Source organism: Blennius ocellaris, assembly GCF_963422515.1.
Source record: "Blennius ocellaris genome assembly, contig: SCAFFOLD_151, whole genome shotgun sequence".
NCBI classification, from domain to species: domain Eukaryota; kingdom Metazoa; phylum Chordata; class Actinopteri; order Blenniiformes; family Blenniidae; genus Blennius; species Blennius ocellaris.
Window position 1 is genome coordinate 1884 of NW_027661996.1, and position 57824 is coordinate 59707.

General features: G+C 46.6%; 1 protein-coding gene across 1 annotated transcript; it reads left to right on the plus strand.

Moving 5' to 3' along the window:
• Positions 1–969: 969 nt before the first annotated feature.
• Positions 970–52431, plus strand: LOC308148453 (cyclic AMP receptor-like protein A; the record flags this gene model as incomplete). Its single annotated transcript, XM_080521918.1, has 7 exons — positions 970–1059; positions 1604–1642; positions 8004–8082; positions 11100–11147; positions 16652–16734; positions 34249–34396; positions 52168–52431. Coding segments are annotated over 7 exons (658 nt in total), but the record flags the coding sequence as incomplete, so codon positions are not given.
• Between the last annotated feature and the right edge of the window lie 5393 nt (positions 52432–57824).

Genomic DNA, 57824 nt, shown 5'->3' on the forward strand with positions numbered 1-57824 from the left:
CGTTGCCTCCTCGCGTTCACCACTTCGCACTCATTTCCTGTTATTCCTCTCCCTCTTATGCGTCTCCTCGTGTTCAAGCTAAACCAAAAAAAAAAACCCTCTCTTTGCATCCATATATTACCTCCCAACTTATTATTCCGTTATATTTCAACCAGCAGCCTCCCACCTCCTCCTACACTCACTTACTGCTGTCCATCACGGGGGGGGGGGGGGGTGTTACAGTGTGCCCCCACTGAAATAAGGAGTGTGTGTGTGTGTGGCACACAAGTCAAGTGGGATTGAGTGTGTGTCAGCCGTGTCACCACTGCTCGATTGACCGTACTTGGAACAAGTCAGGGCAGGGACTTCCACTCTATTGACCAGGCAGCGCTGTACGCTCTATAAAGTATCGACTACTGCGCCGACGACCAAGACACTGGAGCGCACACACACACACACACACACACACACACACACACACACACACAACACACACACACACCTTAGAAGGCCGTCATTGATGCTATCATTCATCAGCGGTAGCCAGTGTGAGCCTCTCTTGCGTCTTTAACCTTTTCCTTTCAATAGTGGGCGATTTCTACAGTCACACACACACAAAAAAAAAAAGTCATATTTTTTTTGTGCTCATTTAGCTTGCTTTGTCCTCAAGTTTCCATTTCACGAGCAGAAAATGTGGCTGTGGTTTTTGGATGCGGACCCCCCCCCCCCCCCCCTCCCCGAACATCATCTTTTCCCCAACAGTTAGGAGTAATTAGGGCTTATATTAGCATGAGTAATTGGCTGTCTGGCACTTTAGACGTTTGTCTGCACCTGAAAAATGACCCTGATGCGAGTTGCCAACAAGGGATGAACTACAGAACAAAAGATAGCTTTATTTGTAGGTTGGTTTTTTTGTTCCCCCCCCACCACCAGAGCTGAGTGGCCTGTTGTCTGTTTTTATAATGAAGTGAATGTGTGCTTTTTTATCAGGTTGTACCATGTGATGGCATGGGGGGTCCCTTTGGTCATGGCCTCCTTGCCACTGCTAAAGAGTTACTACGGCCCCGCGGGAGCCTGGTGGTGAGTACAGCCAAACTATCCAGCTTCTGGTTTTTATTTTTTTTTTTCTCCTTTTCCTGCGGTAGAGACGGCGTATTTTTCTGTTAAATGCCTCTCCTTTCAAGTAAGGCCATAGCACTGGCCTCATTCCAGCTCCCACCTTCATAAGGCTTTATGTGATAAAAATTGGCAATTATCAGTACATCTGATCACAGTAAAACACCTCCTCACACTTGCCAGTTCCTGCAGTGAATCGGAAAGGCATTATTTGTTTGGAGGGGCGTTAAAGGGGGTGAGGTGAGGGGGGGGGGAGGCCGGGGGAGAGGAGGCGGTGGAATGAGAATTGGGACAGAGCCTTAATCTCCGGGCTCGGCTCTCCTCTTTCCACTCTCGGCTTATTAATAGCTACAGCTGCACAGCTTTTCCCCTCCGCAGTCGCACAACTCTCTCTTCCGCTCACGCGCTCCTTTCCTTTGTAACCCCCGTCATCTCTCTCTCTCTCTCTCTCTCTCTCTCTCTCTCTCTCTCTCTCTCTCTCTCTCTCCCTCTCTCTCTCCTTCCCCAGCTGGATCACAGACGATCACGTAGCCTGGAGATTTGGGATGTAAGTAGACCCTTTCAGCGCCGCTATCAAAGCTTCCCCCACTGGGGGAGATGGGGAGGAGGAGGAGGAGGAGGAGGAGGAGGAGGAGGACGACGACGAGGGCTGTCTCTGCGGGGAAATGTGAAGGGTTGCATGTCAGGGGAGCCTACGGGGTTTTTTTTTTTTCCCCCTCTTGGTGTAAGGCCAATAAGTGTCTGTGTGTGCGTGCGTGCACGTGTGTGGATGTGGATGTGGATGTGTCTGCCGCTGCCTTGTCAGATTTAGGGGAGTTGCTACACTGTGTATTTAAGTGTTTAGGACGGCTATGAAGGATTATGCCTGTCTACTGCTTTCTGCAACTGGCCCTAAGTCTGCGAGGGCTCTGCCAATCCCCTGGTGCAGACACTTAAACACACACACACACACACACACACACACACACACACACACACACACACACACACACGCACACACATGCACACCACAGTGGTTCGCTATGAGCCAAGGTAATCGCGTTGCTGCTCGCAGCATCAGCAGGGAATCAATCTTTATAAACAAATAAGCACACACACACAGAGAGAGAGAGAGAGAGAGAGAGAGAGAGAGAGAGAGAGATGGAAACAACACACAGCCTATCAGCTGTGCTAAACGAGCCTGTGTCCTCTTTTATCAGTGCTCCTCTGCTCCCGGCTTTCTAGTTTTCCATACTGTCGTGGCCCCGGGGGGACGAGCAGCTCAGAGGATCAAGGAATCTTCATTAGCTCTAATTACATCAAACCAGACGAGAGATTAGAGGCCACGGCAGCAGCACCCGTCAAGAGGGGGGGTAAAAAAAAAAAAAATACATTCGCTCAAACACGCACGGCCCACCGACAGCTTGGAGGAGGCCAGAGGTTGGCGAACTAAAGGTGGGAGGGGAGCCATGCGGGGGCCACGGTGAGGAAGCTGGGAATTACTCAGTCGGAGAGGGGAAAGAGGGGCAGCGCGGCAGGGTGGGAAGGAGAGTCGGAGAAATGGATTGTCCTCGTCACTGCCCACGCCCTGCAGTGTGTCTTCATCAGAGTTCAGCGGAGCGCGCAGACAGGACAGGGGAGGCAGGTGGGGGAGGAGGGGGGGAGGAGGGGGGGGGGGGGGGGTGCGAGCGCAACGCCAAAGAGGAAGGGGAATGAAAAGCAGAGGACAGCGCCGTGTGATGGAGGTGCAGAGTTTCAGGGCTTGAGTCAGCAATTGAAAGCACTCGAGCTCAGCTGAGTCACCGCTCTCGGAGGTCCCCATTGGTGCGTTGCGACGGCCCCCCAGTCAGACGGCACCGGGAAAAAGACACTTGTGAATGAAAGCTTGTAATTACTATGTTGTAACCGTATTGCTATCAGGAAAGCCGTGTTATGCCTCGGTTGACCCGAACACCTCTTAGGTTCGGACTCCAAATTTCAGAATTTGGTGGATTATTTTTTTTTTTTACATTGGCATGACATCGACTCTGCATTCCCCCGAGCCATAAGTGCCATTTTCAATTGTTCTCAATTCTCACCGTTCAGCAGGCGACTGCCGGGAGAGGAAACGCAGCATCTCGCGCCCCGTTTCTAAGTGCTCACACTGTTTTGTGCAGCTGTTGCTCAGAAAAGTCCCGCGCATGATTGGTTTTTAAGACAAACAAGCGCTGCGGATGATATAAGACGTTTCGCCCCGGAGGAGACGCGCGTTCTCACCGTACCTGCCGATCCAGATTTTTAGGATCTATCCGGATACGTAGGAACTATCATCTCATCACAGAGACAGAAAAGCCTGTTCGTGTGAGCACGTTGGCCAAACACTGAATGTTGCTGCTTATTTTTATTTATTTATTTATTTCATTTTAGCTGTATTACCCAAAGCATTGTCAGCCTGGAAGTTATCTTACTTCTAACGAAGATCACTGACTAAAGAAACACGCCCTTTGATTGCACTGCTGCTTTTCTTGGAGGTTGACACTCTAAACACTGCAGCCATCTATCATCAGCATTTATGTACCAAAAAAACAACAAAAAAAACTACTGTTGACACAGGGCATTCAGTTCTCAGGAGAGCACTCATCATAACTTTTTACAAGGCCTGGCTTCACATTTTACCGCCGCTCTGAGGTCACATTTCTGGTTTGAGACTGACTTGCATCACAACATTTTGCATGAAAAAGCAAATGCATTGTTTCTTCATTGCAGCACTGGACCTTGACAATGAGATGCATTATACCGTTACCGTTCGACAGCCACTCAATTTCCCATTTGAATGCGACCACATTTGTAACTAACGCGCATTTGTGGGATGAGTATGCAAGCCGTGCCTTGAAAAAGTGGCCAGAGTCTCCTCCGCCGCAGCCAAACCGCGTTTGTTTGTTGCCGTTTGGTGTTTTTTGATGATTGAAGCCTGAAGAAACAAGACGTACTGGAAATGTAGCAATTTATTCATTTAACAGTGGGAGCCCCGGTTGCGTGTGGAAGAGCGATTTACACGGCATGTTAAATGACCAATACGTCTGGCTTCCTCAGACTTCAATCTTCCCATCCACCATATGGCAAGCAAAGAAAAGGTGTTTGGCATCGGCGGAGCGGATTTAGCATATCTTCAATGGACCCAACCCTCATTCTTGGCTCTGCTGCTCATCCCACAAACTCCCCTCAAATGTGGCACCCCTTTAAAAGGGATGGAATCAGGCTTTGCAATAGTATGAGATGTACTACCAGGAAGTTACGTTACAACAAAGGAATCATTCTACCAAACAAAAGTCCCGTACTCTTTATGTGTATTTTATTAGATGCGCCCCCATAAAAATTTGCTAAACATTTTATGACCCTCATCAGGTTAATTAAAACTTACACCGTCCCATCAACCTCAGCTTCACCTTGCATTTAGTGCTAAATAGCAAATATATACAAAATAGCGGTCTAAACTACTCTGGAAAACACGAGATTATCAAGGTATTTATAATTTTTGCTTTTATTGTGAGGTTTCAGATTTGTGCGCGGTGACATAACCGTCACCCCACGCTGCTCGCTCCTCGGTCCCAGCTCTGTGTCTCCACCTCTTGTCTCTTCCTCAGGCAGTCTCTCCCGGTTAGAAAGTGGTGGAACAGGTAGATCGTGATCTTTGTCTCCGCGGCAGGATGTTCAGGGTGAGGGCTGACGGTTGCAGTCGAGTGCCACCCTGCATATACGAGTCCCCCACCGTGGCCTCATTTTCCACTGTGCACTTCAATTAAAACTTCTTTCATCCACACGCCATTCTTCACTTCAGAGCAGCACTGGAGGGGGGGAGGGGGGGGGGGGGCAGGCTCGGGCAGAGTGATTGAATCTGCGCACGTCCACGATGATATTTCTTCCTGCCACTCTCGGGGTCTCGCACTGTTGTCCTCTCAAAAGCGTCTCCGTGGTTATCTGTATTTCTGTCCATCCTTCCCGGGTCCATCTATTGGGTGCAGCTTCTGTCTGCTGCTCCTTTCATTCCCCCGTGACCTTATCCCTCTCCCTGTCTTTTAATCACCCAGAACTTGTTCTTTTTTTTTTTTTTTATTATTACTGCTCCTTCTGGTCCTTGGTCACAATCCACCATCATCCACCTTTGCATCTTCAACCTCTATTCATCTTCTCACTTTTATCGTCGTCTGCCCACTCTGAATCTTTTCCCCTCACTCTTTTTGCCGCTTCTGTTCCATTCTCGCTCCCTCTCGCCGTCTCCCTCGCTCTCTCTCTCTGTCTCTCTCTCCCTCTCTCCCTCTCTCTCTCTGGGTAGTGCTCAGCTGTAGAGCACAGCGGACTCTAATGGCAGATCATTATCATGCTAATTAGAGCACTTTGTAGCTGCCGCCCGTCATTCTCTCCTCCTCACAGCCCCCCACACTATCGTTAAAAAGGCCACCCCCTCCTTTTTCCCTCCCCACCAGCCCCCACCCCCACCCCCACCCCCCCCACCCGAGCTCGTCTTTCCATCATTAACGGGACGTGCGCTGGCGTAATTGGGCGCTGTTTATTCCGGAGAGCGGGTTATTAAATCACACCGAGGTGACGCTCGCACAGGTCTCCCCTGAAACGCTTTCATCATTGTCCCATGCCATTATTCAACCCGCGCGGACGCACGCACACACACACGCGCGCACACACACAAGCAAGCACACACACCCGGGCACACATGTTCAAAGCGAGAGACTGTTCTTTGTATGTTGCGGTTCCCGACAAGAAGTGAAAGCGCGCCATGTATAAAGCGCAGCAGCCTTTTCCCTTCCCCTCGTTTCCTGCGGTGAAACGAACGCCCACCGTCTCAGATTCCCCTGCCAATAAAAAGTTTAATTTGATGACGCTCCCTGAGTTTCTATCAGTCCTCAGGCCTGGAGGACAGGCACGGGCAAGCTTAAATTAGGCCAAGGACCTCCTGAGTTACTCCTCAATGATGCATTTGCCGCACAGATGCCAGAGATTTTTTTTTCTCCAGCCTCAGCATTGGACGCTTATTCCCAGTGTGATTCACTTTGAAAGAGTCCAAATTTTTAATGGGTCAGAGACAGATTCAGCCTCTGTTTAATATAAATACCAGTTGAAGGGGTTTTTTTTTTCTTCTTTTCTTGGGATAATGAGCGCGGTGACTGAAGCTGGGTGTCTTCACCGCTGTCCCGATCTGTTCGTCAACGCAGCGACATTTTTCCAGGGAGGGCCCCGGGTGTCGCCGAGCCGAGGGTTGAGGCGTGCTGGACCAGAAACCCGTCTATCAAAGCGAGACAAAGACGCGTTTCATGATTACAGGGAGAGGCTGAAACTCCTCGGAGCTTACATCACCTCCCCGGAGGTTACATAACGCCACTGCCGCCGCTCCGACAAAGCCGTCACCCTCTTTTCCCCTCCACTCATCTTGCTCCGTTTCATCCGCGCCGAAATACCTGACATATTACTCTCCCACGCCTCCCTTGATTGGCACCGCTTCATCCCGTAGGAACACAGTGCGTTTCCAACGCTGTGACTTTTGCTGGCGTTATCCTTTGTTCTCTCTCTCTCTCTCTCTCTCTCTCTCTCTCTCTCTCTCTCTCTCTCTCTCTCTCTCTGTCTCTCTCTCTCTCTCTCTCTCTCTCTCTACTGCACGGCTCGTTGAAACTGTGTGGTAGGGTGCGGAAAAGTCCAGGGGTGCTTCGTCAGTGCTTTTCCACCTACTGTTTTGTGTGTGTGTACTGTATTGTGAGTCCACTGTGCATCCCCTCTTTAGAATAACACTCTCTCGTCCCGCCACACAAAATGATCTCGGCTGGATAAATTGCATGCACAACGCTCGCATATCGTCATCACCAGTGTTGATATAACCGAGTTGTTAAGGGAAGAATTGTTGATTCGCGGTGGTTTTGCCTGCGTGCAACGTTATCAGTCGCTCCTGTGGCCGCCTGGTTAACGCGAGTCGAGTAATCGCTCTCCATCGCTCCGACTTGGGTCTCCACCAGCTATTGAGAGAAATATCTGGCTCTGTGGTTCCTAAATGCTTCTATATGGTAACTAGCTATGATGCAAATGGGCAATTTGGTGCTGTGCAAGTAGTGTACAGTGTCTTTTGAGAGCTTTTGCTCAGAACAGCTGCTTGCTGCACCTGAATAAGAAGGTATGAAGCAGTGAGACTAGACAATGAACAGAAGCCCTCTGTGAAACTGAGCGAGCAGTGCACACAGGTGATTATTTGTTGTCGGCTGATGCCACGTCTCATTTTCATTTTAGCATATTAACATGGGTTTATCTAGGAATAAACATGAGTCGGCGTTATTTTAACTATCGAGATTCGTCAGTGTACTTCTCTTAATTGTCACCCATGAGGTGGTTCCGTGCCACGAGAAAAAAAATGTGTTACGGGAAATGGCAAAAAGGAGGAGTTACCTCACTGTAAAAGAGAAATTGTAAGATAATTTAAATACTGTATAACAATGTTTCCGAGGACAACATTGGCTGTTAACAAGCTCTTCATCACAGCTGCTCCAAATCATATCCAACAAAGAAACCCTCGTCAAGTTAGAGTCCTGCAGAGAGGGTCTTATTAAAAGCATTCCCACTGTCTAATGTCTAATCTATTTGGGCAGCGCTAATATCAATACATTGGACACCCGGTATGCTGTTGTGTCTCATCTCCTATTGGATGCATTTCCTTGAGACATTGTTCTTCAGGCATGAGAATCGTCATGGAGTCCTGTGTGATCCGGTGTTTTCCTTTAGTATTCTCCCGAGACTTTCTGTTGGTTGCCAGAGAAGCAACAAGTACACACACACACACACACACACAAAAAATAACAGCAGAAGTGAAATAACAGATCTCGTTATTACTTTTTAAAACAAAGAAACTTCTTGTGTCTTTTTTTATTTATTTATTTTTTTCCTTGCTCTTTCAGATGGTACGTGCCTCTTTTCACGCTCATCTTCTTGATGATCTTTTGCTACGCCAGGATCATCTGCGTGGCCAATGAGAGAGTGAGTACACAGCATGCGTGCAACCCAGGGCAACAAACACATAACATGCAACGGATCGCACAGTGAACGTGTAAGAACTGCGTGTACTGTAGTGAACTTTGAGAGAGGACTGCATCGCTGCATGTTCTCGCTAATGGAACAGAGTTAACAGGTTTAGTTTTGGTTCAAATAGGAATCCAGAAGCCCTCTAATAAGCCGTATTCATTTTAGGGATATTTCTTGTGTGTACGGTTTTGCGTTCAAAGCTTCAACCATCATCTATCACTAAATATTGGGTTGTACTCGCCCCGCTGCTGGAGTGTGTTGACATTTCCTCAGTAACATCCTGAACAGGTTGTAAACAAGCCAACTCTTGATTGTTTGAGCTGCTTTATTTGGAGGTAAATCTAAACCAAGAATTCCGCTTGTAAACAATAATGCTGGTTTATAATGCAGACAGTTGAGGCGATCCCTTTTTTTTTTTTTTTTTTCTTTGCCTTTGTTCCCTTTGTTAAAACACACTTAGAAAAAGCGCGTGTTTGTTTAAGAACTGTGTGAGTGGCGTACCCGTTTGTGAAATAATCACAGCTGGGCTCAGATTAACTTTGCGGCTGCTTTTGCCAAGAGCAATACTGGTCAACACTTCTAAATTTAAAGACAGGTTGGACTATTTACACGTATTACGTGTTTATTAGTGTGAAAACATCGACTGTTTATCTTTCTAATCATCTTTTTTTTTGCTTTTTTTAATCTTGTGTTATTTACCAAAGTGAAAAATGGTCATTTTCACCTTATATAAATATATTGCACATCCATCATGCACTTTTTTTTTTCTTCCTCTCAGTTCTATTTGGCGTCTCATCAGTTGATTAGCTCAATGTGCTTCCAATGCCGGCTCGCAGCATTTTCGTGTTGCTTGTCATCGTCGGCGAGCCGCTGCAGCCCAGAGGCGGCGAGCATTCCACAAAGTTCACATAGCTGCCATTCCCCTGATCTGACGACACGGCAGACAGAACAATGCCGGCAGACTTGTGTTGCAACAAAGCGCACGGAGGTTTCGAGTGTGATTCTTCGAAAACGGGAGGCGAACGAGAGACAATCCGGCGAAAACCTCACCGGACCTCCAGTGTTGGGATTTTTTTTTTAAATTTATTTTCCCCCAGTTTTTTGGGGAGTGGAGAGGATTTCCACTGATAGCCAGGCTAGCAGAGAGTTTGACAACAGAGGCAAGACAGCAGGTAGCTGAGGGGCATGAAGAGGAAAAGAGGCTGTGCAGCTCTTTATCATGACAGTGATGAAGAGAATGAATGAATATAGCTGGTTTTCAACCTGCATCTCATAACTCATGCAGCTCACAGCATTCAGCGACCCCCACCCGCCTCTGAATCTCTTTTCCACCTTCATTATTTTCTGTCTTTTCCCTCCTTTCGTTGTAGCATTTATCTGTCTGCCTCTATTCCCACTCATTTTCCTGGTCCCCCTTCCTTTTTTTTTTTACCCCCCCCCTCCTCCCCCCCCCCCCCCGTTCCATGTGTCTCTCCCCCTTCTCTTTGCCGTTTTGCTTTCTCTATCATATTTATGAAGAGCTCAAGCCTTATCTCTTTTCAGCTGCAGGCTGTCTCACTTGAAAGAATTTCAAAAGCTTTGAAAGCAGGGTAGGTGGCGACGCAATGGAGGAAAGGATAAAGACGGGGGGGGGGGGGGGGAGCTGAGCGGAGAGAGGTGGGATGTTAGCTGGACGAAGAAGTTTTTTTTTCCACTTTGCAGAGACGGATAGGTGAGAGTGGGGTGAAGCGGCTGTTAAATCACGGCTTTGCCAAGTGGCTGCGCGAGCGCAGCCTTAACGAGGAAGAGGCTAATGAGTCATTCCGGGCGGGTGTGTAGTCGTGTTTGTTGGAGGGATGCAATTTGCGCACGCCCGCCTCTTTCCACCCAAGCTCAACACTTATCCGGCAGAGCGGCTTGTGGCGCGGCTTTTTGGGGCGAGATTGAAGAGAACGCCGGGCGTTACACGCCCGGAGACCTGGCCGAAGCCTCGTCATGTTGCCAACTTATCTTGGTTTGCTGGTTGATTTTTTTGATCGTGTTGTTCACACGACAGCAGAGGAGAAGTTTAGTCCAACCGTTCAGGTTTTTTTTTTTTTTTTTCCCCCCCTCCCCGCTGCGCTGCATTAATACACCGTGGTCACACAAAGATTTACAGCGACAATCACGTCAGCGCGCAGAAACCATGGCAACGTTGGGTTAATAAATAGCAGAACAGAGGAGCTGTTAGCGCATATTGTTCGTGCCGCCGTTTTGTGCGTCTGAAGCTCACTCAGGGGTCTCCAGAGATCCGCCTCTAATGTCTTGGGTTACATAAACCTCCTGCTTTGCCCCCCCCACCACCACCACCACCACCACTATCCCACCATTGCAAATCCCAGCCTCTTGCCTGGATATGTGTTTGTCGGCATCTGTGTTTTTGCGCGTGTCTGTTGACATTTTCCACTCGTTCCCTAGAGAGGGGACGCAGAGGAAGACTGAAAACTATTTCCACGTTCTTTGCTGAGATCTGAGATCCGCTGTGTTTGCTCCCTTTTTTTTTTTTTTTTTTCCTCCATAACTCTTTTTTTTTTTTTCTTCTTCTTTTTTTTCCTTTCCAAAGAATTCTTCTCATTCTCTCTACCATCCTCCCTTGTTTCCTTCTTCCGCTGTCATATTGTGTGCACTGGAGCTGATCCGTTTTCGTGAGACGCTGCAAGCTGTTTAAGTGCTCGCCTCTGCTTCTGAGCTTAACACTCTGGCGTGAAGTGGCCAATTTTGCAGCGGTGGGTGAGAAGGTGGAGAGATTTGGCATTGGTGTGATCATCTGTGTTATTTTTTTTTTTGGGTTCCAACTTGTGACTGCCGATTCTGACCTCTAAACACAGTGCCACACTTTCTGAGATAAAAACAACAACAACAACAGAAAAAACCTGATTGAAATTAGGAAGCAACTACAAACTCTTTCCAAACTAATTGCACTGACCCTGTCCTTTTTTTTTTTTTTTGCACAGATGCAGTCATGGTTGGGAACCTTCAACCCAGAGAGGGAGAGACGGAAGGTAACGGTCTGACCATCACATTTCCAACACACACACACACACACACACACACACACACACACACACACACACACACACACACGGAGCGTGAGGATTAGAGCGTCTGCAGGATTAGCTCTGGCCGTCATACTGGGTGGGTGTCAAACACAGCAGGGAGCAATTTGACCTCTTGACTCTATTCCCGCCTGCGTGCTCTGGCATGTATATAGAAATGTGTTGAAACCTTGAACCTTAATGAATTAGTGACGAACATGAAAGGATTATGCTACAGCTGAGGGGGGAACTACAGCGCTGAGCCAAAGAGGAAAACGTCAAATCGGAGGAGAAAAGATAACTGAGCCTGTCCTGATGGAAATTTCACTGATTGTGGTCGAGGGCAGGTGCAATTTCCTGACATTTGATCTTTACTCTTTTGCATTTCACCGTGAATATTGGCTGTACCGACTGTACAAAATTACAGAACAGATCGGCTTCAGACCCTGCCTTTATCCGTGGAATTTATTTTTTGCACAACAGATGCAAAAAGACACAACTAGTCTGAGCAAGCAACAGAGGAAGAAAATTTCTTTCTTTTTTTTTTTTTTTTTTTACTTTTTTAACCATATGTCTGAAAATGGTGCCGACTTCTAAACAGATATTTAAAATAGAACTTGTACCACTTTTTACCGTCGGGCGTTTCAGAATGCGTACCTTCCTTTACTGTAAGTGCACTTAATAACCTTAAAGCAATATTTTTACGACCACACGTATTTAAATTGACGCAAGAATCTCCCAATTTTGTCTATGTGAAGAATTCCGGGTGCCCTCGAGTTTAGATGAGTCCTGAGGGGGAAACATCTTTATCGAAAGTCGTAGAGAAGTAAAGGTGTGGTGCCACCGTTCATCCACATTAAAGTGAGAGAAATGGTTGTTTACACGCATTAGTTTCCAGCCGCATAATGAACTTTGGTACTTTGTCGCCCAAAATCTTGCCTGAACCAGTGTCTTCCTCCAGCTGACCATTGAAGCAGCGTAACTTGTACGACGGGCAGCTATCCCTTGTGGACTAATGTTTATTTATCACCCTTTCTTCCTCTCCTCTCCCCTCCACTGTGCTGTTGCATCAATACCCAGCAGCAGGAGGTGTGGAGGGCAGGTTAGGGTTAAGGTTATGTAGATGCTGCCCCTAAGTGGCAGTGATAATTACTGCACACTGAACTGGCGTAACCCTCGCCGGCGTTCATGTGTGTGTGTGTGTGTGTGTGTGTGTGCGCTTGAATGTGTGGCCGCAGCTCTCACACTCTTCATGTGGGCTAATTGCTATGTGTAGCACAGAGTGTAAATAAGTCAGCAGTGGTTTTTATCACACTCTCTCTTTCCTCGTATTTCTCTTTCCCCCCATCGCTCTCCTCATTTCCATCTGTTTTTCGCTCCTGCCTTTCACTTTGCGCTTGCTCTCTTTTCTCCCTGTCTCTCCCTTCGCTTCCTTTCTCACTCCTTCCCGCCGTCTCTCTCTGTCTCTCTCTCTCTCTCTCCCTCTCTCTCTCCCTCTCTCTCTCTCTCACTCTTGTACTCGTACCCAGCATGAATAAAGCAGCAAGCCAGGTTCATGGACATGAATATTTATGAGAGTTTATGCACGCGCTGCGATGCTTTAAAACAACAACAACAGCCTCCCAGATTGTGCTTGCCAAGCCAGCCAGCGCTGGTTCATGTGTGTATGAGTGTGTGTAGCAGCAGGTGTAAACCAGAGAAAGCGATTCCTGCTGGGGTGTCTGAAGACCGCTGGCTTCGGTGATTTCCATCCACTTCACCACATCTCTCTGCTGCCATGCTCTGTTACTGTGTCACACACACACACACATGCGTGTTTTTTTTTTTTTTTAGGCCATGCATGTAGTTTGTACAGTTTGTCCACCCACCAACCCCGGCTCTGTCTTTCCTGGCTGAAGTGATGATATGCAAACTTAGTGCTGGATTTTATGAGGGCTTATCACGGTGGCGATGCCTGCATGTGTCTCGAATGATTTGTTTGCGGCGCCTGAGTCCCCACGATGCCTTGCAGCGGCGCGGCAGCCAGAGGATGGGAGAGCGGTCGCACAAAAGCAGCTCAGTTCCATCCGGTAGGGGCGAAACTGGCGGGAGCACATGACGGGCAACTCGTTCGTTATCGTCTCGGGGGGGCCGCTGGAGCAGGCCGCTGGAGCAGGCCACTGGCGCTTTGACTGGATTCAATATGTAATGTGTGCGTAGTTGAGTATTGGTATACATGTGAATGAATGGAAGCGGCGTAAAGCCTCGTGTCCTCACTGCGTTGCCTCATCGTGTCCATCAAACTGAGATTTCCCGTCGCCAACGGAAAGAGGAAGTCTGAGAGAAAAAGGCGTTATACACGCTACGATTTTGGCGGTCCCAGATGAAAGATGGGCAATTGCAGCTTCAAATATTTGGTCTTATATCACGGACGGCAGTTTTGACAGTTGCGTGACCACAGACGGCCCCAGATTATCTTCTGATAGTGTCAGAAGTGTCGTGACCGCCGCCTCAGTATACCACACCACGAACTACTGCTCCTCCCACCAAATAGAAAAGCAGCAGGAAATTCCTCGGTCATCAAAGTGCCGCACTTAAAAAAACAAAAACGTTTTCAGATTCATAAGGAATTAAAATCCTGCACCAGAACAACTAGTCATTACTTGGTTCATATAACCTGACAATTCATCGTAGGCTAAAAAATATAATGGTATAGTCACAATATCAACGGAAACAATACAAATTGTATGCAAATTGTTAACTTGATTTACAATGTTTAAGGATATTTTGCATTATTTCTGACCATCCCCGTTAGGGTTTCTGTGATTTTCCTTTTCCTTTCTAATTATCTGAGTTGGTGCACAAAAAAAGCTTTAAAAAATGAATTGAAGTCTATGGAAAATACTCGCCTCCACCAGGAAAAGTGAAAGAAAACAACAAAAAAACCTTTTGTTCCCTTAAGCAATACTGTTTGCACACGTGTAATATTCATACTTATATATATATATATATATATATATATATATATAACTATAGTTCACTTAATCACAGCCTCCATGGGACTCCATCCATTGTGGCGGTTGACGCCTCCCAGTCGGTGAAATCCAGTTTCTGAAATCCACTTCACATAATGTAGTCGTTCATAAACTTATAAGACTGCTAAAATTGCACAGCCTGTAAGAGCCTTACATTGCGAGGACAGCTGGGTTTGTGTCTCAGAGTTTCTAAATCAGGACACCGAAAGTGCGTACAGTACATCTTCTGTTGGATCTACAGCTGCAAGGCCGCCAGCAGGTCCACTCACAAGTGTTTCCGGTTCATCACAATTATGCGGTTGGGCTTGAAACTCTTCTGAGAAGGAATTAAAAGTCAAAAACATTTGTTAACTGTTTTCATTGTTCTTTGCGAGATCGTATCGTTTTTTTTAGTTGCCACACCGAACGATCTCACCCGAAGCTACCTTTGCAATTGTGTCTGTGGTTGTATTTACACCGTCTTCCCTGACAAGTTGTTCATTTAGTCGTCTGTGAGTTGTTGTTTTGTTTTTTTTTCCTCCCCCACAGGACTTTCAGGAGTGCCATTCCTTGGCGGCTCCAAAATTGAGATTGAAAAATTTGGAAACAAATGCAGCATTTTTTTTAAAAAAACGTCCCAATACATCGAATCATTAGAGGAAACCCTGTGATGGATATTTGTGTTAATTCTGTTCCTGGAAAAGTTGAGTGCAATTTACATTCGGAGACGAGGGGGGAGGGTGGGGGGGGCTGGCCTTAGAAAATGTAATGTGATTTTTGATCATGTTTAGTCTCTGAATGCTACTCCCAAAAATCCTTGAAAAGTCCTCGAATTTCCCGTTGAAGTGCCTTTAGTAAAAAGTGCCGCTGTTATTTTTAGAGGAAGCTTTTTTTTTTTTTTCCGAGACGAGCGGGGGTGGTGGTGGGGGGGGGGGGGGCGAGTGCTGTGTGTGGCGGAGGGGATGGGTTGCTCCCGATAACTGTCTGTAATCTAGCGTGTGTCATTAACGTTGGGACCGCTGCGCCCACTCCACATAATTACGGTTTCATTCCCCTCTGCTTCCCGAGCAGCGTCGGGGCCTCTGACACCGGAGGACTGTGATTAAAAAACACGCGGCACTTTACCCCCGCGCTCTTCCTGCTCCTTCGCTTCCTACTCTCCCATCCGCCTCGTCTGTGCGCCGAAATTCCTCAAATGCCTCTCTCCACACCTCACCTTAAAATTTGATCTGCGATAACTTGGCTCCCGTGCCGTCTTTTTAAAGCCTTTTTCTGGAAACCCTTCTTAACAAAAATACTCGCACACACACACACTGTGGGCTCGTGGAGCCACAAATCTCTTTTCCACAGAGCATCCTTCGGGCTTCTGGCTTGCCCTTTTCCCTCTTTTCCGATGAGACATTCCTTCCCGCGCACACACAATGACACACGCGCCTGACAATAGGCAGATCCTGACATGGCCCGTGATGTCAGAGCCTCCCGCAATAATGGACACTAATAGGGCTGAGCTTGATGTTTGCCTTTGGGTTACACGGCTAGAGACGGCGATGTGGAAAACACGACTGGTGCCTGTTCAGTCGATCTCACACACACACACACACACACACACACACACACACACACACACACACACACACACACACACACACACACACACACACACACACACACAGCCTCCATTTGTTAACCTTGGCACTTGTGTTCGACCCCGCCGCCGCCGCCGCTACCCCCTGCACCTCGAGCACGCACACGCACACGCACACGCAAAAAGATAAAATAGCAGTGGATTTTCGTTTGAATTGTTTAAAATGCCTGCGTTAGAGCTTGCACGCCTCGGGGTCTTGCTGGTGAGTAATTAATTTCCAGCATGTGGGGGTAGAGACCAGAGCTTGTGGGCTTGCCTCCTGGCTCCAACTGGCTGTGTGTGTGAAAAAAGAGGAAGGAGGCTTTGCGCTGGCACGGCGAGCCTGGAGGAGGAGGGGGAGGTTGGGGGTGGGGGTGGAGGTGGGAGGGGGGGGGGGGGATACAGCACAGCGCAGAAAATCGATCCAGGGGCCGCGCTTCTCAGCCTCTTCCGGACGCAAGAGTTCTCCTCTCTCGGGAATTAGATAACGGCTTGTAAAAAAGCTCTCCAGCAGCACCAGGCTCTTCCCCCCTCCTCGACTTTTAGCCGCTCCCCGCCCGTCCCCGAGATATTGAATTCATCCCCTCCACATTCCTGCAAAGTATTAGCATTAATTGGAATCCTCGTTTCGTCTCATAACTGTGTGGATATTGCGTATTATCAGCAGGTTAATATTTTATTAGGTTTTAATTGGCCTTTGTTGTTTCCCTCCGTCGCTCTGATCTCCCCGCTAAGACACTGACTGCACGTGCGCGTATGCGCGCTAGAAAGACGAGACGTGAGTGTTAATGTGAGAATCCAGTTTCCCCCCCCCCGCATGGGTCAGCAGTCACTTTTCTTTTCTTTCCCTCCAGGTGTCCTTGGCGGAGGAGATCAAGCCGCTGAAGTGGTACCCCTCCGTTTACCTGCTGGTCTCCATTTTCCCCCTCATCAACAGGTAATGCACATGCGGACACGCCACCACGGCCCATAAATGTTGTCTCACACACATACACACACACACACACACACACACACACACACACACACACACACACACACACACACACACACACACACACACACACACACACACACACACACACACACACACACACACACACCACCCTGCCTTCTCTGCTGCTCTGTGTTATCTGAACTCCGAGAAATCTACGTGCTTTCTGTGGCAGGAAGAACACTGGAGGGAAATTGTGTGTGTGTGTGTGTGTGTGTGTGTGTGTGTGTGTGTGTGTGTGTGTGTGTGTGTGTGTGTGTGTGTGTGTGTGTGTGTGTGTGTGTGTGTGTGTGTGTGTGTGTGTGTGTGTGTGTGTGTGTGTGTGTGTGTGTGTGTGCGAGTGTGTGTGTGTGTGTGTGTGCGTGCGAGATGGAGGTATAGAGCATTTTATTGGCTTTTATAAAACCAGAGCTTCATCGGCTGAGGGCTGGCGAGAGGAGGCGGGTGGTCCAGTAAATGATAACCCCGGCGCTGTTATTACTCCTTCGCCCCCCCCCCCACCACCCCCCCACCCATCTTTCCTTTTTTCATTTTCCGCCGTCCCCCCCTCATCCCCATCTCCTCCCCGTCCCTCCCACTTTCCCTCACCCCTTCCACATGGAGCCGGTGTGATTGACAGGTCAGGGTTACTAAGTGATTAGCTGCAGCGGCTCTGCTTGTCGCCACGGCGATGTAGGCGGAGACACAGGTCAATTACAGGGTCAACGTCTTTCAAAGGCTCTGCTCAAACAACTGCCCATCCCCCCACTCACCTTCCCCTTGTGCCCCCCCCCCCCCCCCCCCCCCCCCCGGTCCTCCCCCTCTCCCCATTCACCTCTCCAGTCCCCCCCACCCCACACACACACTCCCCCCGGCTCTCGGCTGATGAAGATGACAAACTGCATCCTGTGCTAACCCCCCCACCTCCCCCCCCACCTCCACCCCCCCACCCTCCCCATTACTGTCATTTCTTCCTCTCACCCTCTTTTTGCGCTCAAAAAGTCTTTGTTATAGCCCCCCTATTTTCACTCTTTCTCATTCCGGCTCTCCATCTTTCTGCTTCTGTGTTTTCATGTCCCCCCCCCCCCCCACCACCACCTTCCTCCTCCACTTTTCCTCTACGCAGCCACACAAAGCCCTCTCTCTTTCTCTCTCTCTCTCTCTCTTTCTCTCTCTCTTGAGCAAATACGCTTTCGCTCAGCTCTGCTCTGCCTTTCTCCAGAGAGCGAAGGAGGAGAAAACGGGAATGAATTGCTCTCTCGGCGTCGTCCTCCACCTCTCCCTCTCCCTCCTCCTCCTCCTCCTCCTCCCCCGTTCAGCAGCGCTGGCTGTATATATCGCCGGCTCCTATTAATTTGTTAGCCTCCCCTCCCTCCCCCCCCCCCCCCCCCCTTCCCTGCTCGCCTGCCACCCTCCCCCGGCTCATATCCTCCTCCGCCTCCGCCTCCTCCTCCTCCTCCCTTCTTTCTCCACCTCTCCCTCCTTCCTTCCCTCCCTCCCTGCCGCTGAGTGCTGGAGTGTGTAAAGTGTTTGTCACGGTGCCGTGCCGATGTCGCTGTGCTCTGCTTCCGCACGGCAGACAGGCTCTGTGCGTGTGTGCGTGTGCGTGTGTGCGTGCGTGTGTGCGTGTGTGTGTGTGTGTGTGTGTGTGTGTGTGTGTGTGTGTGTGTGTGTGTGTGTGTGTGTGTGTGTTGGCGTGCGTGCGTGTGTGTTGGCGTGCGTGTAGGTGGGTGGTTGGTTTCGTGTCGAGGCGAATGTGCTGTCTCTGCTTGTTGCCGTGTGTGTGTGTGTGTGTGTGTGTGTGTGTGTGTGTGTGTGTGTGTGTGTGTGTGTGTGTGTGTGTGTGTGTGTGTGTGTGTGTGTGTGTGTGTGTGTGTGTGTGTGTGTGTGTGTGTGTGTGTGTGTGTGTGTGTGTGTGTGTACACCACTGTGCATGTGTGCGCACTTGTTTGTCCGCTTCAGCTGGACTGTGTGCGTGTGTACATGCGTGCACATTTATATTTTGTGTGTGTGTATGCCTACCATGTGTGTGTCTGAGTGGGGGATTATTTCTATCTGAGCTCCAAAGCCTCCTAAACAGGGCTTAGAGAGACGGCCCAGGGCAGCAGCTAAAGCCGTCGGGTAGAGCGCTCTCTTTCTCACTCCCTCGCTCGCTCGCTCGGCACGGTCTCTGCCGCTCTATTTCTCCTTCCCTCTCTCTCTCTCTCTCTCTCTCTCTTGCTCTCTCTCTCTCTTTCCCTCTCTCTGTGCCATTTCTCCCTGCCCTGATCCATTGCGTTAATACACAGACACTCCCACACACAAACACACTGTTGTTTTGGCCCTCATCTGCTGCCGCGCCGGCACGCGCACACACGCGCACGTACACAAACACGCACACAGTCACACGCAATTTTAATCTGTTCCAAATGCACACTGGTAAATGTGTTAATTCGACACCAGCTGTTGCGAATTGAAACGGGGAAAGTGCTCCTACTTTTCCTCGCCCGCACTTGCTCACACACGCATGGACAAGCCATTATATATCATTTTGCCGTACACATCTATTCCTCTCTCTCTCTCTCTCGCTCATTCACTTGCCCTCATTTGGCCACACAAAAGTAGCACCAGACACTCACACCTTCGCACTTATCCCTCCTCCTTCTCCTCCCCTTTCTCGTTCTCCCTCTTCCCGTCGCGCCATCCCACTTCTGTCTCCCTCGCAGCTCTTTGTGTGAGAGCGTGCGCGGTGTGTGAGCACTGCCTGGGCACGACGAGAGTTTTCACAGTCTGCTTCTCACATCGCCTCCCCTGTGTGCTTTATGGTGTGGGTGTGTGTTTGTTTACAAGGCTCGTCTCGATTCCTACTGTGCGCGCTTGTATGCTTGTTTGCATAAATAAGCCCCCTCTTCGGAACCTCGCCGCCGATTTTCTGTGGCGCGCCGCGGCTCCACGCGCAAGTGCTCCTCCTGGACAGCCTCCCCGTCTTTTACGAGGACTTTGTGCGCTCCTCAAACACACCGCTTTCCCATTTTAACACCAAGCGGGGAGAAATTGGCCTCTCTATTCAATGTCTGTTTTTTCTTTTTCGTTTTCGTTTTTTTTTTCCTATTTCCCTTCCCCGCTCTTTTTTCCCCGTCAGGCTTTGTCTAGAAAACCCAACTCCCCGTTTGTTAAAGCTGTTGCCTTTGAGCAATCAGGGTTACGTACCTCGAGGACGGGCGCTTCAGCGAGGATAGATTGGCCCTGCCGGCAGGGCTTGAACCGGCGATGTGTCTGTAACCTTGGGTTCACCCTGTCGCTCCAGGAGGTAGCCTGCATCCTCCCCGGTTATTCTTGGTTTCCCTCGATGCTGCGTGTGGGTTTCGCTGGCGTGTACGGGCCCTATACGTGCTTGCAGGGGATTTTTTTGTATGGGCTCCCTACAGCGCCTAAGCCGCCCCCCCCCCCCTCGCCTTTCTCTGGAGGAGATCTGATTTCCCTGCTCCAGGCGAGCAGCGAGAACAAGACAGTGCGTGTGTGTGTGCTCTGTTGTGTGTCTGCACTTTTGTGTGCGTGCGCGTGCGAACACGCGCAGCCCGGGCCAGGCAGACCTTCCCCATCTCCGTTCGGCGCTTTGAAAAACGAGGGAGGAAATCTCAGAGCAGCAGTTATTATTCATCCCTCAAAGAGAAACGGGGAGGAGGCGGCGGTGGCGGCGGCGGCGGCAGTGGAGGAGGAGGAGGAGGAGGAGGAAGAGGAGGGACGGCGGGATGGATGGAGGGAGGAAGGAAGAAAGAGAGAGCCAAACGGGAGGGATGAAGGAGGGGTGGTGGGGGGATACATTAACTCTTATCTCACTGTATTCGGCATTCTGCATCCCAGGATGCGCTTTTTCCCTCCCTCTGCCTTCCGCGCTCCTCTCTTCCCTTTCTATTCTGCTTTCCTTCCGTCTCTTGCCTCCATGCCTCTCGAAATATCTCACGTTTGGCGCGCGTGCACACGTGTTTGGGCCTTGGTGTGTGTGGTTTGTACTGTATAACCTACTATCTTTGGTGGAGTATTTTGTTTACTTGGAGGACGAGCTGATGTTTTAAGGCAATATGGAAGGTTTGCAACGCGTCTTTATTTGCCCGCCAGCCGTCTATTTAACCATCTTTTCTCTTTCAATGTACTGTACGAGGGCAGCAGCACCAACCCGTTTGGTTTCAATAAATGAAGTTTTGAACTTGATACAGATGTATTTGACCCTTTTTCACCCGACCTGTGAGGTAACAGTCTTTTATCCTCCCCTTTTTTTTTTTTTCTGTTACTTTAAATTGCAAGGCTTTTGCAAGAATGACATCAGAGCCTCAGAGATGTTGCCACCACAGTTGGAATCTGCGTTTTTGTGTTGTTTTTTTTCCCCACTGCAACTTGTACAATGCAAGTTATCTCATTAAGAATGCAGCGAGACTGAGGACTCAGCCAGATTACACTTGACACATTTTTCCCTAATTCTCTCACAGACATCATAAAGGTTTGTCTGTCTGAGTTGTTTGTGAAGTCGAAGGTCGTGCTCTTTGAACGCGGCGGCGTGATAGGACAGCCACATTCGGCCGCGTGAGCGAGATAAAGGATATGTGACCGCTTCTGTTTATTTTCGAGCAACATTGATTAAAGTCGTAAACAAGGACACGGTGCGCTCAGGCCTGCATTTATGTTTGAGGACTTTTAAACAGCGTTGAAAGCGTTTTACGTTTAAACTCCGGAGGATCTCGGTGGAAAATACAGATTTCTCTCCGTCTTCTGTCAGTACATCCTTTGTCGCTATTCCTCCGTTACACAACGTGCGGAAGTGAATAACGGATAACTCTCCTTGTGTTTCGGGCGTCCCTTTACACGACGGCGGTGCCGCTCGTAGCCACTGACGATGCAACTTTTTGAAAACGCTGCTCCACCGCATGCTCGCCGCGGTAAACGGCTCCTCTGCACGTCTGCGAGCAGACGGACAATAACGACAGCGTTCGCCTCCAGAGTGTCGTGACTCCCAGTATGTGTCCTCCTGGGACTCGCTGCTTTTATAGCTGGAGTCAATAGCAATTCCATTTGGTCATCTGTCCAGAAGAACGTCCGCGTCCTCGCCATTGTTAATGTTTATAGCATTTTTTCCCCTCTGTGCACGTGCGTGCGTGCGTGCGTGCGTGCGTGCGTGCGTGCGTGCGTGCGTGCGTGTGTGTGTGTGTGTGTGTGTGTGCGTGGTTTCGTCACGAAAACAATCAACAGCGCAAACTCGTGGCCTGGCACGCCAACTACACTGCTTTCCAAACGGTGTTGTGTAAACGCAAAATGTTTTCTAAAAAGGAAAACTGAAAAACAAAGCGTTTTTTATTGACGTTGGGTCTCAAATCATTTGCGTTAGTTTTTATGGCGTCATGGATTTTAGTTTCTTGTCTTGCCATGACAGTTTCATTTTTTGTTGATTCTCAACATTTAGTCAGTTGTATCATGTTTCTTTGAGACATTGTTTTCTTCCCTTGTGACTTTTTTAAAATGTGTGTCAGCATTGTCTTCATTGGTAACATATAAACTTCATTTCAACTTTATTTTCTCCTTATTGTTTATAATTTGCGGTAAAGTCTTTATTTTTCTTCTCCAGGATTAACCTTTCTCCTTTGTTTTCAGCATTTTGACATTCCATTTGACGTTTTATCTGTATTCTCGTCCTGTTCAAGTTCAAGTTTTTCCACATTTGATCATCATTTATGACATTTATTCTTCATAATTCCTTTTCAGTTTACGTGTTGTCAGTTTTCTATTCTCAATTTCCTTTCTTTGTTTCAAGTGTTGATTTTAATTGCGATTTTTTTTTTTCCCTTCCCCCACCCGACCACTACGTGCTCAACATTTCTACTCTTTGTATATGGCCCTCATGCATTGTGGTGTTACTCTGAGTAACGGGGGCACTGAGAGCCACGCAGCCATTCGTCTCTCATTGAACAGCAGTGACGCTTCGCTATTCATCCCCATTTAGCGAGACAGAGAGCTGGCCTACAGGGCCGTGTTAAGTGTGCGCACACACACACATACACACACAAGCAGGGCCGCCACCGCAGCCCTTACTGGACACACACGCACTGACACTGTTCACTGTTACTGGAAAGAAACGGCTTTATACAGCAGATTCGATGTATATACTTTGCATGCATGTGACGGACTCACACACACACACACACACACACGCACGCACGCACGCACGCACGCGCACACACACACACAGAACTTCCATGTATGGGCATTCTCAATTGCTGAAGGTAATTAAATTATACACTGACCTGCAGGTCCCTATATACATACATAAGCCATACACTTATATAGATCCCTGTACAGACGTGCACGCCACATACAGGCACATATATACATACAATCATGCACGTGCTTATGGTGGACTCACGGAAATGCTAAAGGAGATACGAGATAAGCTACACACACACACACACACACACACACACACACACACACACACACACACACACACACACACACACACACACACACACACACACACACACTCTTTCGCACACACGTCCGCCGGTGCACGCAAACACAAACACATTGACGCACACACGCACCCACACACGCACACACACACCCGGTTCCCCCCTCCCTCTTGCTCTTTCAGGCACGTCTTTAAATATTCATCACTCTGGCTGCTCTGAGAGTGCCGTAAACGCTGCCTCACACTCCAGGGAATCGCTAAAGCCTACTCTATCATCTGCTCTCTCCTTCCCTCCCTCCGCTCTCTATCGCTCGCTGGCTCACTCGCACATACGCAGTCGCGCGCGCACACAAACTTCCAGCCGCTCGCGTGCACAAACAGTCGGAGGCGCCACCAGTGGCCTCGCCGGACACCCAAGACACACGCAGGTACATGAACCCGGCGCTGGGGAAACACGCGCGCGGCGATGTGCGATGAACAGATTTTTTTTTTTTTAACGTGTTCCCGTGCACGCGCGTGTAAATGCGTGTGTGTGTGTGTGTGTGTGTGTTTACCGGCTCCCAGCACAGCGGGCTGAGCAGTGTTGTGTTCCAGGAAACAGGATGTCTCTTTGTTTGGGTTTTATTCTGTTGGTGAACGTTAGGCGCTTTAGTCCCCAGGGTCTTTGTGTGCCTCTTTGTCTGTTGCCGTGTGCGTCCCATGCAGGTGTGCGCGTGTCTTGTTTATACATATGTATCAGCCCAGTTCCAGAAATATTCTGGGGAAATTATCACACGGGAGGGTTAACGCGGCACGTGGGTTCGTGCACCACGCACGCTTGAACGCCCCCAGCCCTTGGCCAGGTATCCACATGTTGACCTCTGGATGGAAGAAGATTTGTTTCCAGTTTTCAGCTTGCAACTTTTCCATGCACACTGCAGACTATATTTTATTTAGCTGCTGCTGCACCCAGGGGACAGAAGGTTCATATGTTAGATTCCTGCAGACGGTTGACAAGCATCAGCGCTTTGTCCACAATCACATTGTTGCTATTGCAACGGAAAGCCCGTCCTTGTACTTGTGCTCTACCGGCTACAGCACATGTCAATCAGGCAACGCTTAAGTTCTGCACTTCCGAAAATGATTTCCAGGGTTGTTTCTTCTCCATTTCCAGGGAATCCACTGAGCTTTTAACGATTCACCGCCAAAAAAAGAAGGTCCTTTATTCATCTCATACCAACCTCCACTATAAAAAAAAATCATTTTTGTTGACCAGAAAGTGTTTTTCAGCAATGCTAAAGTGCATCATGTGCTTGTAATTTGACATCGGCTTCAGCGTCTCACTGGTTGCTGCTGCTTCCAGAAACCCTGTGCTTCAGCAGTGCTATTCGAATTCTGTGTTTGTAATTTGACATCAAAATCTCATTTGGGGGCTTGTTTCTGGAGCTGGCACTTGTATAACTGATTTCCTTTTGAGTTGACTTAATTGTTTCTCTTCAAAGAATTTAATAAATTATGCAGTTAACCTAATTGTTGCACTCTTTGACCTCATTAAAAATGAACACCCAACACTGTTACTTCATTTGCAATAGAAAATGCATGTTTAAAAAAAAACTAATCGAAGGTAGCCCCACAAAGGTGACGATGAGTCTCTATAAGATCGTTTGGAGCTTAAACCACAGGAATATGCATGTTTTTGTAAGGCAAATGCCACACAAAGGGAATAAATCAATTACACAAAATTAGACTTCAGGGACCATTAGCAATTGTATTTGTCTTTTTCATGTTATTTCATGTGGACTCTTGAATTCAGGATCTTTTTTTTTTTTTTTAATATACATTCATTTTGATAAATAAAATATTTGCTGCAATGACAGTTTTTCCCATTCAGAATTCAATCTTTCAAATCAAGGTCATACTTGCAGTATAGTCTCTCTTTTTTTTTTTTTTTCCATGGGATTTCTTTTGATTTTCTGTCAGCATCAGTAAGCAACATCAGGGTCTTGTTGGACACTCTGAAACATGCGATTTGTCTGGAGGGAGAGAGCGAGAGTGAGAGAGAAGAAGAAGAAGTAAGGCAGTCCGTCAGAGTGGAGGTAGTGCAATCGAGTTCAGGACGGCTTCTCTGTCTGGCCATCTTCCACTCTTGGGAAGGCGTTCTCGTCCGAGCTGTTAAAGTGTGGCTCACCCGCATCTCGGAGGATGTGTGGCACGACAATTAGAGGCCGACGAAAAGGTGAACTTGGACAGTGGGGTGGGGGGGGAGGGGAGGGGGGAGGCGCATAAACTGTCATGGTGGCATATTGGAGGGATTTTGTCAGAGGAATCTGGAGGGAGAGAGTGAGGGAGAGAGAGGGAGAGAGAGGGAGAGACCGGTTCAAAGAGTGACTGACAGCATGATAGATGGAAGGTCTGAATAAGTGAGCAAGGCTCGGAGACGCTGTGCGAGTGCTAATGATTGACTGCATGCTTACAGGTGGTGGCAGACTGAGACTTAAAGCTACATACGTGTGTGTGCGTGCGTGTGCGTGTGTGTGTGTGCGTGCGTGTGTGTGTGTGTGTGTGTGTGCGCACACACAGACACGTGTGTGCCTTTATTGTTGTTGACCATTTGCTCCTGATATTGTATACACAGTATCGTCCCTGTTGTGAGATGCACGTCACTACAGCGTACGCACACGCACACGCACACACACACACACACACACACACACACACACACACACACACACACACACACACACACACACACACACACACACACACACACACACACACAGAGGAGCCCAGCATCGCCCGCAGCCTCGCTCTCCTTCCCACCACTGCCTCCCTCATTCATCTTTCATTAGCCTGGCTCACACAGGAGAAACAGCCTACCCCCCCCACCCCCACCCTGTCTCTGCACGCCTCCGCCCGTCGCTCCACACACACCCCCCCCCCCCCCCCAGTCTAACCTCCCTGCCTTTTTTCCTTTCCATCTTATCTTCGCTTCTCTCGCACGTAATCTCTTTTGTTTGTCTCACTCATGTCTCGCAATCTGTCTTTTTGGATATCTCTCCACCTCCTTCTCCTCCTCCTCTTCCACACTCTGCTCTCCTCTGCTTTTTAGTCTTTTTTCATTCAGGCTTACTCCTTCACCCCGTTGCCCTCCTCTCTCCTCCTCCTCCTCCTCCTCCCCCTCCTCCTCCTCCTCCTCCATCGCTCTCGGCCCTCGTTCTCCTTCACAGCCTCGCTCGCGCACATTTTCACCTCTTTATCGTGTTCTCCTTTCCTCTCCCACTCCCTCTCTCTCTCTCTCCATTCTGAGCAGTGCTGTTTCTCTGACACTCGTCTCCGCCCCCCCCCCCCCCCCCACCACCACCCGCCCCCCCACCTTCCCGTCTCTCTTTCTCTCCCTCTCGCCTGCTCTCTTTCTTCCTTTCATTTCGCTCTCCGTCTCTCCTCGATGGAGGGGAAAGGCTCTTCGCCTCTAATTGCGGCTGTTCCGTTGCCATGGCGCGTGTTGCTCAGCGCTGCGAGGTGCTGTCTGTGTGTACGCGTGCGTGTGCGTGCGCGTCGGTGTGTGTGTGGCAGGCAGATGATTGCTTGCTGCCAGCTCTCGTTTCCCGGACGCCGATCGCGTTTCTTTGCGGCAGCAGGAAAAAAAAAGAGAGAGAGAGAGCGAGAGAGAGAGAGAGAGAGAGAGAGAGAGAGACGCCAGAAATAGCCCCCCTTCACACAGACCCACTCACTCTCACCGCTGCGCTGTCAGAGAAACACACTCGCAGGCAGACGCACACACAAATGCATATCCACAGCGTTTTCTCTGCCTCTGCCGTACTCATTGCGTCTGGGGTTCTACTTTAGGTAGACACCTTTTGCACACTTGTAAAGCAGCAACGTGTGTTTATTAGTACCCTCATGTGCCCAACTCTGTGTGTGTGTGTATTTGTGGCGTGCGTGCGTGCGTGCGTGCGTGCATGTGTCTGTGTGTGTGTGTTTCCTGCGTCTCTTAGGAGGTTGTGTGGGGACTCCTGATTTATTTCACCTTTAATGGGAAGTGAAATGAATGTGAGCAGCAGCTGGTCTGGTCCTCGGAGATACCGCGGTAGGCTAACCCAGAAAACAGGCGGCGTCGCTCTGAAATGGTCCTCGCGCCGACGAGCGCCAGGGCTCGTATACGCTCCACTTGCCGCTCTGTTGGTTTTATTTTAAGCTGTGTTTATACATTTAGTTGACACCCGTACCCAGAACGACAGCAGGTAGGTCCTCGGCACAGGTTTTAAACCCCCCCTAACTTCTGGCCAAACTCCACTTGTGGTTTCCTCCCCGTCACAACTTTTCAAACGGTTGTTGGAAAGGTAAATGGAGACAGATTAAATAAATAAACCTTGCAACCTCACGCTGCAAAAGAGGATAAGAGAGGATTATAACCAGATTTGTGGACGAATCTCCATAATCATCTTCTGTGCTGTTCTCCCGCAGTTCTCGCTGTGGGTGTTTAAAGGAGGAAGAAATGTTCTTTTTTTTTTTTTTCCCAGCGTTTCACGCCCGTAGACGATTTTCTGAAATGAAGTCTTCTAAGTTATGACAGCAATTTTGGTCTGTCCATTCTTTAATATTCTCCCTTTTTGTCTGTCGCTGGTTTACAACCACAATAACAGTTAAAAAACATTGTCTTCAGTGTTCGGGATGTCAAAAATCTGTATTTGGGCTGATCCTGAATTAATTAATTAATTTGGATGAGTATTAGCTGAAAGAAGGTTAATCAAACTCTGACATTGGGTTTTTTTCTGCTCCACTGTACTTTGCTGTTTTGTGTTGATCTTTTTTTCATTATGATAGCTTCGTATTTAAGTGTATTTCTTGTCATATACATAAAAAAAATTAACGTCTGGGAATGTAGGAAAAATGGCATGGTCGCACATGTGATTGACACCTTTGAAGGGGAAATATGTGGCTGTACTTAGCTCAAAAAAGGCGAATAATCCATCATTTCTTGTCCCTTTTTCCAACAATCAGTTCATAATGTATTCAGCTTGCAGCTTCCTATGTTTAACTAGTGCAGGCACGAGTATGAGCTGGTGAAACTATTCACACGTCATGACCGCTTGTGTGTTTCCCAATCGACGCTGTGAGGTTTGTTCTCTTCTCATGGCTCTTTCTGTGCATCACAAGCGATTTCATCAGTGGCGGAGCTTTAAAATGATGTCGTCATCGAAAAAAGCGCAAGCCCTAACGAAGAGAAAAGCGTCAACGCTTCACGCGGTTATAATGTCTTAAAATGACATAAATTGATGGCAGCAGTTTCTATAAACTGGCAAAAATTAGCGTTACGTCCATAATGGGTTGATGGCAACCCATTATAGAAATGATCTGTTACTTTCAGCTGTACAGCCTCCAGGAGCCTGAGCGTCACCGCTCTCCCAGCTTCAACCAATGAGACATTTGTTATTGGAGCATATCTTGTCATTAGGGCTGGGCCAAAAATTTATTTAATCAATTCATCAAATTTGTAGCTAAAATCAATTTTTATTTTGCAATTTCAAGTTGTTTTTTCGCATTCAGTTCCACCAATCCTTGTGGGTTTCCGTTGTTTGTTTTGCACTTTTTGTTTAAACCTGGGTTAACGCTTGAACCTTTTTTTTGAAAATGACGTTAATTCACCACCAGCGGAAGTCTCCACCTTCACAACAGTCCTCGACCGGGTCCAGTACTCGCCAGCTTAAAGCGAGCAGTTTAATGCAGTGAGACGTCCAGATGTCTTTTGGACGGTCAATCTTCGAAAAAGATCCGAAAAAACATGGCACACCTTGCTCAAAGAACAGTAGAACCTCGGACAAGTCACCCGGTAAGAGCAGGCAAATAGTCGAGCACGGAGAGGTTTTGTCTTTTGTGAACCAATCCAGCCCCACAAACCACCAAACAATTGGTGATATAGTATTTCTAGGAATTCTTTATTACAATTCACTGTATTTTGCAGATGAATGTTTCATTAAAGGCCTCGGGAAATGAAAATTCGACCTCCAAAACACTGTGGCTATCGCTTCTGGGGACATTTTCATGCTAACTGGCCCAAGGGGAAAATGTTAAGACACGGCAATCTGCGAGAAAATAGCCGGTAAACAGCGCCGGTTTCGCTGCTCGGTGAAGCTTCTGACCAGACCGGAAGCAGCAGACGACATGTGCGTGACGTCACGAGTTGGACACACACTGTGCCCAAGTTGTGTTTACATTATGGAGGATCAGAGTTTTGACGACGAAGAGGCTGAATTTAACGATATTTCATCATCATCGGGCATTTCAAACCCAGTGATTGATGAAGAAGACACAGAAGGGTTGTTCTCGATTCGTCCTCGTCTCCTCAGCCTCAGCAGCCGGCAGTTTTCACCGCGGCTTTGAGGCTCCTGACTTTTGGCAGAACGACCCGGCTTCGTGGATCGAACGTGTCGAAGCGCTTTTCCGACTGCGCGGAATCACCGAAGATGAGTCCAGGTATTACTTGATTGTCGCAGCCTCAGACCAGCAGTCCACTCGTTGGGCCATGCTGCTGTTGCTCCACCACCGCTCTCAAGCAGCTCCTGCTCCGGAGGTACAGACTGTCTCGCGGCGTGGTTTGGGGGACGGCTCGGCTGTAGACCCGATGGACAATATGCTGTCGCTGTTGGGCTCGGCTGAGGGTGGATTCCTTTTCCCTCACCTTTTCCTGCGCCAGCTCCCGCCGCCCGTGCCCGCAGCCTTGGCTAACTCCCGGTGTTTAGCCGAGGGGGACTCCCGCGTGTTGGATGTGTTGTGCCGTTCTGTTTTCAGTTTTTGGCGGTTGCAGAATAAAAGACAAGTTTACCTTCAGCTCCAGCGTGTCCTTTATCCTGCCACATTGGACATTGTTTTTCCCTCCTCCTTTTCTCCTCTCTCTGGTCTCTTCCAGGCTCAATCTTTCGTCAAGGCTCATAAAACGCCGACTATAACTTCAAATCACTGTAAAAACCTCGATATTTAAGACGGGGAAACAACGCAAGCCAATATGAACGCCACACAACAGATCGAGATCGTGTCCAACTCGTGACGTCACGCATAGGCTCCGCCCACAATGGCCACCAAGGAGAAGGATTCCCCCGATTTCGTCGGCTGGAGATTCAAAATTCAAATGACGTTTTGTTATGTGACAACAGTGGTGGGGCAGAGTCGGAGAAACCTTTCAAGTAGTACCCGAACTATCGTTTTTTTGCATAATAGGGCGTTACATTTCCCTAGGCCTTTAGAATTTACTTTATGTTGAGATTGTTGTCATTTTTAGTATAAATAGATTTGACAAAATTCATCCCTTAAACTGTGGCCATAACAAAGAAACACTTTCAAGTGTAAATTCAAAGGTTATTATAGCAATATTTTATCAGTCCAGCCCACTCAAGATGAAACTGGACTGTATGTGGCTTCTGATGTTATATTTTATTTTGTATTTATTTTGTTTACCTCATTGTATATATTATATTTATGTATATACAGTGGAACCTCTGAGGAGCGGACCCAGTAAAAGATACATATTTAACTGTTGACACACTTTAATGAGCGGACAACCTGCCAAACGTGGACAACGGACAGGTTTTCCTGTCAAATGTCAAGCTGAGCAGACACGAAAATGGTCAAATTACTTGGGCTGGACCGAATAAATCGCTCAGCACTACTTGTCATTTTCAGGCGCTGAACTCATCCAACTTGACGTCTGTTTGTTTGTCATTGCTAATTCATAATTAATTATTTTTTATCCAGCACCTTCACAGATTGATTTGGGGAGCTTGTAAAGAATGTGGCGTGACACATTTCAATGGAAACGACTGACTTTTCTCAAATAATTTCATATTTAATCACGATGCGATTAAAACTAATGACCAGATATGTCTGGTTTTAGGCAGATGCCTTTTTTTTTTTTATTTGAGATTCAGATGAAATTGAGTAAAACTGATTTAAATATGTAAATTCTCTGTCAGCCAGTGAGCTTTCTGTTAGTTTTCAGGAACAATGCGCGAAAAGCCAGCATCATTTGACCTCATGGTTTAAACAATATTACCTGTGAGCACCGAGTAATGTGATTCTGATGGAGAGAATGGGAAATGAGGGAAATCACAGTTGGACACATGGGTGAAGATAAAAAAAGAGCTGGTGCAGGAAAAAGAGATGCCTCACTGGTCATGTAGGCAAATTCTGGCTTGAGGATGAAGCTGCACAATAAATATGAATCAATTTTAGAAGATACTTTCCTTTATATGTGTTATTAGTCCTGTGTTGCTTTTTTAATGATTTAGCTGGATGTGGTACATCTAATTCAATATCTATTTTAAACAAAGACTTAAATCTATAAAACGGATGTAATGAACTCGCCAAAGTATTTCAAAAATATTCAAATATTTGTCAACTGAACACCATTTTTTTTTTTCCATTAACCTGAAAGGTTAGAGGACATCGCATTATACTTTTAATTGGATGATGGCAGGCAATGTCGATTAAGGAAAACTTTTAAAGACCTTTCGCCTGCACTTATTCAAAGTGCATCTGTTTCTTGTCTAATTACTGACTTGTTTCATTTAGTATGAATAATTATCTTTGCTTTGAAAGTTCTGCTGGACCTTTTCTTAAATTCACTATAATTCTTGTGTACTGGAAGGGGCGTGGGTTGATCCCAGCTGATTAATGGGGAAAGCAGGATGCATGCCGCTTGTCCGTCGCACACATAGAGACACACACGATCACACCGGTTGGCAATTAAGGGCCTATTGATTCAACAACATTTTCAAGCGAAAACACCAAACTGTTGTTGTGTCTTGAGTGCCTGTTTACACGATAACAATACTCCGAGCCACTGAAAATGCAGTTTTTTTGAGAACTCCTCTAAAATGCTCCAAATCCTGTCTTTGTTTAAACACAGCTTTCTAGAAACACTGTTAATGTTGATGCCTGGCATGCGACTTTGTTAAACTACTTTGTTTTCAGCGTTTTTGCCATTGTCTTTAAAACATTGCCACGTAAATGCAAAACTTTTCAGAAACGAAAAAAACGGTGCGTTTTCACTTGAAACATTTTTTGTAAATGGAGCCTCGGAGCCACCGTTTCTCTTCAAATGACCAGAGTGCCGAGATAAACCACCATGTGACCACTCTGGAGCCTTCATGTACAATGTTAAAATGCCTGCATAACAGGATTTCACAGAAAATCCAACGGCATCAGATAAGACGACCCCCACTTGCAGCCTTCAGTCGAGTAAATCATTGAGGTCACAAGGTTGCAAGACATGGCCAACCTACTCAGCTCTTGAATAGTTTTATTATTTTCCCCACAATAAAATCACATAAACTGTAATTGTGTGGCAGCGTGAAAGCTCCGATTCCACATCATGCTCGGTCTCGGTGTCCAGCAGTCCCTTATCACACAATCTTGCATTGCGTTTGATGGCAACTCATCGCACACATAGGCCACACACCCTCATGTTCTTTTTTTTCTTTTCTGTTCATTCAGCGTCATTCATTCAGCGTCTGTAAAACATTTGCTCCACCAGTTTATATTTACAATTCAAATGTAGCTTCACATAGTATTAATTAACAGTTGAGTTCTTAATGAAGCAGAGCATTATTTTGCCCGAGAATCTGGCCCCAAATTTTGATCAAAAAATGGGGGAAAAAATGCACAATTTCTGATATATATGACTAATCCTGTTGTGTTTTTTCAGCTGGTTGTTGTACTCTCACAACAAGCCACATTACTAACTGTTATCAAGCGTTTCATGTGTACAAACGGACCAAAACACGGCAGTTGTGCTTCCATTCACCACCGTCTTACCATTCGGGCGACATGACAGTGATTACCCACTGCCTGTTTCTGTCACGTAGAGGTGAGCAACTGGCAAGTCTCACATAACTTCATCTAACCACAATGCCACAGCTGCTTTTTGATTTTTTTCTCTCCCCCCAAATGGTTGGTTTCGTATCGTCCCCCCCCCCCCTTGTGGGACGCAGGCAGCGCGGGGGATGACTTTCCCACCCCAGAGGTCAACCACAGCGGCCACTTAGTCCACAACACATGCAGAAAATGCCACGAGCCGCGTGCGGTTTGATTCCCTGGCTAATAGATCAATAAAAGACATTAGTGTGCAGGGCTAGCCCAGCGAGCAGCGCTAATACAGGGTTAATCCAGGGTTAATGGCTGAGCAGCATCATTCTCAGAAGCGGCCATTAGTTCTCAGTCCCACCATACAATATCAAGCTCTTTTTTTCGGTAGTCCTGCCCCAGGTTCTCGGGCAGTGGCAGGGAAATTGAAAAGCACGCAAAAGAAGGATCACACTCGCGAGTCGAGATGGAAAATTAGATATCCCGGGTAGGTGATACTGGATGCAGGGAAATCGGGGGGGGGGGGGGATATCTGAGGGAGGCTACGCAGTGTGTGCGCGAGACGTGCGCGGAATGGAAAGGAGAGGACGAGATGGGACGGTGAAATTGTGGTCAGGAGAAGCAGGAAGCCGAGATGAGAGAGAACAGAGTGCGAAGGAGAGGAAGGGAGTTGAGCGCTACACATCTCCCTGTCCTTGTAAAGTGCTGCGTGCTGTCGAAGCGCCAGCCAAGAATGTGTCAGCCCGGCCGTCTCGCGCTGCCTAATGGGCTCTTAAACGCTGATATAAAGCTCACTCGCTCTTTCGCCCTCCTCTTTTCCCCCCTCTCTCTCTCTCTCTCTTTCTCTCTCTCTCTCTCTCTCTCTGTCTCTCTCTCTCTCTCTCTCTCCCCCCTCTTTTTCTGCTTCTGCCGCTCGCTCTCATTACCTCTCGTTCTCGCCCTGTCCCTCACTCTGTCACTCACTTGTCCTCTGCCTCTCTTTCACTCTCTCTCTGTTGCTCTATCGAGCTCTTGCTCCCTGCCCCCCCCCCCCTGCCTGTCTTTCTTTTTCCAACTGACTTCTCCTTCAATTACTTCATCTTCATCGTCGAAAGCTCTCTTTCAGGTTGCAAATTTTATGTCTTTTTTTTATTTTTTTATGTGTGAACTCAAGTTGTCTGTCTCTCTCTCTCCCACCCCCCACCCCCCCACCCCCCACCCACCAGACTCCACAATGCCTTGTACCCTCAGGATCCATCCTTCCCACTCACCCTGTTGCACGTCCTTTCAGCGCCGCTTCACGGTTTGGCCAATGCCTTCGTCTTTGGCTTGGACAGGGATTGGTGGAGCCTGCTGAGCCCAACTGGCATGCAGGTACAGAGACTACACACACACACACACACACACACACACACACACACACACACACACACACACATTTATTGCCCCAACTTCCTAAATGTTAAAGTTTTTTCCGTTTGAATAGAAGTTCTTTTTTTTTTTTTTTTCCCTATTAAAGATTGTCATCAAATTTAGATTTCTACAATATAGAAATCGAATTTAATTGGAAAATCTCCTGCTTTAAACAGAAAGAACCTGCCACGTTTCTCAGACACAACTTCACAGGTTTGTGAAGGTCAGACAGTTGGGAACCACGAGTCTCAGGCACATCGGGGGAATGTTTTTGGGATGTTGCACTTACACTTTAGTTCTTGAAGTTATGGTTGTCTGATTTGCCAAACAGTGAAAATTGAGACTTTTTTTTTTTTTCCCCAGTAAAGAATCTAATCTGTTAGGGCATCCAATGAATGTTATGGGCATTTACTGTGAAAAGATGCCATATAAGAAGTCATTTGTCCTCGAATCAAAGGTGCTTGTGAAGATCGTGGAGGGTGTATTATGAGGCTTGAAGCCCAATGCATTTCCCTTCTTTTATTTCTTTTGAAGCACTAGAGCAAGCCCACTATATCCCTCTAAGACACTCGCTTACATAAATTGAAGGAAGGGATTCCTCTGTACATACATTTAAACACAATGTATTATCCTACATGCAGATGCTGAAGAGTTTTCACTTGATCCTACGGACCTATTTCTTTTTAGCTTGTTTAGGTGATGTATGTGGCTTCATGTGAAATCCAATTGATGCTCTGGCACGACTGAATGGAAGCTATTGGGCTACTTTGGCTACTTTCTTTGGATTGTGACAGTTGGAATGATGAGATCATGAGGTAGACTTGAAAGTCTGTAACAATTCGATGGCAATCGGTCATATTTATGACAAAACCTAGACCCGCCATGTGGTCGCAATTTATTTAAAAAAAAACAAACAAGCAAAAAGAAACCAAGAAGATCATTAGAGTCGCGCAGATAAATTTTGCGGAACTCACAAATGCCTGTGACACGGTGGTTGAGCAAATATTTCAGTCTGCGGTAGACCAACGGTAGAGACTAAATTTATCACTCTGAGAGTCGGCATCATTTAAAAAGCCATTACTTAAACAGATATATGCAGTCGGCAACGTCACAGATTCTGCATATAAAGCGGCTTTCTAAACATCTGAATGCCATCTGTTCTCGGCGGTGTACCTTTGCATAGCGCTTGTCAGGGTCACAGGTGGATGAAGCCCATCCCGCCACGCTTCGCCTGAAAGGCCTCCGACGACTGAGCGGATGACACGCTTTTCTGTTTTCCCGAAGGCACGTACACTTGAAATATCGCGGAATCCTTCAGGTTTCTGTCTCCGCCGCTTGAAAAGAGACTCTCGATGTCGGCTTGAAAGAGGAGCATATTTAGAAACAAATGCTTCACGGGGACCCCCGCAGCACTTTTTCCGCAATAAGCCAAACATAGTAACTCTACTAATATTGACTGTTCCCCGCTTTAAACTCTGGAAGATTCTATAAAATACATTTGTGCAATTAGATGGTCTATTAAGTGTTTAAAATGTATGCATATTTTTTGGGAGAAACTGGTTCCTTGGGAGATTTAAGTACTTTGTGTTTACAGCCATACAATTTCACCAAATCGCCCATGTGTCCTTGTTGGATCATTTCTTGCCGGGCTTATTGCTGACCTTATGTGAGCAATCAGTTTAATCAGATTGAACCATTTGTATCATGATTCAGGGGACTGCCGCATCAACAGGTCTCAGGACTTTGAGGAAAACACACTTTAAAGAGTCTGTCTGAGAGACATGACCGGCACGAGGAAATAAACTGCACACTCCTGAGGAGGCAGGGATTCACAATGCAGGAAGTGAATATTAAAAGTCACCATTCTCCGTGCCTGGTAAAGTAATTGTTGAGTCATTGAGATTGATTAACAAGCTTTGTGGCGCCTCTCAGCAATACGCTATTGTCAGTTGTTATACTAAGGAGCCTCGTAATTGACAATCTATGACAGATGTTGGATGTGAGCATCGTTGTGATTTGGGAGACGATTTCATAGGTTGTAGCCGAAATATAGCTGAAATACGAGCCGATTATTAATGCTTGTTTGGAAGAATGCAAAACCAAAGAAAGTCCCGAACGGGGAAGACAATTGAAAAATGGTCAGTCCCGAAGAGGATCAGTAAAACGAGTCAGACCTCTTAAGGCAATTTAGTCCACATTGGTGCAGGATAGAGTCGGGCTGGTTCTGTTTGTTTTTGTTTTACTTTTTGAAACTTTGTTGGTGTGATGCACATACAAATAGAGCTTTTAAAGTCCTAGTGAAATGAAAATTTGACCTCCAAAACACTCTGGCTGTCGCTTCTAGGGACATTCTTATGCTAACTGGCCGAAGGGTAAAATGTTAAAACACGGCAATCTGCGAGAAAATAGCCGATAAACAGCGGAATTTTCGCTGCTGGGCGGAGCTTCTGACAATAATAGAGTGATGTCACTAGATGTGCACACGCCCAAGTTGTGTTTACATTATGGCGGATCAGAGTTTTGACGACGAAGAGGCTGAATTTAACGATATTTCATCATCATCGGGCATTTCAAACCCAGTGATTGATGAAGAAGATACAGAAGGGTCGTTCTGCCATCGGTGACCCCGTCTGGAACATGTTTGAGGAAGCAGAAGACGCTTCGTCCTCGATTCGTCCTCGTCTCCTCAGCCTCAGCAGCCGCCAGTTTTCACCGCGGCTTTGAGGCTCATGACTTTTGGCAGAACGACCCGGCTTCGTGGTTCGAGCGTGTCGAAGCGCTTTTCCGACTGCGCGGAATCACCGAAGATGAGTCCAGGAATTACTTGATCGTCTACTCGCCGCCTGAGCTAGTGGGAGCTGCTAGCTCGGGCGGCTAGCGGCTCCCGCTGCCTGTGCTCCTTTTCTCCTCTCTCGGTCTCTTCCAGGCTCAATCTTTTGTCAAGGCTCATAAAACGCCGACTATAACTTCAGAACACTGTTAAAATTTCGATATTTAAGAGGGAAACAAGCCAATGTAAACACAACAGATTGAGATCTGCACAACTCCTGACGTCACGCTCACGAAAAAGGATTCCCCCGACTTCCTCGGTTGGAGATTCAAAATTCAAATAATTTGTTATGCGACAACAGTGGTGGGGCAGAGTCGGAGGAACCTTATAAGTAGTAGCCCAACTATCGTTTTTTGCAAAGTAGTGTTTTACATTTCACTAGGCCTTTAAGTGATTTTGATACTTTTATCTGCAACTGTACAAAAATGCCTTTTTGTTTATTTAACAAAACGTTGCAAACGTCCCCCTCGGTGTATGGAACAGCTTTCTGCTATGCTGCAATGAGTTGTTAATCTGTGGGGCACATTTCATTCAGAATACTCAGCCAATCACAATATTTGCAAGATAAATAAAACAAAAGCCCGCTTCGCTGAAATTTGTTTCTATCTGGGATTCTTTCCATTCATCTTTCATACTCCCGGTATTTAGACGTGCAGGGAGTTGGGCGAAAAAAGCCACAGTGCACCCTGGACACCTCAGTCCACCGCAGGGAGACAGACCCACACATTTAGACCTTAGGTCACTCTGTAATCACATCACATGTCGTGAAAATCTACACCAGCAACAATGAGAGCATGGAAAAACCTCCCGGATCAAACCAGGAGCCGCGTTGCTGCGGTAATCCCGCGCTAACCACTCGTTCCAACACGCCAGCCAACCAGCCGGAGGATTTTCTCAAAACAACCAAGAATATCATCTCCCTGCCCAGTTCTCCACAATTTGTCATAAATCGATGGCGGTCACTTATCCAATTTTCGGTCTCCCAGCCCCTGCTAAAAATATATCTTGTCAGACCAGGTCATGTTTTTCACCGTTGTTTGTTCTCTTGCTGTTAACTGCTGATCTTTGCTGTCATAAAGATTCTCTGTATTGTTTAAAGAGGCATATTTGTCTTCCAAACTTGACGGGGAAACATTTCTGAATTTCTATTTTCATCCACTGTCGAATTATCAATAGTATAAAGGAAGAACGTCAAGGTTTTTCAATCTCAATAATGATAGTGCAGTAATAATAGCTATAAACAAATGAGGTGAACGATAAAGTTTTCTCTCCATCTTTCTCGTCTAATAGATTGAAGACATTTTGTGTCTCCACCAGTGTCAGTCCACACAAATCTGATATCCTTGTCTACCACTGCCATTTTTTTTTTCAGATTGAAAACTAAAGCTTAAGCTTTTCCTTCCATCATTTCTCAAAAATCATTCACACAAGTATTCCTTACAAAAAAATCTGTCCTCACAAATTCAATGGCATACCAAAGCGGAGACGTCTCCCCTTCAGTGTGGCGGCACGGCGGCTCTTGACATGCGAAAGTTCGCTCGCCTTTTTTTTTATTTTCAGGAACAGCCGCATCATTTTCTATTTCCTCCCACCAGCCAGACGCCCGGCGGTCTCGTCTGAAAGCCAGAGACGCCGGCGCTTCTCTGCGCATCCGCTTTGAGGGGCCGTGGCAGCAGAGTAATAAAAAACCCGCGGCTCAGTCTGACAGCGCTGTTCCTCGGCGAAGTCGATGTCCTGATGTTTTTACACTTGGAAGAACGCAGGTGGTGGTGGGGAAAAAAAACAAAAAAAAAAACCTCCCGCTTCGGATTAGCAGCGTTCCAGCGCCGCTGCAGGCGTGGCCTGAATACGAGTGACGCTCCCGCCGGCCGCGATCGGCCAATTTCCATAATGAAGTATGTGATTCATGGCCGATCACAAAAGGTCCTGAATCACATGCTTGTGTGCAGCGTCCTCGTCTGCCTTCCCTTCACACTGCGGCAAACACGTCCGCCGTGGACAAGTTTTGACGCCGGGCGTGCGTCACGAGGGGGGAAAAACGTCAACAAAATCAGCGACAGTCAGACGGCAGTTAACGCTCAAGACCCTAATTGATTTTGGCGATGTTGTGAGACACGTTGAATTTGATCTATTTGCACTATTCTAGCCTGTTGGGAGCCGTAACGTTTTTAATCTGTTAAAAGTTTGCGTGATTTCAGGTAAAGTTAAGTGTTTTTCAGTTTTCCATTTGACTTGAGTGGTTGCTGTTTTGTGCCTCTCAGGATTTTGTTGGGGTTTTTTTTTGTCTTCTCTGGAAGAAGTAGCCCCCGTCGTAACTAAATCAAAACATTTACAGCCAATCCATGTGATCGCTATCGGGGATCAGTCACGGCTGATCGGAATCGGCCCTCATAAAACCTGATGGGAGCGTCTCCACTAAATACGTCAGTGTTTTCGTATCGTGTGGACAGATGCATTCGTGGATGCGGCTTTCTGTGTATGGAAAAGTTTTTATGAACGGAAATGTTTTTTTCCGTTTGCACGCGGCCTCAGTGTTGCTTTTACAGGCTTTTTTTTTTTTTTTTAACCATTTCAATAAGTCATACATACATCTTTTGTTTATCGTCTCTCCTGTGGGTTTGAAATGGTGCTGTTCTTGTGAATGAAAGCAGGTGTAATGTTATTTTTTTTTTATATATATATATGGAAAGAACAAGAACAGCTTTCGTGGTTATCTCCATTTTTTTTTTTTTCTGCATTGCATTGTTGTTGAAATGCTTTTCAGGTTTCTTTTGGTTTTTTTCCGATATTTCAATAACAAAATAGAATTCCAAAATCAAGATAACTCTTATGGATTAGAAAAAAGAAGTTCATTAGAAACACTGGACAGGTTGAGATGGCGATTGGTATTTTAAATATTTTTTGGGGAGGCTTTTGTACAAGAAGCTCGATATGCTCCAGTTATCACCGCTGATCTAATATATACTTAGATTTATCTGTAATTATTGTCATTTCATTGAGTTGAAAAAAAAACAAAAACTTAACACTCACTCAAATGCCGGGTCAAGTTCAAGAACGTGACGTTGCGAAGTTCAGGGAAATTGATCGGCGCTATAAATTCGGGGATTTGTGAGGTTTCTCTCCGATACTCTGTTGTCTTGGAAACGGAGAACACATTTGTGGACGGCTCGCGACGGCCGCCACCGAAATGGGACAGCCTTGTTGCACATAACTGATGCAATCAATCTTCACATTGCACCTGCCAAAGGGACACAGCTTGTAGGGTCATATTTAAACACGGGGGGGGGGGGGGGGGGACCTCGCCACGTCGCTTCACCAAAGGTAATGACGGCACCGTTTAATTTAACCAATCTTCTTCAACTTGTGGGCTTTTGATTCCTGCAGCACTTTTACTGCATTTAACAGATTTTTCCGCACATAAACATTCCCACTTCAGTCGAGCAGAATATTTATATTTTGAATTTCTTTTATTTCGTATCCCACCATTTTTTGACACAAATTGTGAATGCGCGTGAAAAGGTTGTGTTTGTGCAAATTGCACAATACTTCTGCCCGCGTGCAGTTCAAAGCCCTAAATGCAGACAATAAATCAAAACGCACAAAGAGAAAGCAGAGTGGAAACCTTGAAAGAGAATTTCCTTTGACATATATAAGAGAGGAATTGAACCCGCTACAATAACGATTCAAACCTCGTGTGTTCGAACTGAAGTATATCCATTGAGTTTTCAGTTGCAAAGTAGAATATTCCCATTTTTATTTTGTTGATTTTTTTTCAAATTGTCTTTGTGTGATTGCTGGAGTTTTTGGTCAAACCACGTATATTTTTAAAGGAATGAAAACTGTGAATCGGGAGCACAAACAGAAGAGAACTAAAACTGATGATTCTTTGCACTTGAGAACATTTTTGCATGGCAATCAATTAAAATCGATGAAAAAAACCCGCCAGATTTAAGCAACCAGCAGCACATGGGCAAATGCAGCCAATGGCCCGCTGCGTGCTGCGTGTTTTCAACGTTCTTTCTCGTGAGATATAATTGCCTCGGAATTGTTAATTACACTATTTAACTTCCCACTTTGACGAACTCCATCTGTCACAGGTGTTCACAAATCACCTATACTGGAAATAATAGTGGCTTCTGATGCCAAAATTCCCGCTTTTTCAGAGAGGAAAATGACAAATCAGAGATTTTATTTTCCAATCCTTTTTTTTTTTCTCAAAATTGAACTCTTTAGGAAAAAAATGTAATGACGACAGAATTATCAGGAAAGATTCTGCTTTTACAATTTGGACCGCAAATCCTCATTGGTTGTATTTCAATAAACACCCCAATCGATACAGTCCTCCGCAGATTTGTCTCAATCTGCAAACATTGACCGTACCTGCAGATACAAGGCAGAGCTGATATTGAACCACACGCCAAAAAAAATCTTGGATCGTTCATGTGGACACACACGCACACACACACACACACACACAAACACACACACACATCGCCACCTCCCCGGTATCAGCAGCCACGCTGATAACGGGTCATGAGCGCAACGTGGAAGAGTGGAATGTGTGGTATGACCTTCAACCCAAATGTCAATGTTGCACCGTGGTGAGTGGGGAGACGGAGAGACAGAGGAGTGAAATGGAATCTCAATGTGTTCGTAAATCACGGAGGAAACGCTGTTTGTGTGTGTGTGTGTGTGTCAGAGAGAAAGAGGGAGAAGGTGAGAAAGAAAACGACAGCGAGGAAGAACGGAGGAGAGAGAGAGTGAGAGAGGAAGAGAGAGAGAGAGAGAGAGAGAGAGAGACAGGCGGCGTGTGTGTTCGTGCGCTATCGTGACTAACAGCCGGTTGTTATTCATCTTGGCATGCGGCTCCCAGCAGCCCCCACACATCAGGTGTGAGATTGGCGGGGGAGAGGAGGGGGTGAGGGAGGGGAGGAGGGGAGGAGGAGGCGGCGACGGCGGCGGGGTGGAGGGTTGTAACAGCGTCAAAACATTCCTCTCTCAAAGCGACGAATCTGCGCTTTCGCACCAGATAACCCTCCCCCCTCCCTCCCTCCTCCCTCCCTCCTCCCTCCCTCCTCCCTCCCTCCTCCTCCTCCTCCTCCCCCAGCCCTCCTAACCCCGACTCCTCGCGCTCGCTCAGCAGCTCTCCGCCTTTCCATTCCTGTTGCTGTTTGCCTTTAGTGCATTTGCATGATTTAAAGGATAGGCTCCGATTTATTTATTTATTTATTTTATTTTTTTGGGCTCTTTTTCTTTGAAGCGTTCTTTGTCACTGCTCACATGCTGTATATCCTGTGGCTGTAATCATGACTCGCTTCCATAATGGGACTGAAGCGATCCATTCAGTGTTTCCTTCGGAATAGGGTGTAAAACTATTTTCTGAGGGATCTAGATCCTTGTCCTTGTTTGCTCTCTTTGAACAGAAACTCTTGTTTTTGGGGCAGTTTGGAAACTTTATCTTGGCCCTGGCTTGAGTATAAATGGTGATAGAGTCTCAGTTTTGAGAATTACAATAAGGTATTGCATTACAGTTTCATCATCCGTTTTCCCGTACCTGTTTTATCCCCACTTGGGTCTCAGGGGGCTACAGAAGCCTGTCCCAGCTCACACTGGGCAGAAGCCGGAGCCCACCGTGGCCGGGTGGCTGCTCCAGCTCAGACCGACACAATAACAACACCTCCAGCCAATTTGCAGTCACCAGTGAACCCAGTAAGCTCGTGTTCGATTGGGCAAGGATGTAGGGGAAGGAGAGTCCCGACTGGGATTCAAACTCAGACCCCCTTGCCGCAAGGCGATGGTGCAAATCACCGCTCTCCGTGTTAGCTTGGTTTCACCTCACTTAGTAAAATCTGTCAATTAAGGAAGGCAACCCTGATAAATTTCACATTTTGCTGGATTCTTATTTCGGAGCAGCACCTGTGGCTGGATTCTCCACTTCTTTAAAAAGAATAAATACATTTCCGTCTCTGATATGATTGAGAATTCAAACAGCTTCTGTTAGTGCTTTTAAATGTAACATTTGTGTTGCGTCAAGTTGATATTCTGGTCCACAGTAGCAAGACATCACTGCAGTCTCTGTCGGCCAGCCCAGTCTTTAACCTCCTCCTCATTTCTTCTGCAAGAAGAATGCAGAATATTCTTGGTAGTAATTTCTTTGACGCCACAAAAGTTGATGATACATACTTCTTTCGGAAAAAACAATCAGTAATTTGAACCTTTTTGAACCCTTATCAACCCTTCAGGTCTCAAACTTCATGTGAAGCTGAAGACAAACTACACATCAGGCCATTTTCAAGTGAATACAGAAAACGTTCGTTGCATTATGGCGCTCCGTTTACATGACAATGGTGCTTGGAGCCACTGAAAACACAACTTTTGCGAGAACAGCTTCCAAAGGTGAAACTGTTTAAAAAAAAAAAAAAAACTACAACCTCATCTCTGTACAGACGGAGGAAAAAGCAACGTTGTCGTCTGTCCATACGGCTGCCGTTGTTAATATTTGTCGTGTTTTATTTTCTGTTCATGGATGTGGGGTTTCATTACGAAAATAAACAACAGCACCCACTAGGGGCCCTACATGAAACTGATCGTTTTTAAAGCATTGCCGTTTATATTTGGAAATGCAAAAACGATGTGTTTTCACTTGAAACGTCGTGTAAACAGGGACTTAGGACCTTAAAAGTTTTTGGGTTTTTTTAATGTACAAGTTTGAAAGTGTCATTTAAAAATGTTGAAAGGGCAAGTTGGCCATGATGACCTGATCTCTCAGACAGCCTTTCTAGTGTCATTTAGCCACTTGTTAACAGCCGTATAAAAACAGCAATAAACTATTCAATGACTGATTGTTAAATAACACGTGAAACTCGTTGGGCCACTGGTTCAAAATGAACATTATTCTGGTTATCCATCCAAAACCTCTTTCACAACACACCTTTAGATAAAGAACACAAGAAGTCAAATTCTTAAACAGCAAACTTTTTTTTCGGCTTCAAGACTCTTTGCTGCAGCTTTTTTATTCTAATTGGTGGCAACAACATTATTCATGTACATTGTTGTCAATGTACGTGTCTGCTTGTTCTTTGCATCTGGAGAATAAAGAGGTTGTCATATATATGTAGTAGTAATGAATGAAAAATGATGCATGATAGGTGGAAGCTGCAGTTGTAGTTGAGAGCTGGAGAAGCACAAGAATCCATATTTATATAAACCAATCATAAATCGTCCTGATCATAGAATTTACTGTCCCAGCTTCAATGTAAGCTGGAAAATAGCGTCGGAGGAACCTGTGTTTCTGTTTTTTGATATCGGAGTGTGGCTGCTGGTTGAGAGGCTCGTTTTCCAATCCCGATATTGGCGGTTCAATTCCAATCTCCCTGGGAAAGACACTGAGCCCCATGGCTCTCCTAATGGCTGCAGCTATTGGTGCGGGTGTGCATGAATGGATGAATGTGACTAATTGAATAAAGAGGGCTGGGATTGATGAAGCGGTGAAAATGTGGGATGCGAGTAAAATCCCCTCAGAAGTTAATTTAGAGTTTGGTCACATAGACATGGACCAGCTTCTCCTGTTGCAAAACAACAAATATTGGGGTAAAATATGTTGATGAAAAACCCCCTTTGGTTGATTACAAGAAAATGTACCTTTGTTTTTTCTTTATTAAAACTCTGGATTTCAACGTTCTAAAGCAGCAGTTTTCAATCCCGACCCTGAAAATCAGCTGATCTCTTTGTATCATTGTCCCTCCCTGTTGCAGTCCACCTGGTCGCGGTGAGGGGCTTGATGATGACGTCATCGTCACATGTGGGCCCGGTTTACATGATAACATTTCAAAACTTTTTGAATACGGCTCCCAAAGGTAGAACCTTTTCGAAAACGCTCCGCCTCTTGTGTCCGTGTGAACCAGGACCAGGGATGAGCGACCTGCTCCCACACACGTTTCTGACAGAAGTGGTGTTTCATCCATTGTACTAAATATCTGGGCTTTCCTTCCCTCGTTCTCCTGCAGTCTGCAGCAGGCAGAACAATGTCCTTCTCCTCCAGACCTCATTCATGAGTTTAAGTAACGAGGTTAATAAAGCACTCATACGCACATTGTTTGTAACCTAGTTTCTTCAATTACCATGATTCTCTTTTGTATGTATACCTCCTGTTCTCTCTCTCTCTCTCTCTCTCGCTCCCCACATTAACCTCTCCTGCTTTTTCTCGTCCCCCTTTCTTTCTTTCTTCCACAGTAGCCTTTCACTCCACTCTTTCTCCAGCTACCTCTTTTTCCTCTGTGTTCTCTAAGCGTCTCTTCCCCCTCGCTCGTCTGTTCACCAGTTCCCTGTTACAGCATCCCTGGCATTTATCTCTCTTACATTATTTTTTTCGCTGCTCTCCTTTGTGTAGCGGCTCCCTCCCACCTGTGTCCTCTCCGTCTCGCTCCCCCCCCCCCCCCCCCCCATCTCACTCCTTCCCTGATATTGATCTGCATTCTAGCCATACAGCTGAACCGCCTGTGGCTCTGCAATGAGCTCACAGCTCACTTCGTCTGTATGTACGCAAGTGTGCAAGCGGGAAAGAGCTCCTCCAATTCCCAGTATCCCTCAGCACTGCTGCAATCTCAACGCGGAGCCAGTTAAATCTTTTTTTTTTGTGTGAAATGTGGTTTTTGGTTTGTGAATAATTTGTGCCTCTCTGGGTCATTTCTGTTGTCCGGCCAGGAAAATACCAAAACGGTGCTCCACGTCTTCATTTACCGAGGAGAAGACTGAAGATCGCCGCGTTATCGGCTGAGCGTTGTCTGGTTAAACATCTGTTCGGTATCCTACAAGCACTTGAACTATATTTTTGGACTCCTCTACCCTTCTGGCAGAGCTGCCCACTGTGCACACTGAAATCTCTTGCAAAATCTCCGTCAACAAACTGCAGCAGCACATCCTCTCTGGCTCAGCCAGTCCAGGGAAACGACTCGTTCAGACTGAGGTCACTGATATTTGCCTGCAGAGAGGTTCCCCTACAGGCTCTTGTTCTGCTGTTTGGGGGGGCTGATTTTGTTACTCGCCCATCCATAAATCCATCTTCTATAGTGCCTTATCAGTGGGTGAATGCTGGGTGTACACCCTGACAGATGCACAGATAGACAGACACTTAAAGTCCTCGTGAAATGTAAAACACTACTTTGCAAAAAACGATAGTTGGGGTTCTACTTATAAGGTTTCTCCGACTCTGCCCCACCACTGTTGTCGCATAACAAAGTTATTTGAATTTTGAATCTCCAGCCGAGGAAGTCGGGGGAATCCTTCTTCTTGAGCGTGACGTCAAGAGATGTGCAGATCTTGATCTGTTGTGTTTACATTGGCTTGTTTCCCTCTTAAATATTGAAGTTTTAACAGTGTTTTGAAGTTATAGTCGGCGTTTTATGAGCCTTGATGAAAGATTGAGGATGGAAGAGACCCGAGAGAGGAGAAAAGGAGCACAGGCGGTGGGAGCCGTTAGCTCGGGCGGCTAGTAGACGATCAAGTAATACCTGGACTCGTCTTCGGTGATTCCGCGCAGTCGGAAAAGCGCTTCGACATGATCCAGGAAGCCGGGTCGTTCTGCCAAAAGTCAGGAGCCTCAAAGCCGCGGTGAAAACTGGCGGCTGCTGAGGCTGAGGAGACGAGGACGAATCGAGGACGAAGCGTCTTCTGCTTCCTCAAACATGTTCCAGACGGGGTTACCAATGGCAGAACGACACATTCTGTGTCTTCTTCATCAATCACTGGGTTTGAAATGCCCGATGATGATGAAATATCGTTAAATTCAGCCTCTTCGTCATCAAAACTCTGATCCTCCATAATGTAAACACAACTTGGGCGTGTGCACAACCAGTGACATCACTCTATTATTGTCAGAAGCTCCGCCCAGCAGCGAAAATACCGCTGTTTATCGGCTATTTTCTCGCAGATTGCCGTGTTTTAACATTTTACCCTTCGGCCAGTTAGCATAAGAATGTCCCTAGAAGCGACAGCCAGAGTGTTTTAGAGGTCGAATTTTCATTTCACTAGGACTTTAAGCCGCGGTTCCAACTGCACTTTCTGTGCCGGGGCGGGTTTCCGCGTGGTCCAACTGAAAAAGTCGTGGATGGTACGGCTATGGTTTTCCACTACCCCCTCCTTTGAGGTAGCGAGCGCCACAGGAACGGGTCTGCGAGGAGGAGCGACAACGCAGCCGTCTGCCGATTGGTCGTGACCATCGACACATTTTTACCCTACTTCCTGTGGTTGGACCGCGCGACAGAGTTGGGACCTGGATGTGCTTTGCCGTACCTTAACCTCCCGCTCTGACCGGCACCGCGCCGCAGCTTTACACTGGCATGCATACCGATGGGCAATTTCACATTCATCCGTTCACCTCAAATCGATGTTTCAGGACTGTGGGGAAAAAAACAAAGTACACACAGAGAACGTATATTTAGAGAACGTGCAAACACGACACAGAAAGACCTCATTTCCTGAAGTTAATCCAGGCAGTCCCACTGTGAAACAATAAATGACCATGTGGCTCAGATTTCTATCTGCAGTCTTGATTAAATAAGTTGTATTCTATATGTGTGTGCGTGTGCGTGCGTGTATTATATAATAATTGTCTCTATAAATACAGACAACTATTTTCAAACTGAAATCCTCTCCATAAAAGTGATTCTCTTCAGACTTACTGTATATAAAGTTAAATTAATGAAGAATAATGATGGAAATAATAATGAAGCAAGTGTTCCCCACATTTTTCCCCACAAGTGTGCATGTCAATAAATGAGATTACAAACGTAGAAAGGGTACTTAAACACTGTAGAGTGGAATAAAAATAGATATAATATAATAATAAATCAAACGTTTTTCTTGCGTTTCGTAAATTGTTTTCAGCATTTGCAGTACTGCATAATTGGACGGGGTTTTCAAAACATTGCTGCGTAAAGGCGAAACCTGTCTGAAACGAAAACTCAAAAAAAACCTCAAAAAAACCCTCAACAACAACTTGAAACGTTGTGGAAACGGGGCCTGAATCATACAAAAACAATTGAACTCCTACTGGACAATTCAGGATCGGCATTATTGGGAACGTCAACAACTCTGACTTCTAAAAGATTTTCCTGCCGATGTGATTGATAGCAGGAGGACATACCAGAGTACAGATGTTGCCGAAGCATTAATACGCCAGACACAAGTCTAGCCACCCTTTAAATTTTTAATATCGATGTAATTGTGTTTTTGCAACCTCTCCTGGCTCAGTCTTCCATTCATACATCTATTGAATCTGCCGCATTCCGACTCTTCTGTTCTGACAGACCCACGTCGGTCCCGGCCACCACAGGGCAGCCGTGCACATAGAACAAGAAGACACATTTGAACAAAGACTCTCTTGGATTGAGGCTACATCGCTTACCATCACACCATTGTGTGCCCCCCCCCCCAGTGTGTTAGTTTAAAAAAAAAAACTTTAAAACTCTTTGAATTTTCAAGGTCATAAGATGAAAGACTCTTGAAGATGAGGGTGTGCAGACTTAAAACGCTAATGAAACCCGCTTGGTTGAAAAGATTATCTTGCCAGCTAAAATGACTTTGTCTATCCTAAACCTTTGTTGGCCACAAAGTTTTAAATTTTCTGCTGCGATGCATTCACGGATGTCACAATCCCGTTCGGTTTTTGTTGAGTGAACCAAGGTGATGCTAACTTCCAGGTTGGCCTACTGAGTAGACGTCACCTCACTGCTTCTCTACCGTTCTGTCATGTGAATAAAGCTGTGCGGTAAAAAAAATACTTGATCGCGTCAAATGGTTTTTGTTTCACTTTCTGAAAAAACAAAAGGTGAGCAGGGCTTTTTTTTGTATTTCTTCCCGTGCCTATAAGCCTTATGAACGACGTGCTACAGCAGCGTTTCTTGCACACTTGTCCTTGATCTTCTTTGGCTGGGACGAGGCCTGACTGAGAAGTGGGTGCGAACAAAAGAATCTGCCACGTCAGTTGGTTGAAACGGGATTAAACCAAACTCGTGAATTAGTGAAGACGCGTTCAGCAGGCCTCTTTGTGTTGACCAGATGAAATCAGTTTAACGATGAGATATAGATCACGTCATTGTTTATTGTGCTAACGGACTGTGGCCTCTATGGCCTTCACGACTGCGTCACCCTCAACCATGCTGACCTATTAGCTCCCTCCAAGTGCGTACTTTTGCTTGTTAGATCAGAAACAGACCTGCTTGTGGATTTTCAAGCGAAGCAGTAAAGTAATGAAATACGATCATGGCAGGACGGTTCAGATCTACGAGGTTGAGAGCCTACCAGATGCCTGAACACTGCACAGTTGTTTGTAACCCTGCGAGACAGACTTTTATTACTCTAAGAGGCTATCACGAGGGCAGTAATTTCCTCTTTCATTGCAATAATAATGAGGTAAACAGTAGAATTACAGCTTTCATGTTCCAGAGCAATCCACCAAAAGTTGTGCCACTTTAAAGTTTGGTCCAAACTTTCTTTTCTCCACGGGATTTCCTCTCCGGTCACACGCTCGGACTCATCATATCAAAGCCTTCTTTTGCTCCCCATGAGAACGGAGCCGCGTGTGAACATGTGCAGTATGTATTTTCATGCTCAACTTTGGACCGTCATGTCATTCTGGTTTCCAACATGCAGACACGTAACGAAGAAGTTTGATTGTACGGAAGCACATTTAATTTCAAGCCCCAGTTGTTCAGCAGTATTGCATTTTACAGGGTTGGTGATCAACTTTTTGCTCGAAGCACCGGACATTTATGGAAATAAGAGCAAAAAAACGAAAAACAACTCATGTTCAGTTTTCCGGGGGGGGGGACCGCTTCATGCATGTTGTCTCCCGCGGACCACGTTCGTTTAAAACTATTTGAGATATTTAAGGTTGGCTGCCTTATTTGCACAGAATAAATACTCGGCCAGAAATACCAACTTTGAGTGCCACGGTCAATTCAAACCAGGCAAGAGACTTCAGCCCACCAATCCATTTGAATGCACAGTGTGCGTTTCGGCTGCAGGAATGCCAAGCAGGGTGCAGGAAAGTACGACAGCAGTTTTTTTTTCTGGGAAGACGTTAAATCAGAATCAATCGCTGCTGTAATGCAAATCTCCATCATGCCACAGTGACCAGTCGCATAAAGTGACAATCGGATAAGTAGATTACCCACGAGATGAAAAGTGACAAGTTGTGAGTGCAGTATGAGTTATTTACAAACCCCCTTGTGTACCATTAACACAAGATTAGAGTTCTTTTTGGTTCTGTTTGTACAATGCCCATGCAGCCACCCTCCCCCGCCCATATGTGCGATGTCCTCAGATTTGGTTGTAATTGTGTTTTTGGTGCTAGAAATGATGTGAAGGTAGACACGTACCTTTTAGAGGTTTTGAAGAATTCTAGTTTGTATGTTCCAAGAGAGTCATCAGTGGAATTCCAGTTGGTCAGCAGCGTCTTACGGCGTATTCACATTCCCGTTTGATCCGGACCAGAGTCTCTTCAAGGAAAAACTGTTTTCGTTTTGGGCGACGCGAACACGACCACGAACTCTTAACTGGAGCCAACAAGCGAACTCTGGTCCTCTTGAACTGCTCGGCCTCAGTTGGTTGGTAAATGGTCTTTCTGAGCGGGTGTGGGGTGAGAGGAGGTGACGCAGTGCGCAATGCATTCTGGGTAGTAAACCAACAAAGCTAACCGCGCAAATCAGAAAGAAGCAGACGCAGAAAGATGTAGTAAAAAATATATCGAATTATAAGAATTAGTGAAAAAGGTGCTTATTCATATCTGGTCTGAAGACTAAAATATGGCAGTAGTTTGTGGCTAGCCGTTAGCCAACTAGCCTAGCCATCACGAACTAAAGCGGCGGGACTTCCGGTTTTGGTCCGGACCAATTAATGAGCTGTGTTTCTTCTTCACTTCTTCTCTGGTCAGTTTTTGTTTCGGGCGACCTGCCTGCTCTGATCCTGTTGGCATCTTGATCAACTTTGCCAGACATTGTCTAAAGGGGCCACTCGGTCACAGAGGTCGTCAGTCCATCACACAACCACTGCAGAGAGACGAACAAATAACTAATATACTCCAGAAGCTTGTCTTTGTGTCGTGGGAGAAAGGAAAAGCACCAGGCGACCTCCAAGAGAACATGCAAACACTACTGATTATGATCCATTCCCACTGGCAAATGCAAGCCTTCTTGCCTCGAATTGACAGTAATGACGACAATTCCATAGTGCCGCGATAAAGCAATTACCTCTCCTCCCTGCTGTGAGACACACTTTGAGCGTCAGCATGCCGTATTTACCAGATCTACATCCGTCCCTCTTTTCTACCTGTTGTATAAAGACCAATGTAACGGGCTGGACACGGTCCCTGTTAAAACAGGGCAGAAGGATGTGTAGCCCCCCCCCTGGCAGGTCAACGGTTTTCACACACATTCACACCAACAGGCAAATTCACATTCACCAATTCAACTCACAACTGTGTGTCCTTGCATTTTTGGAAGAAACCTGAAATATGTGGTGGATAGAAACACCGTGCAGCGATGGGAAGAGCATGTCGACTCCACACAGAAAATTCCTGTCTGAACATTCTTGCTGCAAAGTGGCAGTGCTAATCCCCCCCCCCCCCCCCCCCCCCACACACACACACACACACACGTCATGCCCCATATCCACAAGCCAAAGAGAATTGACCATGTGTTAAATTTAGCAATGTGGCTGATTTGTGCGAGGAGAACCGTGGCCATAACATGCAGTTGAACAGGTGTCCCGCACGTTGCGTGTAACACGGACGACGGCGCGCCAGAAGAATAGCCGCGTTTCCCGATCATTCCAGCGCGGCGCGTTCTTCCCTCGTGGACAAATATGGCGTGCGCTAATTCAAACGCGTGTGTCTCCCTTCCAGCTGGCTCTGCAGTCGCGGCTGTGCGACAGGACTCGAATCGGAGAGTACTACCCCGGGGCGGTGCGCTACACGCAGGCCGACCTGGCAGACCTCAGCGATGACGACGACGACGACGACGCCAACGTGCTCTTCTACTCGCCCGACATGACCCTTAAAGACCGAGGGCCCTGAGAGAGAGCAGGAGAGCGAGACGGACGAGGAGGAGGAGGAGGAGGAGGAGGAGGAGGAGGGTCGCGGCCCGAGAGAGAAACGCCGCGGATTAGAAACGGAGAGGGAGGAGAGAAAAAAAAAAGAGGTAGGGAGGGAATGGAAGGGAAGATTGGGGGGACAGTCAGGCAGATAGGAGCCGGAGATGAGCTGTCAGGTTCCATTATTAATCCCCATCCTTTACTATTTAATATCCTAAAGACACACACACACACACACACGCACACATCCTGAGCAGAGCTCCGGCTCCCTGCAACGCCACGCTCAGAGAGCGAGGCTCTAAAGATCCCCTCTAATGTTTAAAGTCGTCTGCTGCATCCCCAAAGGTCTGCCAGCCATTTTCCTCCCTGCACAATTTTGTCCGACTCCCGCGTGCTGCAGCATTAGAGCTCGCCAGGACATATACATTTAAAAAAAAAAAAATGAAAAAAAACCAACATAAAGGGCGGCTAAAAGGCAATCATAACAAGGTGTTGCTTTAGCATGCACAGCAATTACCTTTTCACTTCTCCGCAGGAGATGAGTTGAAAAATGGGCCTTTTTATAAAAGCGCCACGTGTGTCAGATGTGAAAAAGCCTGTCGATCTACGCCGAGACGATTCTGGTTCTGAACATCGTGGCCAGAAGGTTGGTGTATTGTAGGAATAGAGAAAAGGTGAACGATCAAAACGTGTCAACTACGTCCAAACATACAAGTGTCTCTTGTCTCGTTAACATACGACGTTACTGTCGCCGAACCTCCCACGCAAGTATTTCCTTGAAAAGTTGTTTTGTATTTGTTTTGTTTTTTACGAAGTATTACACTTGTTTGCTATATTTATAACAGATCAACGTACTGTATATATTTAAGTCTACGCTCTATTTTTGTATGTGCCTTGGACTGGAATTTGTAAAGGAACTATTTCTCCTGGGCCAAACCTGCTGCTGCTCTCTCGTGTGACAGTGGAGACACGCAGCTGGATTCAGAACACGTCGCCTTACGAACAAATGAAAAAAAGAAAGAAAGAAAAAATGCAGCTATTAGTCAAACAAATACCCCCACACACACACACAAGCATGTTTCCGAGTTGCTTGTCAAAACAGGTTGGAAAAGATGACACACACACACACACACACACACACAGCGTCGGAACAGCCTTTGATGGTTCATCATCTCGTGGCCTTTGTCAGCGGCGCTGGGGGGACAGCTGAGGTGTGATTGGCAGGATAATGGAGCCACTTTATATTCAACCACAGCCGCTTTGGTTTTCCAATATCCAGGTTGTTTCGGCGGCGGCAGCAGCAGCGGCGTGCCCCGTCGACCGTCGGCTGACGAGCTGAACTGATGAACCGACGCTTGACCCCCTTTTTTTTTTGAAGGGGTTTTGAACTTTTTTGTTGGGCGTCAGTGCAACTTCAGCTCGTAGTTCACAGCGTCCCACCACTGTATTACACACACACACTCACACACACACACAATTCCACTGAGCGTCGACATCACTTGTAGCACTGTTGCTGGTTTTACTTGACTGTGCACTCCATCAAATAAATGAGCAGGAGAGACATTTCATAACAAAGCTGAGACTGGGCGTGTTTATTTCATTTTCACGTTGATGCCATCCCTCATTCCCTTTTGCTAAAGCGTGCAAAGTGTTGTTTTTTTGTCCGTCCCCCCCCCCTTGCCTGTAAGTGCGTGTACGTGAATGTCTGTTCAAGCATCTCTTAGACCTGGGCTGCTTAAATAATGGTTATTAATTATTGGTTGGACCCTGCCGGCCCTTTTGTGTCTACCAAACATGTTTAACTGGATTTTGATTAATGGAATATTTGCACCGCGTCCTCCAGGAGGGAAAAATCGGATGTTTTCCCCCTCCTCCTCCTTCTCCTCCTCCTCCTGCTGCTGCTGCGTGCACGCAGCGCTTCCTTCAGACCCTTGGACGTTTTCGAGCCCCGCGCCCCCCTTCATATAAAGATCCCGGCAAATAAGCGAATCTCCCTGTCACGCTAGAAGAATTATTATTCCCCCCTCATATCGTCGCATGCGCCGTAATTGGATACAATTTAACACCCGCGGCCCACGGGCATGTCGGCAGGCGCGCTGCCTACTATTAGCTCGCCTCGCTTCGCCACCCTATCATTTGTCAGATCTGTGTTTGTGTGCTCCCGGTGCCTGTGTGTGTGTGTGTGTGTGTGTGTGTGTGTGTGTGTGTGTGTGTGTGTGTGTGTGTGTGTGTGTGTGTGTGTGTGTGTGTACGTGCGCGTGTGGATCAAGAAACCGGAGCCATTGTTGGAGTCCGGCCATGATCTCGCTGTGACGCACAGAAACAGCGAGAGGAGAAGTGGAGAGAGAGGGGGAGAGAGAGAGGGGGGGGAGAGAGAGGGGGGGGAGAGAGAGGGGGGGGAGCAGCAACGGCCGAGGCGCTGAAAAACAAGCTGGAGCTCCGTCACCTCGCAGCGAAAGGCAGCAGGGCCTGATGGGTGTCTGCGGCTCCTCGGCGCCGCCGCTTCCACTGGGAGCCCCCCATCCCCCCCCCCCATCTCCACCCCCGTCTGCTATTTATTAGATCCCCGGCAGTATTTACAGGCCCGGCGGTTGGGGGGAGGGTGTAACCCCTCCTAAACCTCACTCACCCACGGCTTACAGTGGGAAAAAAAAAGGCTGGAGAAGGTTAATGGGGAGATTACGGCCTGCATGACTGCCTCCTTTAAAAGTATAAATGATGAAAGGAGCGTCGCGGCGTCGCCCTTAAATGTTTTAATTAACTATTTTCGCTCGAGGCTGACGGTATTGAACAGCATGAGAAAGTTGCCGGTTATTGCAGTTTTTAGGACGAATATTACATAAACAAGTGTAATCAGTAAGGTTCTATTTTTAAAGAATCGATTATTTTCAGCTTCGGCTTTAACGCGGTCGCTTCACTTTTAAGGGATTTCACACCACAAGCTACAGTAATCTACCTCATCGGAAAGATGCATTTTTTGTAATTGGACCCGGCAACTCTATACTTGTTCTGTGTGTCTGCCTCTCTAGGAGGCGCAAAGACCATCTGAGGAACCTTTTTTTTTTTTTGTAATCGTCTTTTTCTTCCACTGGATTTTTAAGGCATGCACAAAAATCACATAAAATAATAATTTAAAAAAAACTTGGGAATAATGTAGTTTGATATCTTCTGCATGTTCCTAATCTGGCTTGAGAACAACAGATCTGAGATCGTTACGAGTCAACACAATTATTTATTTAACAAAGAACATTCTCACCACAGGACGGACTGACAGGACTAACCCTCCTCCCAACTTACGGCAGGATGAGGACAGACTCTTGTCCCCCTGTCCGTCCTTCCTGTGAACCGCCTCCAAGGGACCGCTTGGTCACGCCCTGTCCTCTCCGGACCAATCACCGTGGAGTCCGACGGTTTCCCAGGCCGTCGCCGCTTCCTTGTTTACGTACAGAGGGGCTATTGTCGCAATAACGGCGAGGCCACGTGGTGGAAAATGGAGGGAAAGTCATGGCGGAATTGCAAAACCGGTTGTCTCTATAACAGCGAGGCCAAAGTGGCGGACGCCGGGGAAGAATTCGAGTTAAAATTCTTGCTGTGACTTTTGACAAACGATTCGACACGCTGTGGGAGCGGAAGGGATTGTGGTGAAAATTTGAGCACGTGTTGGGGGAAAAACAAAATGGAGGGGATACGAGTCCAGCAAGCAGCAGCCACACTTTGTTTTTACACTCACCAGTCATTTTATTAGGTTTGCGCCAGTATAAGGTGATCCAATAGAACTGCTCTTCCATAAAATTCTCCTTTGCACAAGATCATACAAACAAGAAAATATAGTATTGTGCTTAATCTTTGCAGCCTGGTAACTGTGTCTATGAGCTTTTGGCAGAAAGCTAAAGGACTGGAGCAGCACGGCGCAGGGAGAATGTGCAAACTCCACACAGAGGCTTCGAGCAGCGGGTTCAAACTCGCCACGAGATCACTGCACCGCCTCAATCCACACCTCTTGACATTTTAAATGTTTTCACAACTGTGTTTATATTTTAGATTACAAATTTGAATTGAATCGTGATCAGGATTAGGAACAACGACAGCGAAGCAGAATAAACACCGTTGAGGCCCACTGGGACTGAACGAATCACTTTAAAACTGTTCTAAAAGTTTTCGCCAGTTTAACTTTTCTTTAATGAAATAAACTGCAGCCAAACAAGTCACCTGGTTTACTTCCCCCAGATGTTTTGGGGGTTATTTTGGATTACAGCGCAGTTCTGTGTCATGAAGTTTTAACACAAACGGCTGCTAAAAAAAAAACGTTTTTTTTCTTTTCTTTGTGGCTTGAAAAACTGGTTTGCTGAGCCCTTTTGGCCTCCTGGTGAAACAAAGCCCCAGAAAATGCCATAAAAGTTCACAGAAATGTTAAGTCTCTGTAATTAGGTTTCAACTTTTTGTCATTGCTTCTCCAGTCCAGTACTTGTCATGTATGGTATTTGAAAGAAGAAGGGGAAAAAAATGCTGATATTCAACCTCAATTCTTTACATTTTTGGTCAAACTGTGAGTCAAATTAACATTTTGGACAGTTTTAAGTCATTTTAAAGGACAAAAGCTCCCGAGCAAAACTGCATCGCCAGATGAATTCATCAGCTTGCTCTCACTTTCAAACTAGTGCCACAAGTAAAAGAGCTCAAGCTTTGTCACCAATTTTCAACCAAATAGCGGATAGATTTTTAAAATTAAAAAGGCAGATGGTACAAAACCGTCATCTTTTATTCAACACTGTCCTTCAGTCTGTGGTCGTTTGCTCAGAGCAGAGCTGTGCTCAGCAGGAGCAGCACTTTAAGCAACTGTAAACACCAACACAAAATATCAAACCAATATTCATGACTTCAGCGCTCAGCGTGCTAAAATATAACACACATAGGCTAATAGGTACTTACAGTTTTAAGGTTAAGTGGTGTAAATTGGGTTTAAGGTGTCGGAGGCCAAGATGCTACTTAACTTTAGAGTTCAAAACGTGGAGCACTATGTCATGATTCATGCGCCACCTGTTTAATGTAAAGGGTGACCAGTTTTCATCATTTGCATTGCAAAAACACATTTGGAGTCGCTCAGAAATATTGAAATGATCATTTTCGTGCCACCAATCTATATCGCTCCCTGAAATATACCTGAAAGGGAAAATAGCTGCCAAGCAGATTCAAGCGTTCCGTGAGAGGTGCTTGTTGTGTGAACGGAGGCCAGGTCTGTGGTAACAAGCTGCACTGACTCGCTGTGGCGTTTTGAAAGGGCGAGCAGCCAGATTCATTACAATAGAATTGATCAAGATTCTTTAAAAAAAAAGACAAAAATCATAGCTCCTCCGGTGTTAAGAGCAAGAAGGTTGTGGGTGTGAGGTTGTGCATCAGTCTAACAACTTGCACGTGATGTTAATTGATCATCCTCAGTTAACTGCGATCTGCTTCGATGGCTACGGTGTG